This window comes from Mobula hypostoma, chromosome 2 (assembly GCF_963921235.1).
Source record: "Mobula hypostoma chromosome 2, sMobHyp1.1, whole genome shotgun sequence".
NCBI lineage: Eukaryota > Metazoa > Chordata > Chondrichthyes > Myliobatiformes > Myliobatidae > Mobula > Mobula hypostoma.
In genome coordinates, this window is record NC_086098.1 from 52,658,615 (window position 1) to 52,730,703 (window position 72,089).

At 38.9% G+C, this 72,089-nt stretch overlaps 1 protein-coding gene and 1 pseudogene across 1 annotated transcript; both read left to right on the forward strand.

Moving 5' to 3' along the window:
* Positions 1-17,681, forward strand: part of LOC134357201 (meprin A subunit alpha-like) — a 25,966-nt pseudogene extending 8,285 nt beyond the window's left edge.
* A 3,792-nt stretch (positions 17,682-21,473) lies between these two features.
* Positions 21,474-51,163, forward strand: LOC134340211 (meprin A subunit alpha-like). The gene is made up of 14 exons (XM_063037190.1): positions 21,474-21,539; positions 21,616-21,640; positions 21,738-21,791; positions 21,968-22,008; positions 22,106-22,181; positions 29,350-29,467; positions 31,287-31,474; positions 32,012-32,221; positions 32,314-32,460; positions 39,760-39,975; positions 42,564-43,022; positions 47,666-47,839; positions 49,545-49,737; positions 51,010-51,163. Exons 1-14 carry the CDS (start codon positions 21,474-21,476, stop codon positions 51,161-51,163), a joined length of 2,121 nt encoding a protein of 706 aa, XP_062893260.1.
* Positions 51,164-72,089: the final 20,926 nt, after the last annotated feature.

The window sequence follows — 72,089 nt, forward strand, 5'->3', positions numbered from 1 at the left end:
AAGGAGAATCGGCAGTTATGACAATTCAGACATATTTGTAGTTTCAGATCAGCCCAGATGAAAAAAACTAAACTAAAAATAGCCCCACTTCCCATCCACAAAAGCCCGAAAATTGGCCAATAGACAGCCAGAAAGCTATCTAGAAACTCCCCTACCCCCATCTCTCTTGAAGGCAAATCTCCAAAATTGAAAAGAATGCAAAATACAACCCACACTCAAAACATTGAGAAAAGAATGCCATAAAAAACACCAAATAAATGTTAAAAAGAGCAGCTGTTTGCAAAACATTTTGAAAGGCGAGATCTTAGAAAGTGAAACAGAATACAATCTTATTACTTTTTCAGGAAAAAAAAAACATCAATCACTAAATCAGATTCTCAATTATTTTAAAAAAAGAACAATTGAAAAAATAAAATAAAATAATAAAGGGCGAAAAAAGGAACATTAACAGAAAAGCATGATAAACATTCATACTTCAAAACAAAGTACGAGTATTATCAAACCAAGGGCAAGATCCTTCAAACTTTGATTGTCCAGTTCAATGAACTGGTTATTAACTTAGAAACCAAATGAGTAGAGATATGAAGAAACAGTAAATTTATTAGACTGCTGAGATTGAACATTGATCCTCAAGGAACTGATGAGTTTCGTCCATGGATATAAACCATTTACGTGATTTATCAGGCAGAACAACCCTTAGGTGAGCTGGAAATAGCAGAGCTGGTTGGAACTTTCTTTGATAGAGCTCTGACATCACCAGTTTAAAAAGCGCTCTTTCTTGCATTACCTCAGGACTGTAGTCCTCAACCAGACAAAAGTTGAGGTCTCCGTGTTCAATAACCCCTTTCCGATGGGAAATTCGAATTAAATGCTCCTTGCTATGCAGATAATGGAATCGGAGTAAACAGGTCAAGGCTTCAACTCTTTAGGAGGCTTTGCTCTTAAAGCCTGCTGAACATGATCAAGTATAGGAGGAGTAGAAAAAAAAATTGATCAGAGCTGAACACGTTCAGAGCCGAACACGTTCATTAAAAATTGAGAAAGGAATTTAGTAAGGTCACCACTCTCAATGTCTTCACGGTGTCCTATTACTCACAAATTCTGTCTTTGACTGCTACTTTCCAGGTCAATAATCTTGACTTTTTACTGTTCCAGTGTTTGAGTGATCGAAGTTAATTTCTTTTCCAACAAATCCAATCTACGATATCTCTGTCTACCAGCTTCATCGAGTTCAGAAATTTGCCGCTGTTGTTTTTCACTCTCCCGCTTAAGTGCTCCCAGTCTACCTTCAATCTCCTTTAACAATACTTCCAAAGTAGAAAATCTTTTATCGAATTTATCATCCAGGAGCTTCAACATAGCTTCCAAAGTGAGTTGAGACAGTTTAGGCTGTTTAAAATTACCCTCTCTCCTTCCATTTCCATTACCTGCTTCCTTGCCTTCGGCTGATGCCTTTTTCCCTCTGGTATCCATTCCAGTGATTAAACATCAAAGTTCAAGCATATTAGAGTGTTACAAACACTTTAATATAGGTAGTAAAGGTGTGGTAAAAAGATTGAAAAATGAATGGAGCAAAGCCAAAATGCAACTTACTTCATCTAGTGCCCCAAGAGAACTTAAGAATTGTTTTGTTGTACAAAAAAAACGATAACAGTTCTGAGGTGCTGCGTTTTTAACTATTTTTATCGAAATATGTCCAATAAGAATTGAAATCAAAGAACAGAGAATTCTACAGCATTGTGACTTAGAATTCTATTTACGATGGATGGCTTTCCTGCTGATAAGAAAAGTTTTGGACCTTGTAATAAATGATGCAAAGCGGTAATAAGACCACAAGACCATAAGATATAGGAGCAGAATTAGGCCATTTGACCGAATGAGTCTGCTCCACCATTTCATCTTGGCTCATCCATTTTCTCCCTCAGCCCCAGACTTCCGCCTCCCCCGCCCCAATATACCTTCATGTCCTGACCAATCACAAATCTATCAACCTCTGCCTGAAATATACATAAAGATTTGGCTTCCACAGCTGCCTATGGCAATGAATTCCACAGATTCACCTCTCTCTGGCTAAAGAAATTCCTCCTCATCTCAATTCTAAATGGATGCTCCTCTATTTTGAGGCTGTGTCCTCTGGTCTTAGACTCGTCCACCACAGGAAATATCCTCTCCACATCCACTCACCATGGCCTTTCACTATTTGATAGGTTTCAATGTGGTTATGTCTCATTCTTCAAAATTCTAGTGACTACAGGCCCAGAGCCATCACACATTCCTCATCTAACAAGTTGTTCAATCCAGGAGCCTGAATGGAAATTAGGAAGAATATGACCTGTACCTGTTGCCATAGCTTCCAATAAGTTTGACACAAAGGTTGGGGGTGCTGTGGATAGTGTGGAGGGCTGCAAGACGTGATAGTGGGACATCGTTAGGACGAAAAACTGGGCTGAGAGTGGCAGATTGAGTTCAACCCAGATGAGTGTGGGGTGGCTCATTTTGGTAGGTCAAATATGATGGCAGAATGTAGTGCTAATAGTAAGACTCTTGGCAGCGTGGAGGATCAGAAGGATATTGGGGTCCGAGTCCATAAGACACTCAAAGCTGTTGCGCAGGTTGACTCTGTGGTTAAGAAGGCATACGGTGTGTTGGCCTTCATCAATTGTGGGATTGAGTTTAGGAACGAAGAGGGAATGTTGCAGCTTTATAGGACCCCGATCAGACCCCACTTGGAGTACTGTGCTCAGTTCTGGTCAGCTCTCTACAGGAAGGATGTGGAAATTATTGAAGGGGTTCAGAGGAGCTTTACAAGGATGTTACCTGGATTGGGGAATATGCTTTATGAGAATAGATTATATTAATCCTTTCTGTGATAGATGTTCGGGGCAGATAGCCTCTTTAACTCATATGTTTTGGTCTTGCCCTACTTTGGAAACATTTTGGAGAGATATTTTCAATATTATTTCTAAGGTATTAAATATGGATATCTCTCCTCACCCTATTACTTCTATCTTTGGACTACCTAAAATTTCTAGTAATCTTTCCCCTTCAGCCCGTAGAATGATTGCATTTCTTACTTTAATGGCGAAAAGATGTATTTTACAACATTGGAAAGAGCTTAATGCTCCAACTACCTTTTTTTGGTTTTCTCAGACGATTTTATGTTTGAATTTGGAGAAAATTAGAAGTAACCTTTATGATTCTTCATTTAAATTTGAACAGATTTGGGGACCTTTTATTCGATATATTCATTTAATGTAATATTTACCCTTCTTGTTTTTTTTTCACTGTTTTTAATGGAGGTCGGGATTGAGGACGTGATTTTAAGTTTAACTCTGTTTGGATTCAAGTTAGCCCATTGCTTTGCCTTGCTTTTAGTTAGCTGCACGGTGGGTTTTTTTTTGGGGTTTTTTTTTTCTTTTTTTCCATTGATATATATAAAATTTAGTATACTATTATGTTATCTTGGTTTCTTATGTTTAAATTACATTGTTTGTAGTATTTTCTTTTTGGTATTGATATCTTTTGGAATTTTATTATACTTTAACATTGTATTAATGTTTATATGGCTTCATTTTCTTAATAATGGATTTTAAAAAATGTCCTTAGTAAGTAAATTCGAATATTCTTCAAAAGTAACTAGTCTGTATTGAACTGACAGAGGAGGTCTGGGATGAGTGTTTTAAGATATACATGTTTGTTCGGTCAATGTCAGACACAGACTTATACAGTTTAAAACAATACATAGACTTCATTATTCCAAAGAAAAGTTGCACAGTTTCTACCCTGATGTTTCACCAGTTTGTAATAGATGTAAATCTGTGGACAGTAACTTGTCACATTCATTGTGGTCATGTTGTAAGCTTTATGCATACTGGAAAAGTATTTTTCACTGTATCTCTGAGGCTTTTGGGAAGCGGTGGGAACCAGACCTGCTCATAGCCATCCTTGGAGCAACCAGCTCCCTATCTTCAGCCAATAAGTATGAAAAAAAGGCTGTTTTGTTTGGAACGGTGATTGCTAAGAAGTTAATCCTGCAAGTGTGGAAAATGGACTCTGTGCCTAAGTACGATCTGTGGCTGAGAGAACTGGCAAATACTTTACAATTGGAGAGACAGAGACTATGTAATGAGGACAGAGGGGACATCTTTGAAAGGATACGGGGCCCTGAATTGGACTTTCTTACAGGGTGAGGACTGAGGTTTTTTGGTGTGGTGCACCTCTGCTGTGTATGCTTACTTTTGCCTTTATATTTTTCTCCCTTTTGCTGCTCAATATTTAAACAGATTTTGTTAAGCTCGTGGTTTTTGTAGATGTGCTTTTCTTTTGTCTTGTTTTTTTCTTCGGTAATAAAAAAATAGAAAGAATATGAAAACAAAACGAAAAAAATATAGTTGATGCAACCTTGGCATCAATACCAAGCACAATAATCCAGTTGAAAGATAAAATACAATTAGTCTCAATGAAGTGAATAGATGAAATAGTAAGGAAAGCGGGAGAGGAACAAAAAGGATCATGGAGAAAATGAGGTGACAAAGGGATGCAAGGCTAGGAGAAGAAGAATTATTAAAAAGGAGGAGCAGCATGAAGGAACAATGACACAGGCATGAGGAAGGAAAATGGATAAGAAGTGCAGATGGAGAGAGAAGCAGAAATTATATCCAGAATCATGTCTAATTATTGGCAGAAAGTATCAGGAAAAGCTATTGCATCCAGAAGCAATAAATTGTCTATTCACTAGGATACTGGAAAGGATTAGAGTTGAATTCCTGAGAATGGCCAGATGAACTTGATTTAGACTTTGTTGACTTCGATGTCAGAGGCATCAGCGGCAGCAGAAGGCAAGTGGAGCAGCCATTGTTGGAGAGGCCATCATCAGTGTGGGGGCGAGAGTCAGAATGGGAACCTCGAGGCTTTGACTCAAGAGGCTTAATTGAGAAGAGGCTGAGGCCAAAGAAAGATAAGAAAGGTAGGTTCTTCCTTTCGTTATTACTGATCGGTCTTGGTTGCCCAGAGAGCAGAACAGGCAGGATGGCAGTAGAACTTTCCTCCTGTATAATGTGGGAAATCATTGAATCTGATGGTCTCCTTGATGACTACACCTGCGGGAAATGCAGCCAACCACACCTCCTGAAAGACCACATTTAGGAGCTGGAACTGGAGTTGGATGAATTTAGGATAATCTGGGAGGCAGAGCAATTGATAAATAAGGATGTTAGGGATAAATTTATCTCGGTGAGGAAGATAAAGAATGGCAGGGTGAAGGAACCATGGGTGACAAGTGAGGTGGAAAACCTAGTCAGGTGGAATAAGGTAGCATACATGAGGTTCAGGAAGCAAGGATCAGATGGGTCTATTGAGGAATATAGGGTAGCAAGAAAGGAGCTTAAGAAGGTAGCATGAGAAGGCTTTGTTGAGTAGTGTAGAAGATTGTCGAAGATTGCGGAGGGACATTGATAGGATGCAGAAGTGGGCTGAGAAGTGGCAGATGGAGTTCAACCCAGAGAAGTGTGAGGTGGTACACTTCGGAAGGACAAACTCCAAGGCAGAGTACAAAGTAAAAGGCAGGATACTTGGTAGTGTGGAGGAGCAGAGGGATCTGGGGGTACATGTCCACAGATCCCTGAAAGTTGCCTCACAGGTAGGCTGGGTAATTAAGAAAGCTTATGGGGTGTTAGCATTCATAAGACGAGGGATAGAGTTTAAGAGTCGCGATGTAATGATGCAGCTCTATAAAACTCTGGTTAGGCCACACTTAGAGTACTGTGTCCAGTTCTGGTCACCTCATTATAGGAAGGAAGGAGGGATGTGGAAACATGGGAAAGGGTACAGAGGAGATTTACCAGGATGCTGCCTGGTTTAGAGGGTATGGATTATGATCAGAGATTAGGGGAGCTAGGGCTTTACTCTTTGGACAGAAGGAGGATAAGAGGAGACATGATAGAGGTATACAAGATATTAAGAGGAGTAGATAGAGTGGATACCCAGAGCCTCTTCCCCAGGGCACCACTGCTCAATAGAAGAGGACATGGCTTTAAGGTAAGAGGTGGGAAGTTCAAGGGGGATATTAGAGGAGGGATTTTTACTCAGAGTTGTTGGTGCGTGGAATGCACTGCCTGAGGCAGATATACTAGTGAAATTTAAGAGACCACTGTTACGTAACTGGCAACAATGAATATCAATTGAGACAGTTTATTTAAAAAAAAAACAAACATTTATTGAACACGGATAAATGATAAAAAAAAACAAACGAAAACTTTAAGCGGAAGTTAACAGATATGCAGCCGTTCACCAACTCGCCACTCAGCTCAGGTTCTGAAAGCACTAAATGCGAAAACAGCTCTTAAAGCCATACAGTCAGATATAGTTCTTAAAGAGATAACTTCGGAAGTCCAACAGATTTATACGTTCAATTGGGAGAGACTTCTCTGGAGAAGGATTTCTTTACAGACGGAACTTTCCTGCTGGTTCTGTCCACACGATTCACGATGCCGAAAATAAACAATTTAAATCAACTGACCTTAAATTCCTTTGGAGAGAGAGAGCACCTTTTTGCATGAACTCCTTGCTCTTTTTGGCAAGAGTTATCTTGGATGCAGGTAGCTACTCCTCCAATGAAGCCTCAATAGGGTAAACTTTATTAAACTGCCAAACGATGCCGACTTCTCTCGATCCTTTGATCCTGTACTTCGATAAATTCTTCACTCTCTCTTCCACTGTTGGAATTGGGTAAATCAACACATCTTGCAAAAATTTCCAGTCCAATAATATGGAATCTCGCAGCAAACCACACAACTGTTTTAAAAATGAAACTGCATTATAAAAACAAACACGCAACAGAAACAGAAACACAGCACGTTCTACCTGGAAATCTACAAACTAAAAAACCCATTGCGTCACCTGGGTCGACCCTTATATAGTCATGGGTCACATGTCATCACGTGATCTCACATCGGCAGGAAAATCACATCAGTTGACCTCCAAAAGACCATTACATCATTCTCACAAAAAAAAAACACAGATCTCCTTGAGCATGTAACACCCCAGTCCAAAAAAAAATTTGGTCTCTTGAAGAACAAAATTTTAACAATTTATACAAAAAAATTCAAAGGTATAAAATTTACAAAATACACAATATATACAATCTTATCTTTCAGCCCTTTACAAACTAATGTACAGTAGGAGTCTTACAAATGTTAAAATACCACTCCAAAAAAACAAATTTTCATTGTATCTTTAACATCTAGACAATCTGTGATCACATTGTCTTTACCCTTAATATGAGAGATCAAAATATTGTACTTCTGTAACATTAGACTGTAGTATTAAATTGGAGTCTAATTTCCTTAACCCTTTTCCTTAACTGTCACCGTGGCATGCCCAAATTCACTTTTAGTTAAGTTAATAGTTAAGACAGCTTTTGAAAGTCTCTCAAATAATTTCTCCACTGTCGTAATATGTGCTTTCCATGTATTATTCCCCGTAACCAAATCTTCAATCTTCAATCTGTATCTTTTAATCCCTGAATCACACCATTAAACATCCTCTGAAAAGTACCTGGTGCATTCTTCATCCCAAATGGAAAAGCATTCTATTCATATAACCCAGATGGGGTTACAAATGCTGAAATCTCTCTACCTCTATCTGTCAATGGAACACACCAATAACCTTTTAACAAATCAATTTTTGTAAGGAATTTGACCTGTCCAACTTTGTCCACACAATCATCTACCCCAGTGATTGGATACGTATCAGTTTTTGTCACAGAATTCACCTTTCTGTAATCCGTATAAAACCTAATACTATGGTCTGGCTTAGGTAACATAACACATGGTAAACTACAATTCGAATTAGAATGTCTAATAATATCATTCTCTAACATATACTTAATTTCTTGTTCAGCCAGTTCACATTTTTCCCTGTTCATTCGATATGGATGTTGTTTTATGGGTTTTGCATCTCCCACATCTACATCATGCGTAGCTACGGTGGTTCTTCTAGTGACGTCTGGAAATAAATCTCTATATTCAAAAATTAACAGTTTCATCTGCTCTCTCTGCTCTGGCTGTAAATGAGCTAATTTTTCATCAATATTTTCCAGAATTTCTGAATTTGGTAACCTGGCGGAAATAATGTTAGGTTTAAAATGAGTTTCAGATGAATCCTCTATTAAGTACTCATCAAGATCAGACTCATTATTGATCACAACAGTCATAGTAGCAACTTCTCTCTCATAATACGGTTTCATCATATTTATATGACACAGTTGTGTTGTCTTCCTCTGATCTGGGGTTTTTACCACATAATCTACATTATTTACTTTAGATTTAATCTCATAAGGACCATGGAATTTAGCGTGTAATGGGTTCGTTTGCACTGGGAAAAGAACCAACACCTTATCTCTATGCTTAAATGACCTCATCCTAGCTTCCTTATCATACCACATCTTCATCTTCTCTTGAGCCAACTTTAAATTTTCCTTGGCCAAGCTACAAGCTTTATACAATCTGTCTTTAAATTTCAAAACATAATCTAGCAAACTAGTGTGTACTTCTTTATTAATCCACTGTTCCTTCAACAAAGCCAAAGGTCCTCGAACTCTACGTCCAAACACAAGTTCAATAGGACTAAAACCTAATGATTCCTGCACTGCCTCGCTTACTGCAAAAAGTAGTAAATGTATACCTTCATCCCTTCCTTTTCATTTTCCACACAATATGTCCTAATCATAGCTTTTAGTGCAGAATGAAATCTCTCCAAGGCTCCTTGTGATTCTGGATGATAGGCTGAGGAAATAATCTGTTTTGCTCCCAGTTTATAAACTATCTGCTAAAACAACCCAGTCATAAAATTACTACCTTGATCTGATTGTATTTCCTTAGGCAACACAAAAGAAGTAAATAATTTTATAAGAGCCTTTGTCACAGTTTTAGCTGTTAAATTCCTAAGAGGTACTGCCTCTGGAAACCAAGACGCTGTGCACATAATAGTTAATAAATATTGATGTCCAGTTTTAGTGTTTGGCAAAGGACCTACACAGTCTACAATGATTTTTGATAATGGCTCACCAAATACAGGAATTGGTTGCAGTGGGGCCACTGGAGTAACCTGATTAGGTTTACCAACAATTTGATACATGTAATACGTTCTACAAAATGTTGCCATATCTTGTCTTAAACGAGGCCAATAAAAATATTTAGGAACTTTATTCATAGATTACCCCTAAATGACCACCCAAAGGAATAATATATCATGTCTGTAAATTTTAGGAACTACCAGCTGATGATTAACTTCCCATTCCTCACTAGCAGCAATTGTAGGCGATCTCCACTTTCTCATTAATAACTTCTTTTCAAAATAATATCCAACTGGTACTTTTTCAATCTCACTATATGGAAGAGCTTGTTCTTTTAATTTAACTATTTCAGGATCTCTACCCTGCTCTGCTATCATCTCCTTTTGAGATAAAGACAAATCTTCCTGATCAGACTTACCATCAAATTCCTGATCAAATAATGTGGGCAAGGAAGTTTCTGATACATCCTCAAAATTCAAATCTTGATTTGAACTGTCATGGGTAACAACCTCACCCTTTACATCAGTATTTTTAGCCATAGCTCTTGTTACAACACAGGAAGAACCTGTGTTAGAATTCTTCTGTGGTTCCTCAGAATTTGAATTTATTGTCAAATGTGCCTCAGGAAAAACTTGTCCACCTGCTAAATCATTCCCTAACAAAAGAGAAACATCATTCACAGGTAAACTGGATTGTAGTCCTACAGTAACAACCCCTGTAACTAACCCTGACCTTAAATTTACTCTATGTAAATGTACTGGCATAAGGGCACTCCCAACTCCTCTTATATACTTTACCTCAGCAATGTCAGACTCATCACTAAACCTTAGCACACTGTCTAATATAAGTAATTGCGAAACTCCAGTATCTCTAAGTATCCTTATTGGTACTGAATTGGATCCCTCTTTCAAGGATAGAAATCCTTCTGTTATAAAGGCTTCATATCTCTACTGAACTTGGTCAGACTCTGACACATCTTCATTAATATTTTCTAAACCCTGTGGGTTTACAGGTTTTCCAATATGCTGCACACAAACATCTGGGACCATTTCTTTCTCTTACCATTTCAGTTGGAAGCAATTAGCTATTACATGTCCAGGTTTCTTACAATAATTACAAATAATACCAAAATGTCTTTCCTTCACATGTCTCCCTTCATCCTTACTTTTCTCACTAACTTCAGATTTAATTTCTGACTTACCTTGACTCTCTGTGCTGTTTTCCCTTTTAAAAATTATACCTGGAGAAAATTTATTCTTGTGAATTAAAACATACTCATCAGCCAATTTAGCAATCTCCTGCAATGTAGAAGTGTTCCGTTCACTTAAGTATGTTCTCACTTCAACAGGAATGCTTCTTTTAAATTCTTCCTGCAAATTCAGCTCTTTTAATTTATTATACGCCCCATTCACATTTTTAGAGGAAACCCATCTCTCAAAACACACAGATTTCTCATTGGCAAATTCCACATAAGATTTTTCCACCGATTTCTTCTGTGACGCCAAACCAAGCTATGGGACAAATGATGCTAATGAGAGAGATAAGAGAGACAATGGAGAAACATTCAAAATGCTAATAAGAGAGGTGAGAAGGATTAACGGAAAAGAAATACAATTCAGAATATTGACAGACCGGTTGCTTTGAACCTGAACTGTTTGAAGTTTGATGGACAGGTGATACCCCAGCAGGGGGATAAAAAGAGCAGGTTTGCTAAGGCACAGGACACCACGAGACCACAAGACAACGAGACTCTAGAAAGAGCGGTGTGCCCCCACAAGTGGTGGGAGTTTGGAGGTCCGGTATTTGTGGACCGACCATAGGCTCACAGGGTGTAAAGGTATGATCGGTGGGAACCTGGTGTGTGTGTCCACCCTTGCCTGGGTGCTGGGTTCACTGCAGAAGAATGATCGTATCCGGAACGGAGGGGTCACAATTGCTGACCACAGCAGGATAGAAGACATCAAAAAAGGTCTGCCCGAAACCAACTGTGAAGACATCAAAGGTCTGCCTGAACCAAATTGCATCCCCCCCACTCTCTCTCTCCAACAGTACAACAGCGATTACTGCGAACTGCACTAGCTGAAATAAACTCTGCATCACTGTCAGACTGATCATTTTACCCCCAGACTGCAATAGAGCTTGGTTGATTCCTATTACCCTAGTTCTGTGTATAGGTGTGTATTATCACTGTTAACCTGTTACATTTATATCCTTACGATTAGAGCACTGTATTATTTGTTTCTTTAATAAAAATTTATTAGTTCCTAGTAATCCAGACTCCGACGAGTGTTCCATTTCTGCTGGTTTGGCAACCCAGTTACGGAGTACATAACACTTCAAACTTCTAAATCTTTCTCTATACGCTTCCGGAACCATCTCGTATGCCTTTAATAATTGCTGCTTAACAATATCACAATCCAGTGCTTGCTCAGCATTTAAAGCTGTATAAACTTGTTGTGCCTTGCCTTTAATTACACTTTTTAACATCACTGGCCATTGGTCTTCCGGCCACTTTAAACTCAGAGCAACTATTTCGAAATGTTGCAAATATGTTTCTACATCAGCTTCATTAAATGGAGGAGCCCAAACAACCTCACGACTAGCAATAAACTGTTTCATAGAACCAGAAGACTGACTCCTGGATCTTAATTTCTGTATCTCGAGCTCGAATTTCCTCTGCTTATCAGCTTCTCTTTCTTTAAATTCCCTTAATTTAATAGCCTCCATAGCCTCAAATTCCTTCTGTTTATTTACAGCTTCTAACCGACTCTTTTCCAAATCAGCTTCTAATTGCTTTAACTTTATTTGTTGAAGATGTGACTGCATTTCCAGATTACTCATTGAAAACTTATCTAACACCTCCTCATCAGATAAATTCAAAGTAATATAATGTTCAGCGAGTTTTCTATGTATGAAAGCCCTGGTGGAATTCCTCATGATTCCTTTAATATCCAACCTCCTAGCAATCTCCAATACCTCAGGTTTCCTCACATTCTCTAAGATCTCGAGTCAGGCGTCTTCAAAAACCCATCAATATCCATTGTTGCCGAATACAACACACACACCAATCAAACCAAAAAAAAAAATCCGGTATTTCCCTCTTCCAAATCAAAATGACAATTACGAGCACTTAAACTCAAAATCCGAACATATCACGGATGAGCCCCCACAGTTTATGTTACGTAACCGGCAACAATGAATATCAATGGAGACAGGTTATAAAAAAACAACCAAATATTCATTGAACATGGATGAACGATAAGGAAAAAAAAAACAAACAAAAACTTTGAGCGGCAGTTAACAGATATGCAACCGTTCACCAACTCGCCACTCTTAAAGCTCTTAAAGCGGTCTTAAAGCGTTAAATGCAAAAACAGATCTTAAAGCCATACAGTCAGATATAGTTCTTAAAGCGATAACTTCAAAAACCCAACAGATTTACACCTTCAATTGGGAGAGACTTCTCTGGAGAAGGATTTCTTCACAGACGCAACTTTCCTGCTGGTTCTGTCCACAGGATTCACGATGCCGAAAATAAACTGTTTAAATCAACTGACCTTAAATTCCTCTAGAGAGAGAGAGAGCACCTTTCCGCATGAACTCCTTTCTCTTTTTGGCAAGAGTTATCTCCGATGCAGGTTGCTACTCTCCAATGAAGCCTCAATAAGGTGGATCCTTTATTAAACTGCCAAATGATGCCAACTCCTCTCAATCTTTCGATCCTGTACTTTGATAAACTCTTCACCCTCCCTTCTATTGTTGGAATTGGGTAAATCAACACATCCAGCAAAAATATCCAGTCCAATAATATGGAATCTCGCAACAAAACGCACAACCGCTTTAAAAATGAAACTGCGTCATAAAAACAAACACGCAACAGAAATGGAAACACAGCACGTTCTACCAGGAAATCTACAAACTCAAAAACCCACTGCATCACCTGGGTGGACCCTTATATAGTCATGGGTCACATGTCACCACGTGACCTCACATCGGCAGGAAAATCACATCAGGTGACCTCCAAAAGACCATTACATCATTCTCACAAAAATAAAAACACAGATCTCCTTGAACATGTAACACTACCAGACAGGTATATGGGGGAATTGAGGGTGGGGTTTATATGGGACGCAGAGTTTGCGGGTCAGCACAACAATGGTGGCTGAAGGGCCTGTACTGTGCAGTACTATTCTATGGTGAATTGTTGGAGGGATTTGGAGCTAGTGAGCTGTCAGAGGGATCAGGAGATAGACAGTTGTCGGAGGGATTAGGAGATAGTGAGTTGTTGGTGGGATTCGGGGTTAGTGAGCTGTCAGAGGGATTCGGAGTTAGTGAGTTCTTGGAGGGATTCGGAGTTAGTGAGTTGTTGGAGGGATTCGGAGTTAGTCAGTTGTCGGAGGGATCCGGAGTTAATGAGTTGTTGGAGGGATTCAGAGTTACTGAACTGTTGGAGGGATTCGGAGTTAGTGAGTTGTCAGAGGGATCAGGAGTTAGTGAGTTGTTGGAGGGATCAGGAGTTAGTGAGTTGTTGCAGGATTCGGAGTTAGTGAGTTGTCGGAGGGATCTGGAGTTAGTGAATTCTCAGAGGGATTCGGGATTAGTGAGTTGTCAGAGGGATCCGGAGTTAATGAGTTGTTGGAGGGATTCAGAGTTACTGAACTGTTGGAGGGATTCAGAGTTAGTGAGTTGTCAGAGGGATCAGGAGTTAGTGAGTTGTTGGAGGGATCTGCAGTTAGTGAGTTGTTGGAGGATCAGGAGTTAGTGAGTTGTTGGAGGGATCAGGAGTTGGAATTCCATGCAGGCTGGAGGAACAAGGTCTAATGACAACCTGTGTTTGCGAATGGGTGAGAAAGGAGCTCAAGGTCCAGCTTTTGTGTTCCCGCCATCAGCCAGTGCAGAGCTCGAGAGCTACAATTTGGTGACTAATAGATCCTGGGCTCAATGTGAAGGACTGGGGCCCAAAGGTTGCAATGGAAGACCAGAAGGTGAGGCCCATTGGCCAGAGCCGGAATCTGCAGATCTCTGTGAGTACACTGAGGAAGTTGGGGGCCCAATGTCTGTGAGTTCGAGCCCAAGTTCACTGGAGGCTGGAAGCTGAAGCTGGCCTGTGCTGTGGATGAAAGACTGTGCATGTGTGTACGTGTATGGGTGGGAGACAGGAATGGGGCTTGTTTCACTGTTTTTGCTGTTTTGTTTCCTGTTGAGTTCTGTGTTGTCCTGCTGAGCATTGGGGGCATGCTATGTTGATGCCAGAATGTTGTGGTGACTCTTGCAGGCTGCCTACCAGACCCTTGTGTATGATGGTTGTTAACACAAATGACACCTTTCACTGTGTATTTTTGATGTATGTGCATGTGATAAATAAATTTGAATCTTGAATCTTGAGGTGGGATTATGGTTTTGGTGGGTGTTATTGTGCAGGCCATGCAAAGCTATTTAAGTGTTCTTCCAAGTAAAATTTAAGTTTCTTGAAGTGTAAGTAGTTGCTTAAAGTATTATATTTAAATCTAAAAGTATTTATAAAAATATTTTATTTACGGTCTATTTAAGACAGACAACATTCCAGGCCGAGTATTCAAGGAGTGTGCACACCAGCTAATTGATAATCTTGTGGACATCTTCAACACTTCATTCATCTGGGCTGCTGTCTCCACGTGCTTCAAATCAGCCGCCATCATCCCTGTACCAAAGAAATCTAAACCTTCAGAGCTAAATGATTGCCACCCAGAGGCACTGACACGATTTATCACAAAGTACTTTCAATAGCTGATAATGGTATATATCTATAGGCATCCATTAGTCTCATGAGACCATGGATTTGCGCCTTGGAAGCTTTCCAGGATGCAGGCCTGGGCAAAGGTGTATGGAAGACCGGCAGTTGCCTATGCTGCAAGTATCCCCTCTCCACGCCACCGATGCTGTCCAAGGGAAGGGAACTAGGGTCCGATACAGCTTGGCACTGGTGTCATCGCAGGCAATGTGTGGTTAAGTGCCTTGCTCAAGGGCACAACACGCTGCTTCAGCTGAGGCTCGAACTAGCGACCTTCAGATCACTAGACCAATGCCTTAACCACTTGGTCACGTGCCAATGGTATATATTAAAAAAATCTATTTCCGTCACATTGGACAGTCACCAATATGATTAACGACAGGTTCAGAGGCAGAATCGTAAAAATTGTTAACATAGCAGTGGCATTACAATGCAATACATGAGAATATAGAAATCAATCAATCAATCATGGGTCGCAGCTATGCCTGCTATTTTGTCAGCTATGTTTCAAGCCTACATACGTGTCTGTTCCCCACTTTTCCTACGCTACATTGATGACTGCATTGGCGCTGCTTCCTGCACCCGTGTGGAATTCGTTGACTTCATCAACTTTGCCTCCAACTTCCACCTTGCTCTCAAATTTACCTGGTGCATTTCCAACACCTTCCTCCCCTTTCTGGATCTCACTGTATCTACCTCTGGAGACGGCTTATCTGCTGAAGTCTATTATAAACCCAAGGACTCTCACAGATATCTGGGCTATATTTCCTCCCACCCTTTACTTGTAAAAACGCCATTCCCTTCTCTCAATTCCTCCATCTCCACCGTATCTGTTCTCAGGATGAGGCTTTTCATTCTAGAATGAAGAAAATGTCCTCCTGTTTCAAAGAAAGGAGTTACCCTTTCTCCACCATCAATGCTGCCCTCAACTGCATCTCTTCCATTTCATGCACGTCAGCTCTCACCCCAGCCTGTCGCCACCCTACCAGGAATAGGGTTCCTCTTGTCCTCACCTTTCACACCACCAGCCTCTGTGTCCAGCAAATAATTCTCCAGAATGTCCACCATCTCCAATGAGATCTCTCCACCAAACACATCTTTCCCTCCCCCCCACTTTCTACTTTCTGCAGGATCAGTCTCCATGTGACTCCCTTGTCTATTCGTCTCTCCCCACTGCAAGCGGAACAATTGCTACACCTGTCCCTACACCTTCAATACTAATACTTCAGTACTATTCAGGGCCCCAAACAGTCCTTCCAGGTGAGGTCCCTACACCTTCAATACTAATCAGGGGCCCAAACAGTCCTTCACCTGTCAGACTGTTGGGTGTCATATACTGTGTCCGGTGCTCCTGGTGTGGCCTCCTGTATATCGGTGAGACCTGACATAGATTGGGAGATCACTTCACTGAGCACCTGCACACCATCTGGCTGAAGAAGCAGGATCTCCCTGAGCCACACATTTTAATTTTACTTCCCATTCCCATTCCAATATGTCAATCCATGGCCTCCTCTATTGTCACAATGAGACCACACTCAGGTTGGAGGAACAACACCTTATATCCCTCTGGATAGCCTCCAACCTAAAGGCAGGGACATTGATTTCTCGAAGTTCTGTTAATGCCCCCACACCCCATACTTCTTCATTCCCCATCTCTTTTCCCTCTCTCACCTTATCTTCCTGTCTGCCCATTGCCTCCCTCTGGTGCTCCTCCCCATTTTCTTTCTTCCATGGCCTTCTGTCCTCTCCTATAAGATACCCCTTTCTCCAGCCCTGCATCTCTTTCCAGCTTCCCAGCTCTTTACTTCATCCCTCCCCCTTCCGGTCTCACCTATCACCTTGTATTTATCTCTCCCCCAACCCCCACCTTTTAAATCTACTCCACATCTTTTTTTTTCCAGTCCTTCTGCAAGGTCTCGGTCTAAAATATCAACTGTAGTTTTTCCATTAGATGTTGTTTGGCCTGCTGAGTTCCTCCAGCATTTTCTGTGTGTGACTAACAATTACTTCATTCTCCTTACACTTGTGTAGAGGAAATGACATTAAATAATTTTGAATCTCATGTTTGGGATGATTGAAGTTTACATCTTCTTCAGTGAAAACACAAAATACTGGAGGAACTCAGCAGGTCAGGTAACATCTATGGAAATGAAGAAAAAGTCAAAAGGTCCTGAAGAAGAGTCTCGGCCTGAAATGTCGACAGTTTATTCATTTCCATGGATGCTGACCTGCTGAGTTCCTCCAACATTTTGTGTGTTTTGCCTTGATTTTCCAGTACCTGCAGATTTTCTCGTGGTTTTGATCTTCTTCAGCCAACCATAAAAGGATTGGATTAATCTTTGAAAGTCAATGGCAGATGAGCAAAATAGAAAGATTTCATTATCAAGGAAATAATATTACGGAACTAGCCTAATGGGCCAGGTCATACTTCTGTACAGAAATGCACACATCAGCACCTACTGGATTAGTGTGTCTGTACATTATAGAGCAAGTGTAATTGTGAAAAGTATGTGGACCTTTGAACTTCTTGCAAAATCAGATGTGAAACATTCAGCTTGATGGAAATTATATTCACAAATCCTCTAAGTGGCACTTCCTAACAGTAATAAACATTGAAAAAGTCCCAAAATAATTAGAACTAATTATTCATTTTAAATATACATTGTTAAAAATTCCCTTTTGTTTGCAGAACAGAGTAAGATGGTTTCAATGATACACGATACAGATGAAGAGTGGGGAAGTCAGAGTGAAAGTGAAATGGCTGAAAGAAGCGAAGTTGCCAATAAGAAAAGCATCATTGCATATTTGGCTTCATTTAAGCCAAAAAAATCTTCATGATATTCATGAAGTGCCTAAGAAAGGAAAATTGCTAAAAATAAAAAAAAGATTAATATGAATTGACTTTATTACTTACATCCTTCATCTCAATGAAGAGAAAAAATATTTCCGTTATGTCTCTGTCTAAATGTGCAATGTGCCATTTATAATAAATATTATGTACAACAAGGTAGTCAGTAGAATATAGAAATATGTTTGTGTCAGCATGGGTTAAGCAGTTTGATGGCCTGGTGGAAGAAACTGTTCCGGAGCTGTTAGTCCTGGCTTTTATGCTGTGGTACCGTTTCCCGGATGGTAGCAGCTGAAACAGTTTGTGGTTGGGGTGACTCAGGTACCTAATGATCATTTGGGCCCTTTTTACACACCTGTGTAAGTGTCCTGAATAGTGGGAAGTTCTCATCTACGGATGCACTGGGCTGTCTGCACCTCTCTCTACGGTAGTGGTCATTAACCTTTTTAAGCCCAAAATCCCCTACCTCAACATTAGTGTAAGGCAAGATCTACCGACTAAATCGTTTAGCGAAAAAACAGCTCAGATTGTACTTCCAGTTTGAGGCCTTTTATTTGGGTGAATTGTATTTGAATTACACAGAATACTTTTGTCAAACTTTCAAATGAATTCAAACAAGAAAACACTGTAGCTAGCATATCAAACAGGCCATAGCTGTCTTCCTTTAAGAATATTACAATACTTCACACCTTTAATTCTAAGTTCCATTATTTAATTTTATTTCAACACGAAAAATAAATGAATAAAAATTGAATGTTGCACTCAGTGTGATGACTGGGGCTGAACACTTTCTGCTAGTTCCCTGAAATTTGGCTCATAACTACAGACAGTCAGTCTGAGACAGTCTGTGAGGTGTAGGGTTGCCAACTGTCCTGTATTCCCCCCGCTAAGGTAGAACGCTCCTATGAAACGTTTCGTGCCGAAATGCTTTACGCCGAAGATGCAAATACCAGTAATCTATATGGGAAATTTTTTTTGAGTGTTCCTAGACCCAAAAAAGTCATTAAAAACAGTCTCTGCGGTGATGACCATTGCTTCTTTGAATAAATCGCCATCAGTATAAGGCTTCTTGTGTTCAGCCATAAGGTGACTTACACGAAATGATGCTTCAATAGCAGCCTTATTTTGAGCAGCATGTTTTGTGGAAAACGACTGCTGGGCCTTCAACCCCGATTTCAGCTCAACTTTCCAGGCATGAATTGCGCTCTTTGGGAGGTAGGTTTCTTTAAATTCCTGGTGGTTGGTGTTGCGGTGCTGCTCCAGATTCCCTCTTTTAGACAGTGCTTGTGCTTGGTGGCACAACATACATACTTGTCTTTCACCAAGGTAAATAGAAATTCCTCTTCCCATTCTGGATGGAATTTGTATGTTTTTGCCTTCTTTCGTGGAGCCTCCACTATGCTATCACGATATCACGATTGCCGATTGCGTCACCTCTGATCTGAGCCGACATTTACGTGCCAGGCAGCACCCAATTAATTAGCTTGTTTATTTCAGCTTTTTTCTTAAAAATGTGCTGTGTGCGTCCCGACTACCGCTGTACCCCTGCCTGCTTCGCGGCCCGGAGGTTGGGGACATTGCCGTATATTGATGTTTGCGACAGTCTGTACTCTTATCTAATCTGATTGGTCACTTTGATACAGCACAGGCTACACTGAAAACGCGGTGCATGGCGGGGGAAATACACACATGCGCACTGGGCAGAAAGTACGGAACTAAACCCCCGCAACCCGGAAACAATCTCTCTTTAAAACAGCTTTTAGCGAAAATATTGCTGTATTACCATTATCCTAATCAGTATTACTTACTTTTATAATGCTCACATTACAACAGTATTTGTGTATTTATTTCTGATTTTTCATCGGGATCTACTGGGACAGTCTCAAAGATCGACCGGTTGGCGACCCTACTCTGCAGAGTCCTGTGATTGAGAGAAACACAGTGCCCATACTAGACAGTGATGCAGCCAGTCAGGATGCTCTCAATTGTGCCCCTGTAGAAAGTTCGTAGGCTTTGGGGGCACATAACAAATTTCTTCAACGGTCTGAGGTAAAAGAGGTGCTGTTGTTCCTTTTTCACCACACAGCCGGTATGTGCAGGCCACATGAGACATTCGGTGATGCTTATGCAGTGGAACTTAAAGCTGTTCACCCTCTTAGTCCCAGGTCCATTGATGTCAGTAGGGGCTAGCCTGTCTCCATTCCTCCTGTAGTCCACAATCAGCTCCTTTGTTTTTGCAACATTGAGGGAGAGGTTGTTTTCTTGAAACCACTTTGACAGGGTGTTGCCAAAGAGAAGTAAAATAATCAGATCAGAAAAATAGGCAACCTGATTGCCTGAGTTTGCTTAAAGTGATTGTTCTTGAATCAATACAAATCAAAGAATGTTCAAGGCATAGATTTTATATTCCTGCAGAAACACATTCTTAATCTTAATAAAATTTGCACTAAAACTGTGCAGCTTGACATCAGCCTGGAATTTTCTAGAAATTTTTATTAACCAGCAAAACGATGCTGCAATTTTGCATAGAACATATTTTTGCAAACATTGGTACTTCATTGCTGATTCTAAGAAATGAAAGCCAATTACATGATTTTGCCCTCTTACAAAAGACCAGCTCTCAACATTCCAGGAATCTCTTATATACTGGACCTGTGTACATTTGCACTAGGAACTTGCATGTGGTTCAATACCAAGTGATATTAATACAAATGTGATCTTGGTAAAGGCATAGAATTTGTCTTTTCTTAAATATAAATGAACGCCTGCTCCGTAGCTAGCTAAATTTGACCCCTGATATACTGTACTTGCAGAAGAACTGGATGGGCCTCAGCAACAGGAGACCGTGAATGTATAGTCAGTGGCAACTTCATTAGGTAGAGGAGGTACCTAATAAAGTGACTACTGAGAAGAGTACTGTGCATATGAATCTCTATTTAGATGATCATTTTGATTAGTGAAGACTTTAATGGTGACAAGTTGTTCCAGATAATGGGACACATCTCTCTATGATCCTTAGCCTGGTTCTCAGTACGTCTGATTACGTTCCCATCTCACTCTGGTTAAACATCTGAACCCAAGTCCCAGCAAGGCACCTGACCCACTATCCTGACCCCTGCCTCTGGCCACGAGACTGCTCACATTCCAGACTATTGACTCTGCCCTTACACTTGATTCACTGCATTCCTGTCTCCTGGCTTCCGTGACAAATTTATTCATGCTCCTAAATCCAGAGCTGACTACACACTTGACCCGAGCCCCTGATCACCTGTCTTGCATCTTGTCAGGCACGGAGCACACGTACTCTTAGGAATATAGAATGCTAAGGAATCAATACCTTCTGGGTGAAGAAATTTATTCCTATCTCTCCCTGTGTACTTACTTTGAAGTTCATAGAAATATCAACCCTGCATCTCAACTCCAAATTTTATATGTTTTCATTAAGTAGCAGATACGGTATCTTATTTGTATTACTTCATGAACAATATTTAAGCTTGCATCAGCAGACTTTCTTTGGAGAGATAGTAGTTAAATTTAAGTGAATTATTCACTATCCTTCTGAATTGTCTTAATAACTTAACAAAAAAAACGCAAGGCTAGGAATACAGTAACATTCTTGTACCATGAAGCTGTTATTAGAAGAAAGGACGTTGGACTATTGCACTCATCTTCCCCGTGGTGTAGATTTATGTCCCAAACATGCTATAAATGTCAAGATAGTGAAAACTGAATGTTAGTGTGTCCATATATCGACAGCCAATGCATTTGCTGAGTGGAACAAAATGCACACATCCGCATTGTATTCTTTTTCTTTAGTAGTTTTGTTGGCATATTGTGAAACTTTGGTGGTAAGATGCACTATGTTCATTTGGAAATTATTTTGATTATACTTTTACCATTTAAAATCAAATATTTTTTTTCCAGATCAGAAAGGGTCCTTTTGAAAATTGTAAGTGTTGCTTTTCTCTGTTACTTGTTTTAAAAACCTTTCACACAATATCTTTCTTAATGTTTAATGCATTCATTTCTAATTCTTCATTAATTAGATTACGAAGTGGATGTTAGCAATTTAAAAGAAGATATCCCACAGATAAATGCAGGTAATTTATAAGACTTAGAACAAAAGAATGCATTCTCTATTATCTTGAAAGTTGAGTCTCATAAATTTACTAGTATATCCTTCTAAATTTCTCTGGATTATTGAAAATTCTCACAGCATCTTTGATCAACATGTAGAATTTCTTATAATATGTTTTTCCGATTACCTTTCCGATAGAATCCCAAAGGTTTTTGATTCAGGGAGACATTGCAGTAGTTGTAAGTATGATATGCATTATGTTGATTCATAATAGATTCATTTGTTGTGCCATGTTGTCATCTTTCATGGAATATTGATTTCCTTACTTTGTTTCAGCGAGAACGGAATGCTGATAAAGACCCAACAAAGAGATGGACATTCCCAATTCCATACATTCTAACAGATAGTCTTGGTAAAATTTTATTTATAAATTATTGATAATATGGAGGTCTTCGCACTCTTTATTAATGTCCTGATTTAAGCATCTAATATTATATGAATGTTTAATGTGCACATTTGAAATTTCTCAATAGTATTTTGCAGGAGAGTGGTCAATCTTGTCCAAACAGGGCAATTTGAAATGTTTACATTGACAACTTTAGGGACTTATTGAAGATAAGCAATCAGAATTCAAAAGTGAAATATTGCTTTTCTTTCTTTTTAAATCTTTTTATTGAGTAAGTATACAAAAAAGGTAAGCCATATAAACATTAATACAATGTTAAAGTATAATAAAATTCCAAAAGATAACAATACCAAAAAGAAAATACTACAAACAATGTAATTTAAGCATAAGAAACCAAGATAACATAATAGTATACTAAATTTTATATATATCAATGGAAAAAAAAGAAAAAAACCCCCCAAAAAAAAACCCACCGTGCAGCTAACTAAAAGCAAGGCAAAGCAATGGGCTAACTTGAAACCAAACAGAGTTAAACTTAAAATCACGTCCTCAATCCCGACCTCCATTAAAACAGTGAAAAAAAAACAAGAAGGGTAAATATTACATTAAATGAAAATATCGAATAAAAGGTCCCCAAATCTGTTCAAATTTAAATGAAGAATCATAAAGGTTACTTCTAATTTTCTCCAAATTCAAACATAAAATCGTCTGAGAAAACCAAAAAAAGGTAGTTGGAGCATTAAGCTCTTTCCAATGTTGTAAAATACATCTTTTCACCATTAAAGTAAGAAATGCAATCATTCTATGGGCTGAAGGGGAAAGATTACTAGAAATTTTAGGTAGTCCAAAGATAGCAGTAATAGGGTGAGGAGAGATATCTATATTTAATACCTTAGAAATAATATTGAAAATATCTCTCCAAAAAGTTTCCAAAGTAGGGCAAGACCAAAACATATGAGTTAAAGAGGCTATCTGCCCCGAACATCTATCACAGAAAGGATTAATATGCGAGTAAAAACTCGCTAACTTATCTTTGGACATATGTGCTCTATGAACCACTTTAAATTGAATTAGGGAATGTTTAGCACAAATAGAGGAAGTATTAACTAATTGTAAAATCTGCCCCCAATCATCCACAGAAATGGTAAGCCCCAATTCCTGTTCCCAATCTACCCTAATCTTATCAAATGGAGCTTTCCTAAGTTTCATAATAATATTATAAATCATAGCCGATGCACCTTTCTGACATGGATTAAGGTTAATTATCGAATCTAAAATATATATAGGAGGACGCATTGGAAAGGAAGAAAGTATAGTACTTAGGAAATTTCTAACTTGTAAATATCTAAAAAAATGTATTCTTGATAAGTTATATTTATTAGATAATTGTTCAAAAGACATAAGGGAACCATCTAAAAATAAATCCAAAAACCGTAAAATACCCTTAGTCTTCCAAGTTTGAAAAGCGCGATCCGTAAAAGAGGGAGGAAAAAATATGTTACCTAAAATAGGAATCGCTAACCCGAATTGATTAAGATCAAAAAATTTTCTGAATTGAAACCAAATGCGCAAAGCATATTTAACTATCGGGTTAGAGACCTGCTTAAGGTGTTTCGAATCAAAAGGAAGAGAGGAACCTAAAATAGAACCAAGTGTATAACCCTGAACAGATTGTAATTCCAATGCTACCCATTTAGGAATAGATAGTATGTCCCGGTCAAGTAACCAAAATTTCATATGTCGAATATTAATAGCCCAATAATAAAATCTAAAGTTAGGTAATGCTAAACCTCCATCTCTCTTAGCTTTCTGTAAATGTATTTTACCCAGTCTCGGATTCTTATTCTGCCAAATAAATGAAGAAATTTTAGAGTCAACTTTATCAAAAAAAGATTTAGGAACGAAAATTGGTAATGCCTGAAACACATATAAAAATTTTGGCAAAAAAAACATCTTAACTGCATTAATACGACCAATCAAAGTTAAATATAAGGGAAACCATTTAGATGAAAGTTGAGTAATATGGTCTATTAATGGTAAAAAGTTAGTCTTAAATAAATCTTTATGTTTACAAGTAATTTTAATCCCAAGATATGAAAAGTAATTATTAATCAATTTAAATGGAAATTTATAATATAAGGGAAGATGTTTATTAATCGGAAAAAGTTCACTCTTACTAAGATTTAATTTATAACCTGAGAAAAGACCAAATTGTGCTAATAACTCTAAAACAGCAGGAATGGATCTCTCAGGATTAGAAATATATAAAATTAAATCATCAGCATAGAGTGATAATTTATGGGACTTTAATCCCCGAGTTATCCCAGTAATATTTGAAGATTCTCGAATAGCAATTGCAAGAGGTTCTAATGCAATATCAAATAATAGGGGACTAAGAGGACAGCCTTGTCGAGTACCACGAAAGAGAGGAAAAAAAGGTGAGTTTAAAGAGTTAGTACGAACCGAGGCTACAGGGGAGTGATATAACAGTTTAATCCAGGATATAAATTTCAAGCTAAAATTAAACATTTCAAGCACCTTAAATAAATAAGGCCATTCTACTCTATCAAAAGCTTTCTCGGCATCTAAAGAAATAACACACTCAGGAACATTTTGTGAGGGAGTATAAACGATATTTAACAATGTACGAATATTATAAAAAGAGTAACGACCTTTAATAAAATCCGTTTGGTCTTCCGAAATAATAGAAGGAAGTACTTTTTCTAGTCTATTTGCTAATAACTTAGAAAAAACTTTAGAATCAACATTTAATAAAGATATTGGTCTATAAGATGCACATTGAGCAGGGTCTTTATCCTTCTTTAGTATTAAAGAAATTGATGCTCTATTAAAAGATTCCGGAAGTTTACCAAGTTTCAAAGAAGCCTCAAAAACCTTATAGAGCCAAGGAATCAATAAAGAAGCAAAACATTTATAAAATTCAACGGTAAACCCATCAGGGCCAGGGGCTTTCCCCAGATTCATAGAAAAAATAACATTCTTAATCTCATCCATTGTAATGGAAGTATCTAATAAAGAAGACATATCCTGTGAAATCTGAGGGAAGTCTAACTTATCTAAAAAATCATTCATATATTTAGAATCTTGAGGAGACTCTGATTGATATAAAGAAGAATAAAAATCACAAAAGGTTTGATTAATCCCCACATGATCCAATATCAATCAATCATTTTGGTTATAAATCTGATTGATTTGAGATTTAACATAATTAGATTTCAATTGATTAGCCAGCAGCTTGCCAATTTTATCACTGTGAACATAAAAATCACTTCTTGTTTTCTTTAATTGGTTTACAATCGAGGACGAGAGTAGTAAACTGTGTTCCATTTGAAGTTCAGTTCTTTGTTTGTATAGCTCCTCAGAAGGAGCCATAACATATTTCTTATCAATTTCTTTAATCTTGTCCACAATTGCCATCTCCTCCTGCTTCTGTTTCTTCCTCAAAGCAACGGAATACAAAATAATCTGACCCCGAATATAGGCTTTAAAAGTGTCCCAAAGAGTGTTAACCGAAATATCTTCTGTATGGTTAATTGTAAAAAAAAGCTCAATCTGTTCATTCATAAAATTAACAAAGTCCGAGTCCTGAAGCAACAGCGAATTAAAACGCCATTGTCTATTGTTTGGTATATTGGCCATAATTTTAATAGAAAGCTTAAGTGGAGCATGATCCGAAATGGTTATAGAATCATAATCACATTTAATCACTGAAGGAATGAGACGAGAATCAATGAAAAAATAATCAATTCTTGAATAGGAATGATGAACATGTGAAAAGAAGGAAAAATCTTTTTCCTGAGGATGCAGAAAACGCCAAATGTCCGTCGACCCAGAATCAGAAAGGAAAAAATTAATCAAATTTGCAGATTTATTAGGTAAAGTCCGTAAAGGAGCCGAACGGTCCAAAGCTGGAGATAAACAGGTATTAAGATCTCCGCCCCAAGTCAATGAAAACTCGTTCAAATTCGGAAACTGATCAAACAATGATTTATAAAATTCCGGACAATCCATATTAGGAGCATAAACATTAACCAAAACTACTTTTTTATTAAATAGTAAACCACTAACCAATAAAAATCTACCATTCGGATCAGAGATAATATCCTGTTGTATAAAAGTAACTGAGGAATCTATAAAAATAGAGACGCCTCGAATCTTAGCATTGGAGTTCGAATGAAATTGTTGTTCCTTCCAGAATTTGAAAAAACGTAGTCTGTCCCCCCTCCGTACATGGGTCTCTTGTAAAAATAAAATTTGTGCTTTAAGTCTCCGGAACACTTTAAAAACTTTTTTCCTTTTAATAGGATGATTAAGACCATTAGTATTCCAGGAGACAAAATTAATAATAGACTCCATAAATCCTAAAGTCAACCCACAACAAGGAGGATTGACAATAGGCGCGACCCACAAACCCGGAGAGGAAACAGAACATACAAAAGATACCGGGGAAAAGGACGCAACCAATACTTCAATAATGTATATAGCCCAAAGAGAAACAAACTAAAACGTGAAGCCCCTCCCACCACCCCCCACCCCAAGACCCCAAGGCAAAATCTAAAGCAGACCCGCCAGAAAGAAGCAAGCGCTAAAACTACCCCCATGACTTCCGGTATACGCTCCCTAAAAAAAAGGTATAAATATGAAAAGGATCAGCTAATTGTAAAACAGTAAAAAAATAAGTAAAAAAAAGTTAGCTCAATTAAAATACACACAGAGCAGAACAAAAGCCAGAAAATATATATTAAAAAAAAACCACAATAGACCTCAAACTCATGAATAGACACAGCAACAAAAAAAATAGGATTATTAACATAAAGTGATTATAAAAAGCAAAACAGAATAAAATTTAAAAAAAACTACAAAATTTAAGGCCGCACAGGAAATACGTAAGATGACAAAAGGGAAGTAACCACCCAGAATCCCCTGGGAAAAGAAAGAAATGACGCAGTTAAAAAGAAAGTTTAGCAGCCATATTAAGAAATCAAAAGTAAACTTTTCTGCCCAAATAGGGCACAGAAAAGTTAAAACCAACCAATTCACAGCCTCCGATCAACGGAGATAATTAAAAAAAGGCAATTAAGATGTTGAAGATGAAAGTTGATCCAGATAACTCTGGGCATCCGATGGAGAATCAAAAAAACGAAGGGCTCCATCTAACATGCGAATCCTTAGACGTGCAGGGTACAGCAGCGCTGGTCTTAAATCCATCTTATAGAATTCCGACATCACGGATCTGTAACGGACCCGTTGGTCCCAGATTGGTTTACTGAAATCTTCCACGAATCGGAACTTAAGATCCGAAAAATCAATGAAACCTTTAGATCGAGCAAATCGAAACAGTCTCTCCTTGCCTTGAAAATAATGAAAACGTAAAATAACATGCCTAGGTCTATCTGACCTAGACGAGTATGATGGGATTCTGCGAACACGATCCAGTAGCGGTAGTTGGTCAGGAAATACAGTAGGGAATGCATCTTTTAAAAGTTGAGAGAAATATTTCATGGGGTTGTTGGCTTCAACAGCTTCCCTCACGCCAATCATTCGTAAATTCTGCCGTCGCATTCTAGATTCCAAGTCAGAGTTTTTAAAAGTCAAAAAGTCAAGTTTCTTCTTCATTACATTAATTGTTTCTTCGATTTTCCCCATCTTAAACTCACTTTGTTGCGCGAATTTTTGAAGATCAGATATAGCCGACTGATGTTCCGCAATACATGTTTGCATCTTATCAATTAAATCGGCAATTTTCTGGAAATTAGTTGAGATTTCCGTATGAATCAGGTCTTTAACAGAGCCTGCAATTTCCGTACGAATCATCTCCCTAACAGAGGTTGAAATTTCCCTCTGAATTAACTCCGATATCGCTTTCAAAGTCACCGGTGATTCAGTCGGGGGGAGATCCGTAGCTTTCGGTTTAACCGGAGGTTTACCATCCTTGCCGTTTTTCCCGTTCTTAGACATAGCAGATCTAAGTATCATCCAATTGTCAGAGAATTCAGTTTAATTCAAAGTATTGTAAAAATTGATGCCTTAATGGTTAATTAAAGTATAGCTGACCATAGAGAAAAAAAACTCAGAGGTAATGGAGCGAGTCAAGAACGCGACTTCACTCCATGAGCGCTACCGGAAGTCTCCGAAATATTGCTAAATGGACAGAGCACTTTTTCACTTCTGTGTTGATTAACAAATTTATTCACTGTTGTTGTTCATTGTAAAATAAATCAAAGCCGATTCATTTTTGACCCAGAATGATAGGCAATTTCTACTGCACATGTTGTAGCCCAGAGGATGATCATTTTGCTTCATTAACTGTATATGGTTTCCTAAAGTTAAATCATAGGACGGCAAAAGATGAATGCATAATGTGCATATCTGAAATTTGTCCATATTATTTTGCAGAAGAGGGGTCAATCTTGCCAGAATTCTGAATGATGTTTGAACAGAAAACAAAGTTGATTCTTCAAAACATTTTAAATAGTTGAAAACATGAAAATAAACGTAAACAATAATAAAAATATCAAATTAAGATATTGTTACTTCTTTCTCTAACAGAAGCACAAAAAAAAACTCTAATTAATAGTTCGCAACCACGAGGAAATCTGCAGATGCTGGAAATTCAAGCAACTCACTCACAAAATGCTGGTGAATGCAGCAGGCCAGGTAGCATCTACAGGAAGAGGTACAGTTGATGTCAGGACTCCTGATGAAGGGTCTCGTCCTGAAACATTGACTGTAACTCTTCCTATAACAGCTGCCTGGCCTGTTGCATTCACCAGCATTTTTTGTGTGTGTTGCTCAAATTAATTGTTTCCTGGAACATGATTCCTAGGGACTCTGAGCAAGTTTCTACTCAGTGGCTGGGCTCCATGCAGAGCCCATTCACAGAGCACAACAGAAACATGTCAGTGAGCATATGCTCAGGAGTTGAAAGACATAGTGGCACTTACACTGAGAATTTCCAGAAAAATCCATTCTCATCATCTCATAAGCATGAAGTAGCGGTATTTGGGTATCATTTTAAATCATATTTTAAGTAGCTTTTGACCATTGCAAGTGAAGAGATTTATGGTCAAACTCCTTCATTTGATATATTTAACTAGCGTTGGTTAATTGTGTAAAAATACTTGAAATGAATTGCTTAAATTCTGATTTTCAGAGTTAAATGCCAAGGGCATCATCTTGCATGTGTTTGAGCAGTTTCGCTTAAAGTCGTGCATTGATTTTAAACCATACGAAGGAGAGAAATCTTTCCTATCTTTTAAAAAGTTATATGGGTATGTATAAAACTATACAGTTTGATAATTATTTTTTCCATATAGACTGCACCAAAGATTCTCAGTTGCATAAAATAGTACAAACTGTGTGCTGTTTTGACGGTGAAAGAAGAGAGACAAGTATTATTTATCTCCTTTCAGGTAATCTGCAAGTATTAAACAATATAGCAGGTTCATGCTGTAAATATTGACCAGTGCTTTAGATTTCTAGCATCTGTAGTAGTTTGATTTACCCTTGCTCCACCTTTTCTATTAACTTAACTTTCTACGTTTGCATTCTTAATTTTCCCAAATTTATCTTCTGCATATTCATCTCTATCTCTCATTAAAAGAGTCCTCATCTGATCACTCTGAAATTCTCTTCGCAACTATTTAAACCTAAAATCTGTATTTAATTCTCTATGATTAATTGATGGTAGATATGTGAGTTATCTTTCTTCCTATCCCTCTCCATATATTGATGGGCCTTGGTCATTAAGCATGATGTACAAAAAAGAAATATTGTTGATATTGTTCAAAGGAGACAGCAATATACTTTTAAAAATCTTCTCTAAATGTAGAGACAAAAACTAAATTAATCTTCAGAAAATCTCTGGGAAATTTTAGAAAGAAATTATGTTTTAAGTTGGAAAAAAAAGAGAAGAGAGACTGAGAGAGAAATAGGAAAGATCTGAAGCACAACCACTACTAATCACATTCAGTCTCTCCTGTCCTACACCATGTCCCAGCCCTTCCCTTTACTCTCCCTGTCCTGCTCATCTTTTCCATAACGTAAGGTATAGCGTGGTTCGTAACTTGATTTGCCTACACCAGGATCAGGAAGAAGATCTCTGCACTCCATTTCAAGCTACCTTTGGAGATGGTTGGAGGCTCGTCTTTTTAATATTGTGCAGTATACATTGACAGTCGAATTAAATATTTGAGCTATAGCTGAGTTTGTGGCTCTCTGCAGGTACCTGGAAAGAATCCTTGCGTATTCCTGCAGCTTATTTTAATCATGAACCTGGCGTGCATACTATTTATGATTGACATCACAACAACAACACCAAAGATCTGATGTTATTTTAATAACAGCATTGCAGTTCAATAATTTCATTTACTATCAGAGATGAAATCTCTGAAATTCTTGAAATTCTTTTTCTTTGCAGACATCCACAAAGACAGAAGGGAGCCCCAAAGAATGAATGGCAGTTAAAAAGTTAGAACCCCAAAGCCACCCCCATTCCCCTCCCACGCACAAGCAGCAGCAAGGCAATTATCCTCCCCCACCCCTACCCATCTCTACAAAAATAAACATCAGCACCCTCCACTCGCTGAGTACACAGTTTCCGACAGGTGATCTGTGTTCCTGATGCTTCATTCTTTCCTGCGACATTTGAGTCAGTGGCACTGGCTTGGAATCAACCCATCCTCAGGGCTGCAAAACCTCACAACCTTGAAAGCGTGCTCGTTTTTTGGGCCGCGTCTGTGAGGTATCGAAAAGCGGCCGGTTGTGAGCTCCTGGGAGCAGTTCCCACCACAGCAAAGAACCGAGGTCTGAGTGTAACTTCAGGTCAGGGTCTTTAATAGAACCCCAGCCACGCTGAAAGGGAAAAGGAGAGACATCAAAGTTAGAAATTAAGCTGTTTTCATAGATGAACACAAAGGAGTCACATTTTAGCACCAACATGACTCCTCCTCGGCTATGTCATGGAAATATGGAAATATGTCCTGTACGTTGCTAAAGTGACCATATTTCAAGCGTATCTACTGGATTCTAAAACAACTATATTTTTTCTTCTTTGTATGTAATTGTCAAAATACTGTCTTCATTGAACAGGTGCTGGTCTTTTATTGGTAATAACCACAATGGCCAAGTTTTGTCCATTGGTAAAAATTGTGACAGTAAACCACTTGTTGAGCATGAAATTCTGCATGCACTAGGATTTTACCACGAGCACTCAAGACCAGACCGTGATGACTACGTTAGTATTTGGTGGAATGAAATTCAGCCTGGTAAGGTTTCAAGTTAACAATCTCATAGGTATATTGGTTTAGTTGAGCATACTGACACAGATCTGAAAGGATCTGGGCTTGACCCTGTCCTGCGATGCTGTCTGTGTACAGTTTGCATGATTTCTCCATGAACACATGGGCGTCCTCCCACATGGTAAAAACTTGCTGGTAAAGTAATTAGCTCATTCCAATGACTTCTGAGTGTAGGGTGGAGGCAAAAAGAATCAAAGGACAAATGATGAGCATGTGTATGGGGAATAAGTATCAGAGAAATAGAGAGGAGATGGGACTATTGGGATAACTATACTGGGAGCCAATGGGCCAAATGACATCCTTCAGTATCAATTTATACATCAGGTATTTGTAATTTCTTTCAAATGATACTTTAATACCTCTAAGTTGCAAAAGAATAATAGGATTGCTTGGTTATTGGTATAAAATCTGTAATTCTAATTAAATAAATTTGATATTTAATCTAATTTTGAAAATAAATTACCCTTAACTGCTGCTGAATGTCAATGTTGTACTTTTATTCAGGTTATGAGATAGGTTTTAAAATGTATGGCGATGACATCATTACTGACCAGAATACTCCATATGATTATGAATCTGTGATGCATTATCCACCATTGTCCTACAACAAAAACAGAAATGTGCCAACCATCACTACAAAGATACCGGCGTTTAATGACATTATTGGACAGCGATTAGACTTCAGTGCTCTTGATCTGCTTAGGTTAAATCGAATGTATAAATGCAGTAAGTACAGTTTTCAATTCATTTTCTTGATGACTATGGTCCTCTTCAGGGATATTGATTAATTTTGATTTTCAAATAAACCTTTATCTCAGATGCCACTCTCACACTCATGGACCAATGTGCATTTGAGTTTCTTAATATCTGTGGCATGATCCAGGGAGAACAGGATGCTACCGACTGGGTTCATGTGAAGAGCAGTCCTGGAAATGAAGATCATACTATAAATGGAAAATGCAGAGGTGAGTGTGAACCATCAAGTTCTTTCAATTGCCCATGATCACCTAATCCACCATTCCGATCCTTGCGCCTGTTCTGTCATGGGGAAAGATCATGGCTGACCTGGATCTGATCAACATTTACCTGCCTTGTTTGCATAACCTCAAATAAACTTGACTAAAGAAATCTCAGTTGTGACATTTCAGATTGGCCTAAACAATTGCTATTAAATTCATTCTGATGAGGGTTTAAAGCTAAATTTTTTCTGTAATTTCAGTTTGATGTGGTATCGGAAAAGTAGGTAAAATAACATTTTAATACTTTCTAATCTGTAAATATCTGAAAAAAATGTGATATTAATGCAAATTATATTTATTAGATGACTGTTCAAAAGACATGAGACAATTATCCATAAATAAGTCACGAAAACATGTTTTCCCTTTGTCTTCCATGAAAGAAAAGCTTGATCAGTTCTGGATGGTTGGAAGAAAAAAATGCATATCATAGGACTTGATAGGGTAAATTTATTCAATCCAAAAAATTTCTGAAATAAAAATCATATTCGTATTGTTTGTTTAGTTATTGGATTAATCATTTGTTTATTCAGTTTAATAAGTGCAAAGGGAAGCGAAGCCCCTAAAATAGAAGCCAATGAGAACCCCTGTACAGAGTCGCACTCGAGGTTCACCCATCGTGGACATTGAATTTCATCCAAATCTTCTGTCCAGAACGTTAGATATCGAATATTAATTGCCCAATAATAGATAAGGCCCAATAAGGTTCGGCAATGCCAAACCGCCATCCTTTTTTGATTTCTGTAAATATTTCTGACTTAATGTAGGATTTTTATTCTGCCATATATATGAAGAAATTTAAAAATCAATAATATCAAAAAATGATTTAGAGATGAAGATTGGTACCGCCTGAAATAGATACAGAAATTTAGGTAAAATAATCATCTTAGTAGCATTAATTCGACTAATCAATGATAGGGACAATGAGGACCATTTAGTAAGCAGTTGTTTAACATGAAAAATTAAGTGTAAAAAGTTAACTTTAAATCCATCCTTATGCTTCTGAGTAATTTTAACACCCAAATAAGTAAAATAATCAGTAGCCAGTCTAAATGGTGATTGTCTATAAATTGGAACTTGCATATTTAATGGGAAATGCTCACTCTTATTAAGATTCAATTTATAACCAGAAAAACTACTAAACTGAGCAAAGAATGATATTATTGCAGGGATGGATTTCTCTGGGTTAGGGATATATAGTAACAGGTCATCTGTATCTAGTGATACCATATGCATCCCATTCCCACGAATAATGCCAAATATACTGGGTGAATCACGAAGAGCGATTGCCAAGGGCTCCAAGGCAATATCAAGTAGTAAAGGGTTTAAAGGACAGCCCTGTCTAGTACCTCGACAAAGCCTAAAAAAGGGGGATCGCTGATTATTACTAAATACAGAAGCCAAAGGTGTATGATATATCAATTTAATCCAAGATATGAATTTTGGGCTAAAATTAAATTTCTCAAGCATATTAAATAAATATTCCCTTTCAACTCTATCAAACGCCTTCTCGGTGTCAAGCAAAAGAATACATTCTAGAGTTTTAGATGAAGAAGTGTATACAATGTTCATTAACCTTTACAACATTAATATACAAATAATGATTTTTAATAAATCCTGTCTGGTCGTCAGAGACAATTTGTGGCAATACATTTTCCAATCTAATTGCTAATATTTTGGAAAAGATTTTGGAGTCCACATTCAACAAGGATATAGATCTATATGATACACATTCAGTGGGACCTTTATCTTTTTTAGGAATTCAAGAAATAGATGCTTCAGGAAAGGATTGTGATAATTTTCCTACAAATAAGGCATCCTTAAAGATTCTACATAACCAAGGAGAAAGTAGATTTGAAAGAGATTTTTAAAATTCTACTTTATACCCATCCAGACCGGGTGCTTTACCAGAATTAATGGAAGAAATTGCTTTCTTTACTTTTTCCGTAATGGATGCATCTAGTGTTAAAGATTCATTAAATGGTAATTTTGGAATATTCAATTTCCTTAAAAGTTCATGCATTATGGTAGAATCATCAGGAAATTCTGATTGGTATAAAGAGATATAGAATTCCTGAAAAGATTGATTAATTTCGTCATGGTCAACCATCAAAATACCATCCTGTTTACGAACGTTAATAATCTGACGTTTAGCCGAAACAGCTTTCAGTTGGTTGGCCAGTAATTTACCTGATTTATCAGCATGTATATAAAATTGACTCTTAGTTTTAAGTAATTGATTTGCAGTCGGGGATGTTAATAACAAACTGTGTTGCATCTGAAGTTCAACTGTCTTTTTATAAAGCTCAAGATTAGGAGCAGCAGAATATTTTTTATCAATTTCTTTAATCATAATCAACCAATGTACATATTTCATTATTAATTCATTTTTCAATCCAGCAGAATATGAAATAATTTGTCCACTGATGTATACTTTAAAAGTATTCCATAATATCCTGCTGGAAATTTCTTCCGTGAAGTTAGTTGAAAAGAGAATGGTAATCTGTTCTTTAATAAAGTTAACGAAGTTTAAGTGCTGAAGCAGAGTAGAACTGAACCGCCATTGTTGAGCGCTGAAAGTTACATCAGTTAATTTGATTGATAGCTTCAAGGCCACAGGATCAGAGACGGCCATTGAATCGTACTCACAGGCAGTAACAGACGAAACTAACGGAGCGTGCATAAAAAAGTAATCAATTCTAGAGTAATTATGATACACATGAGAAAATAATGAGAACTCTTTATCGTTAAGATTTAAAAACCTCCAAATTTCTAAAATTCTTGAGTCAACTGAAAAGGAATTAACAAAAATAGTGGATTTGTTTAGAAGTACCTGATTGGGCGCAGATCTGTCCATTGAGGGATTCAGGCAACAGTTAAAATCTCTGCCCATTATCAACGTATGTTCATTTAAATTAGGAAGAGATGCAAATAAATGCTTAAAGAATTCAGGATAGTCGGTATTTGATGCATAGATATTAACCAGAACAACTTTTTGGTTATAAAGTAAACCAGTAATTAACAAAAATCTACCATTCAGGTGTGAACTTGTTTCATAGTGAACAAATGAAATTGAGGAACCTATGAAAGTAGAGACTCCTTTCACCTTATCCTGTGAGTTGGAGTGAAATTTTTTTTGACTTTCCAAGACCTAAAAAACCACCAATTATCCTCCTTCCTCACATGAGTTTCCTGGGCAAAGATAATCTGAGCATTCAATCTATGAAAATCTTTAAAAATCTACTTCCGTTTAATCAGATGATTCAAACCATTAATGTTTCATGAAACAAAGTTAATAATATTATCCATTTTACTTGAATAAGCCATATGGTATGTGAAGGATTAACTTTAATGCATTGGAAACTCATAAATCAGGAAGATAGAAAAAGGTTTAAAGGGGAACCGGAAGTTACGACAATTCAGACATATTTGTAGTTTCAGATCAGCCCAGATGAAAAAAACTAAACTAAAAATAGCCCCACTTCCCATCCACAAAAGCCCGAAAATTGGCCAATAGACAGCCAGAAAGCTATCTAGAAACTCCCCTACCCCCATCTCTCTTGAAGGCAAATCTCCAAAATTGAAAAGAATGCAAAATACAACCCACACTCAAAACATTGAGAAAAGAATGCCATAAAAAACACCAAATAAATGTTAAAAAGAGCAGCAGTTTGCAAAACATTTTGAAAGGCGAGATCTTAGAAAGTGAAACAGAATACAATCTTATTACTATTTCAGGAAAAAAAAACATCAATCACCAAATCAGATTCTCAATTATTTTCAAAAACGAACAATTGAAAAAATAAAATAAAATAATAAAGGGGGAAAAAAGGAACATTAACATAAAAGCGTGATAAACATTCATACTTCAAAACAAAGTACGAGTATTATCAAACCAAGGGCAAAATCCTTCAAACTTTGATAGTCCAGTTCAATGAACTGGTTATTAACTTAGAAATTAAATGAGTAGAGATATGAAGAAACAGTAAATTTATTAGACTGCTGAGATTGAACATTGATCCTCAAGGAACTGATGAGTTTCGTCCATGGATATAAACCATTTACGTGATTTATCAGGCAGAACAACACTTTGGTGAGCTGGTTGGAACTTTCTTTGATAGAGCTCTGACATCACCAGTTTAAAAAGCGCTCTTTCTTGCATTACCTCAGGACTGTAGTCTTCAACCAGACAAAAGTTGAGGTCTCCATGTTCAATAACCCCTTTCCGATGGACAATTCGAATTAAATGCTCCTTGCTATGCAGATAATGGAATCGGAGTAAACAGGTCAAGGCTTCAACTCTTTAGGAGGTTTTGCTCTTAAAGCCTGCTGAACATGATCAAGTATAGGAGGAGTAGAAAAAAAAAATTGATCAGAGCCAAACACGTTCAGAGCCGAACACGTCCATTAAAAATTGAGAAAGGAATTTAATAAGGTCACCACTCTCAACGTCTTCACGGTGTCCTATTACTCGCAAATTCTGTCTATGACTGCTACTTTCCAGGTCAATAATCTTGACTTTATACTGTTCCAGTGTTTGAGTGATCGAAGTTAATTTCTTTTCCAACAAATCCAATCTGCGACATCTCTGTCTACCAGCTTCATCGAGTTCAGAAATTTGCCGCTGTTGTTTTTCAATCTCCCGATTAAGTACTCCCAGTCTACCTTCAATCTCCTTTAACAATACTTCCAAAGTAGAAAATCTTTTATCGAACTTATCACCAGGAGCTTCGACATAGCTTCCAAAGTGAGTTGAGACTGTTTAGGCTGTTTAAAATCACCTTCTCTCCTTCAATTTCCATTACCTGCTTCCTTGCCTTCGGCTGATGCCTTTTTCCCTCTGGTATCCATTCCAGTGATTAAAAATCAAAGTTCAAGCATATAAGAGTGTTATAAACACTTTAATATAGGTAGTAAAAGTGTGGTAAAAAGATTGAAAAATGAACGGAGCAAAGCCAAAAAGCAACTTACTCCATCTAGTGCCCCAAGAGAACTTAAGAATTGTTTTATTGTACAAAAAAAATGATAACAGTTCTGAGGTGCTGCGTTTTTAACTATTTTTATCGAAATATGTCCAATAAGAATTGAAATCAAAGAACAGAGAACTCTACAGCATTGTGACTTAGAATTCTATTTACTATGGATGGCTTTCCTGCTGATAAGAACAGTTTTTGACCTTGTAATAAATGATGCAAAGCGGTAATAAGACCACAAGACCATAAGATATAGGAGCAGAATTAGGCCATTTGACCGAATGAGTCTGCTCCACCATTTCATCTTGGCTGATCCATTTTCTCCCTCAGCCCCAGACTTCCGCCTCCCCCCCAAATATACCTTCATGTCCTGACCAATCACAAATCTATCAACCTCTGCCTGAAATATACATAAAGATTTGGCTTCCACAGCTGCCTATGGCAATGAATTCCACAGATTCACCTCTCTCTGGCTAAAGAAATTCCTCCTCATCTCCATTCTAAATGGATGCTCCTCTATTTTGAGGCTGTGTCCTCTGGTCTTAGACTCGTCCACCACAGGAAATATCCTCTCCACATCCACTCACCATGGCCTTTCACTATTTGATAGGTTTCAATGTGGTTATGTCTCATTCTTCAAAATTCTAGTGACTACAGGCCCAGAGCCATCACACATTCTTCATCTAACAAGCTGTTCAATCCAGGAGCCTGAATGGAAATTAGGAAGAATATGACCTGTACCTGTTGCCATAGCTTCCAATAAGATTGACACAAAGGTTGGGGGTGCTGTGGATAGTGTGGAGGGCTGCAAGACGTGATAGTGGGACATCGTTAGGATGAAAAACTGGGGTGAGAGTGGCAGATGGAGTTCAACCCAGTAGAGTGTGAGGTGGCTCATTTTGGTAGGTCAAATATGATGGCAGAATGTAGTGCTAATAGTAAGACTCTAGGCAGCGTGGAGGATCAGAAGGATATTGGGGTCCGAGTCCATAAGACACTCAAAGCTGTTGCGCAGGTTGACTCTGTGGTTAAGAAGGCATACAGTGTATTGGCCTTCATTAATTGTGGGATTGAGTTTAGGAACGAAGAGGGAATGTTGCAGCTATATAGGACCCTGATCAGACCCCACTTGGAGTACTGTGCTCAGTTCTGGTCAGCTCTCTACAGGAAGGATGTGGAAACTATTGAAGGGGTTCAGAGGAGCTTAACAAGGATGTTACCTGGATTGGGGAATATGCTTTATGAGAATAGGTTGAGCAAACTTGACATTTTCTCCTTGGAGCAATGGAGGATGAGAGGTGACCTGATAGAGGTGTATAAGATGATGAGAGGCATTGATCGTGCGGATAGGCAGAGGCTTTTTCCCATGGCTGAAATACCTAACACAAGAGGGCACAGTGTTAAGGTGTTTGGAGCTAGGTACAGAGGACATGTCAGGGGTAAGATTTTTATGCAGAGAGTGGTGAGTGCATGGAATGGGCTGCCAGTGACGGTGATGGAGATGGATACAATAGGGTCTTTTAAGGGACTCCTGGATAGGTACATGGAGCTTAGAAAAGTGGAAGGTGATTGGTAATCCTAGGTAATTTCTAAAGTAAGGACATGTTTGACACAGCATTGTGGGCTGAAGGGCCTGTATTGTGCTGTAGGTTTTCTATGTTTCTGTGTTAATAAGGAAACTTGGCAAATTTGAAAAGCTACACAAGTAACTTCTGACAAGCGATAGCATGAATGATCTATTGAAAAAAATGAAAGGAATATACAGGATGATGCCAAAGGGGATTGATTGCATTGTTGGCAGAAGGAAGAAACAAAAACGTACGATCAATGACATAACAATGGACAAACTAGGACTGGAACAAAATATAATTGCACATCAGGAGCTTATTTTAGGAATGCTGTATAATCAGCAGCCTCTAAACTGCTGAGCAATCACCTACAGACATCTACTACATTTTTACACTCAGTTATGTAAATATCAACTTAATCAATGATCCTGTTTTGTTTTATTCAATTAGAAATAAATGGTTATCCTATCTTCAATTGCTTCTTTAATTTCGGATTAAGAGTTTGATTTGAAACATGCTTCATCCTGACGTCTATCATTTGATATAGATTTGTAAAACTGAAATTATTCTTTCTCTTGTCACCAATAATTTCTGCATCTTAATTTGTTCCATAGTTGTAAAACAATGAATGAATCTGAGGCTTTTTTTTACTCTGTACAAAGAGAGTTCCACTTTCTCCAGTTTCTAACAAATTATTGAAATTCTAGATGCTGGATACTTCATGTACCTTGATACTAAGAATGGCAAGGCAGGTCAAAATGCTGTTCTGGAGTCCAGGATCCTGTACCCCAGAAGGGATGAGCAGTGTCTTCAGTTTTTCTACAAAATAACTGGCAGTCCAATGGATAAGCTCGTTATATGGATGAAAATGGATAATGGAACTGGAACTGTTCAAAAACTAGTTAAAATTCATACATTACAAGGTATGATCTTTTTAGACTGATAACCTATTACTTCATTTGTCTATGTTTGTCCATTTCTCTCTAACTCTGCAAGATGGCACAGGTGAATCATGGCAATATTCTGCGGGCTACATACGACCTGTTGGTGCAGTCTTTCATTGATTCTGTTATGCTTATCAGATTTATTTAGTATGCCTGCAAGAAAATGTATCTCAGGATTGTATATAGTGACAAATACGTTCTTTGATAATAAACAAGGAAGAAGCTGCAGATGCTGGAAATCTGAGTAACGCACACAAAATGCTAGAAAATCTCAGCAGGCCAGGTAGCATGTATGGAAAAAAGTACAGTCGATGTTTTGGGCCAAAACCCTTCATCAGGACTGGAGAAAAGAAGATGAGGATTAGATTGCAGGAGTAAAGATTGGAGTAATTTACTCCTCATCTATTTTTCTCCAGTCCTGCTGAAGGGTCTTGGCCTGAAATGTCAACTGTACTTTTGTCCATAGATGCTGCCTGGCCTGTTGAGTTCCTCCAGCATTTTGAGTGTGTTACTTTGATAATCAATTTGCTTTGAACTCAAATCTCTCCTATGCATAATATTTGTCCAAAAGTCTAATATCGATATCAAAAAATCTACTAATCTCTGTCTTGAATATGCTTAGGGATTGAGCCAAATATTCAGTACACCGAGGTGAAGAATTTCCTTCTCACTTCTATCCAGTCTGGCCAGCATTTATTTTAAAATTATGACCTTTGGTCTAGATATCCCAACCAGGGGAAATATCTATCCCACATCTACCCAGTCAAGTACCCTACTTCTTAATGGCGACCCTCTCAATTCTTGGTCCAGTCTCCTTAATCTCTCATCAAATGCCAAGCTGGCACTCACTTTCGCCACAGACCTGTTCACAATATTTTAAATATAGTTTCATCAATGATGTATATAATCAGAGCTAATGCTCTCTACTCCTCTCTTTTACTCTAGTCTGCCTACAGTAAAACCCAATGCACTGTTTGCCTTCCTAGTTGCTTGCTGTACCTGTATGCTAATTTTCAATGTTTCATGCATTAGGATGCCCAGATCCCGCCCCCTTAACATCAGCAACTTTCAATCTCTTACCATTTAAAAAAACACTCTACCTTTCTGTTTTCCCTACCAAACCATTTGATCTCATACATTTACACAATATGTTCCATCTGACTTGTGTGATCCAATCTGTCAACTTTTCTGTATCCCTTTACAACTTCATTACATCGTCCTGACAGCTCATATTGCTAGCTAGCTTTGTATCATCACCAAACTGGAAATATTACACATATTACACAAAATGCTGTATGAACTCAGCAGGCCAGGCAGCATCTATGGAAAAGTGTAAGCATTGCCATTTCAGGCCAAGACCATTCCTCAGGACTCATCAAGTCCTGAAGAAGCATTTTGGGGTATTAAGGGGTTCATATGTTTAGAGGTGGTGCCACACTATAGGTGGCAGTGATAGTGTTAATTGCGGAGTTGATGATTATGGAAAGTGAAGACAATGATTAAATGGGGAAACGAGATTCTCTAGATGCCGGAAATGTTAAGCAACTCAAACAGAATGGAGGGAAATGCGCAGACAAGTTTTCAGGTTGAGACCCTTCACAAGGCCTGATCTTGAGTCCTGATGAAGAGTGTTAGCCCAAAATGTTGACCTTTCATTCCTCTTCAGGCAGGTTGCCGCTCTTGCTGAGTTCATTGAGAATTTTGTGTGTTTTCCACGAAGAGTGGGTTCAGGAGAGTATCAAGTGGAGAAGTGCAGTGAATGGGGTGGATGCAGCTGAAGATCTGCTCATTAAGGATAATCACTGATGAAGGAAATCAGAAGCAGAGGTGTGGGAGGTAACATTATTGAAGTAGATATAACAAAGATAGAGGAAACCGGAAACTAGCATTGTCCTTTCAGGAACTGGCGAGAGAGGAAGTGTGGCCAAGAAAGTTATGGGTTTGTTGGTTTTTCATAAATGTTGAATACCTATCTATCCCTGAAATAGAGAAGGGGAAACTAATGTAGGGAAAGGAAGAACCTGATTTGTACGGTGTGTAAATTAGTACAGAGTAGAAATTGCCAGTGAAACTGATGTAAATTTCCATTTCAGGGTGTGAGCAGGAAATAGCACTGACAGTGATCAGGGTGAGGATCTTGAGTATCATTGGCTAAGAGAATGTCTGCAAAATTAGCATCCATAACAATTCCTTATTCCATAGCGACACCTTTGATCTGGAGGGTTGGTGAGCTTTAAAATCTAATAACAGAAACTATCAAAGTAACCTAGAAACCAAAGTTTTCACTATTTTCAATAAATAATTACAATAAAATAATACTCTGAGCATATGTTGATGTGCTGGTTAGAAAGAATACTTTTATGTTTAGTTATTCCAGTCATGAAACTACTCATTTTCAGATTGGTTCATTTTGTTTCACTTCACTTCATCTGAACGTGCTTTACTCCCGGTACTCCTGGAGATTTCATTAAACACATTAAATTCTATGCCTTGTATGATAAATCATTCTGATTGTTAAAACTTTGACAAATATTTCATGTTTTTGTCATTTATTTCTTTCTCTACAGCGGATGGCAGCCATTCATGGAACATTGCCCATGTGAAATTCAATGCGACAGCCAAGTTTCGTTATGTTTTCGAAGGAATAATTGGTAACCCCAGTGATTCTTCAGGTGGTATTTTCCTGGATGATGTCACACTTACCGAGACCAAATGTCCTTATAGTGTCTGGCATGTAAGGAACTTCACCAAAAAGCTTCAAAACAATTATAGGAGGACCATAAACAGTCCATGTTTCTATAGCCCGGAAGGATATCGATACGGTTTAACTTTAAGACCTCATTCTCATTATGAAAATTATACAGGGATCTTTTTCCACCTGTGCAGTGGTGAAAATGATGATATGCTTGAATGGCCAGTTGGGAACAGACAAGTTACCATTACAGTACTGGACCAGCATCCTGATGTGAAACTCAGAATGTCGTCTGCTCGAAGCTTCACTACAGATGGAAGTTTTCTTCTACCCAGTGAGAAACTAAATGCAATATCTCTGTTACAATTTTAGCATCTGTTTGAAATGGATTCTATAAGAAAGAGCTTGAACTTTGGTCAAACTGTTTCTCCTTGTTTTCAGTTAGTATAAAACAGGGGTCCCCAACAGTTTTTGCACTGCAGACCAGTTTAATATTGACAATATTCTTGTGGATCGGCGACCGGAGGTGGGGGGTAGGGTTGCCAATGGAGAAGAGTAGCAGTCAAATGCGTTGTTTACCCCGAGAAAGACTACAATGACCAGGAAGCCTTGTGCGGGCACCAGTGCACATGCGTGAACGTGCCGATTTTTTTCACAAATCGTTTTTGGTGATTCTGATCGGGTGGGGGTGGGGTGTTAATCACGACCGCAATATGGGTGATAAGTGGCTAATACACTCAATTTCATTTCTGAAAGGGTTTCTCTAATGAATTTAATATTAAACACACAGCGCATATTTTCCTCGCATGAATACAGTGATAAGTCAATTATCAGGGGAGCTTGAAGTAAGTGTTGAATGGACTTACGAACTTTCAGTAGAAGTGGTAGAGGCAGGTTCGATATTATCATTTGAAGAAAGATTGGACAGCTATATGGGCAGGAAAGGAATGGAGGGTTATGGGCTGAGTGCAGGTCGATGGGACTAGGTGAGAGTAGCTTTCGCACAAACTAAAAGGGTCTAGGTGGCCAGTTTCCGTGCTGTAATTGTTATATGGTTATATAAGTCACTTATAAGTCAATAGTATCATAACATTTTAAGTAATGTTTGGATATTAAACACACAGCACATGTTTTCACCGTATGAACATACAAAATCATTGCAACACACCAATACTGCTGAATCAGTGGGAGCCCTGGGCTTGTTTCCCTGCAACATCGAGGGGTGACGGGAGACAGCGATACCCGAAGGGGGTTCCTTATGTCCAGTCTATTCCGCAGTTTAGTTTTTGTTGCATTCATTGCAGAGATATGTTGGAAATGGAAGCAACGTTTTCAGTGCTTTCGTGGCTATCTCAGGATATTTAGCCTTGACTTTGATCCAGAATGCCGGCAGAGGTGTAATGTCAAACATACTTTTCAGTCTGCCGTCACTTGCAAGCTCGAGGAGCTAATCTCCTTCCCACACTGACATGGATGACGCGAGGGTAATGACCTCGCGTGCGTTCATGCTCAACAGTGGCCGTGACAGGGAATGAGGAAAGATGCAGCTGACTCATGTCACCAAATCATATCGTTTCCTCGCGGCCCGGTAGCACATGCTTTGTGGCCCGGCACCTGTCCGCAGCCCGGTGGTTGGGGACAGCTGGTATAAAACATACACATAATGGACACAGGTGAATAAATATGAGTGAAAATAATCAGACACCGGGAAATATGAAACAAAAATATTTTTTGTGCTTGTTTCACAGAGAATCTGAATTTTTCTTCATTCTCTAGTTTTAAATCTCTCAGTGCCATACACACACCATGTTCATCGTTTCTATGGGTCTTATCTCCATCTTCCTTCACCTAGTTCCCAAACTATTAACCACTTAGTGGTGTCTCCTTGTTATTTGTTTACAAACTCTGCGAGGACGGCATCTATTGGCCATCTGTACTTACACACTGAATCACACACTTTGCTGTGGGACTGAAGTCCTCTAGAATGCAGTCCAGGTTAAGAATTGGTTTCACTTTCCCAGATGGGCCTTAATGAAGTAGGTGAGTATTTATTAACAATCAAATAACTTCTCAATCACTAGTAATGTTTGTTTACAGTACTGTTCTCCTCCTGAAACCTGGGAATTTACCTTTAGATTTAGATTATGAAGACACACAGTCCTCTTTTATTGTCATTTAGTAATGCATGCATTAAGAAATGATACAATATTTCCCCTGGTGTGATATCACAAAACACAGGACAGACCAAGACTGAAAAACTAACAAAACCACATAATTATAACATACAGTTACAACTGTGCAACAATACCATAACTTAATGAAGAACAGTCCATGAGCACAGTAAAAAGTTCAAAGTCTCTCAAATGTCCCACATCTCATGCAGATGGGAGAAGGAAGAAAAACTCTCCCTGCCATGCCCGACCACAGTCCGACTCTGAGTCGTCCTAAAACTTCGAGCCTCCGATCAACTCTCTGACACTGAGTACCAAGCACCATCTCTATCCGAATGATTCGACCTCAATCTCGGTTGCCAACAGCAGGTAAAGCCGGGGATTTTGAGGCCTTCCCTCCGGAAGATTCTCGATCGCACAGTAACAACAGCAGTGAACATGTGTTTCAGAAATTTCCCCATATGTTCCTCTGTGCTTTCACGTCTGTCTCCATCAAATCAGAATTGTCCACGGCCCCTATTTAACGGATAAGATATCACTTTCACCGGAGGGCTGCGCACACGTGACGCGCTGCTATCTCTTCTAAAAATTATTTACAGTTTGAACTTCATCCTTTCCTTCTTTCAATGAATCTCAAACTGGAATATGGTGGCACACAGCTCAGGTACATTGGTAATAAATTTACTTTGAACTTTAACTTTTCCTTCTGTCTCTAAAGCCACAGACTAAACTTTGCCACGTGCCCTCGTTATTTCACTATATAGTGAAGTCTTGAGCAGCCTTCCTAATTAGGGGTGGCTGGGAGTTACAGAGGTCCATTGGACAGGCGCCTGGATAAGGTGCGGATTTCAGGGCAGCACCATCAGAGAAACAAAGTTGAGTTTGAGGAGATATTGTTAAAGATAATACAGTTGGTGTGGCACATATAGTTATTTGGGGCAAGTGAAAAAGGATGGGGATTAGAGGGACCTGATGATCAAAATATCATGGCAGACAGTGGAGATCACGACATGCATAGAAATACGGATTAGTGGGGTCGAGGTTAATAGGGTATTTAGGAAATTTGTTCTCCGTGATCAGGAAGTGCGACAATAGCCGGGTCTGGATAGAAGTCCAAGGAATAGAACTACAGGTGGTACATCACTGAAAATTCAGTACGTCTTGGATTTAATCAGACACCCAAAATATGTTTCTTCATCCTGCTCCTGATCTCCATGAGGAGACAGCAGTGGACTGCAATGTTGCTGATTCACTGCTGGATTTGACATTGCTTTGATTTCGTTGGAGATCCCAGGGGAAAGGAGTGGAAGGACATTGAAAGATAAATTCCTTTAGTTTTAATATTTCCTTATAATACTACAAATTACTTAAATATTTTAAATGTATCTAACCATTTAATTGTTTTTTTTATAATTTCGCACTTCAAATGAAAATATAATTTTTTGCAATTGAGATCACACTTGTCGGCTCAGGGATATGGAGAATTATTCTGACTGGATCCCATATCTGGATTATATAAACATGGATGTCATAAAAGATAAAATACCAAATTGAATTAAAATATTCTTTTTCTAAGAATGTGCTGATTAATTTCACCTACTATTTCTCTATAATAGTTTATGGACAGAAGACTAAAATGTACTGCTATCGATGCAATAATGTTCTTGAATGTAGATCACGAATAACCATTATTGAAGAACCTAATAGTTCAGTATATTTTTCATTCCAAAGTTTAGATAAGACTTTTTAATAATGAAAAACCCAGGTGAAATCCATTGAAGAGCTTGTTTCTGGTGCGAATCGGCTCTAAACTCAGAAATGACCGGGATTCCCTTCAGTTTGCCTATTCCCACCACAGGTCAACAACAGATGCTATTTCATTAGGTCATCACTTAGAGCAAGATCATCTGGACAACAGTCATACACATGATAGTATGCTGTCGTTTGACTACAGTTTGGTGTTCAACACCTTCATCCTCCCCAAACTGATCAGCAAGCTCCTGGATCTGGGCTTCTGTACATTCTTTTGCAACTGGATCCTTGACTTCCTCATCAGCAGATCCCAATCAGTATGCTAAGAGTATCTCCTCTTTGTTGATCATCAAGACAGATACATCTCAAGGCTGCATTCTTCGCCCCCTGCACCATTTTCTTTACATCTATAACTTCATCTCTAAGCACAGATCCAATACCATCGATAAATTCGCCAATGGCACAACTACTGTTGGCCAGATCACTTGTGGCGAAGAGTGAATATACAGGAATGAGATAAAGCATCTAGTTGAGTGGGGCCACTATGACAACCTCATGGTCAACATCAACCAAACCAAAGCAGATGATAAGAAGCCTGAAGTCCCACACCACAGGTTTAGGAACAGCTTCTTTCCTACAACCATCAGGCTCTTGAATATACCTGCACAATCCTAACCCTATCTCAGCAATGGAACACCATAGATTACTTCTTGCATTGCCATGGATTTCTATTGCACCTTTGCTTTTTGATATTACAGTCTTGCTTTAACAAACATGGTATAATTAGATTTGTAACATATATGGAATTTGTATTCTGTGTTTATTTAAACCTTTGTACTGGTGATGATGTTGCAAGGAGTTTTTCATTCTATCTGTATCTCACTGTCCTTCTGAACCTGATAATAAACTCAACTGGAATTGTTAAATTTGAGATTGTTACACTATTAAGTTGTTAGATTTGCTTCATATTTCCTACCAATATGATTCTGCACTCTGCTTTAGTATTTAAGGTAGCATTAAATGACCTAATATATATGACACTGTTTAATTACAGAGAGACTTAACACCTCCTTTTGGGACAAGCCCACATTAACTGGAGACTACGATGTTGCATGCAACTGTTACCGAAGTTCCACCTGGGGATGGGCAAGATTCATATTACACAGGGATCTCCACCGCAAAAGTTTCTTAAAAAATGATGACCTCATTATTTTTGCTGAGTTCAATGGTAAAGTTTTTTCTCATGTTTTCTCTTGGTGTGGTTGTTACTTTCCCATCGCGGACTGAAAGTCGGGTTTAGAAAGCTGAGTTCTGTGCTTTATTGTTAACTTCATCTGATTTGAAGTTGTTTAGGGATTTTTGCAGAGAAATTAGTTACTTGTGCAAGTAATAAATATTATTGGTCAACAAGGTGATAACAGTCAGTTATAAGGAGAGCTCATGGCAGGGACACATGAATGAGAAACTTGGCTAAATTTTGCAAAGCAAATGGTATTGTTGATGGGTGTATGGTTTGAAGAACTGGAGGGGGAAATATGTGAGAGTCTACTTCCAGTTGCTACTTTTATATGTGGTAATTTGACATGCTGCTTTTTCAAACACACTATGGAAGACTGAAGGGGTACGGTACACTGCACATTCTGTTCTTCTTAATGGTGAAGAAAAATGATTGAAGCTTATTTCTCCAATAAACCAGGGGTCAAAAAATACAAAGGTTTATGCACTGTTAGTTAAAAAAACAGCTGACACACCTAACAACTACGAATTATGGATCTGGAGTGGGATTAGTTTACTGGTTATCCCTCAGGTGGGATAATCTAATCAGGTAGCACTTCCTCTGGCCTCTCATTCCATATTGCATGCTGCTCTGTGTAACATAAAATAGCTTCCATAGTTCCTATTAAATATTTTCCCCCTCACTTTAAACCTCAGACTTCTATGTTTTGGTTCCCCAACACTGCAAAGAATATGCTATGTATACACTCATGATGAGTTTATATGTTTCATCAAGTCTCCTCTTGCTCTTCTAAGTTCCAATGGATACAGAGTCACTTATTAAATGCATCAAACAAACTACTGTGAGATCGTCCCTTCAAAGCTTCTTCTCTGGTGTGGATTCTGAGCAATGAATGAGCGAATATGAGAACCGCAGACTCCACATGTGGGGCAGCAGAGAGCTAATGGGAGAGGAGTTTGGTTTTGTGAGGTGGTGTGATTCTGCCCCTACTTACACCAGGACATTTGTGTGCTCTCAATACATGACCTCAGGACTCTCAATATGATCCTGAAAGCAACCTCTCCACTCAATATTGCTCAATGCAATGTGCTATTTTGAAGCATTGCCACTTTTTAAGGAACATACTGTTCCTATTTGGCCGTGCTGTTCCCCTCCCTTTCTCTACCTCTCAGACATTGTTAGACTCACAACTAACACAGATTGTTGCCCTTCATTGTAAATGGTAACAATAACTTCCAGGATTTTTTGAACTACACTGAGAATTTCATTGGGTGCTAAACTTGCAACCATGTGGTTCCTGAATCAGGGCCACTGGGGTGACATTAGCAGCAACAATTGCCATATGCAATGTAGCATAGTCTTTGAACTATGGACTAGGGGGCACATACACCCTCAGGTGGTTTTCGCACTTCGAAAGGGATGGATTAGACTCAATTCATGATTCTCGCACTCATGAATGACCTGCATAATGGATAATGGATAATGGCACAGAAATGGTTGGATGTGGTTCATGCCATACTTTCTGTATCCAGAGTCTTGTCTAATTTAATGCTTGAAGAAGACACTGGAGAGAAGCTCTGGGTGATTGAGAGAAGACCAAGGGAATTAACCCAGAGATTATAGAAGAAAACAGGAAAGAAACAATTATCAAAATGCAAAAATCAATCGCTGAACTTAACTAATCTTTTTTTCAAAGATCTGACTCCACTGATTCATACAGAAGTGCCTATTCATCCCAGGGGTCCTCCATTAAGGCATCGGCGAGCAGTAGAACATCAGCTCTACTCAGCAGAGCATCAGCTACAAAGTCCCTTCAGAGAGCAGTGCAGTCCTGGCTATTGTCTGAATGGTGGAATATGTGTTATTGTGAATGGGAAAGCAAGTTGCAGGTAGGTGAAGCTTCTGCAACTCATGTGTGGGTACTTTGAAGGAGCAAAATAGTTATTTTGCAGGGTTTACTTAGAAAATTTTGATGACCTTTTGTCTCAGTTTGCACTATGAAATCTGATTTCTCTGATTCCAGAACCACAGATGTCCATTTGTTACAAAGATCTGATCTACCCTTTTCTGAAATGCAAATTACTTTTGTTGAAAGCCAACCTCAACAATATTTGAATTTGCTACAGCACATGACAATAGGACACATGTCCTACTAAGTTGATAGAGTTATTTGATATCAAAAAGTCCATACAGCTCAACTTGTCTATGCTAACCAAGTTGCCCATCTAAGCTAATGCTATTTGCCTGAATTTGTCTCTTTTCCCTCATCATTTTGTTTCCATGTAGCTGTGTGAATACCTTTTTAAACATTGTAAGTATACCTGCAATAATGGCATGATTATAAACGTTGTAGCAAAAAAAAGTATACAAATATATGACACTGCTGGGCAAGAGAATATTGATGATCATCAAGCCCACGTTGTATTCCCCATGCTAGCATTAGGTCAACTTTATTGATAAATATTGCTTATCTGACCCATTAGTCCCATGCAACAATCTTTAACACAGTATAATCTTTAAGGAGACGTGCAGCTCCAAGCGAGAATAGAATTTTCCCTATATTTGTGTTTGATAGAAGATGGGCAAGATTCAAACAGGATAAAGCCTGCAGAGGTTGGAAATCCAAACAACACACACAACATGCTGGAGGAATACAGCAGGTCAGGTCGCATCAGTGGAAAAGAGTGAAATGGGAGGACTAAGCAATCCATTTTGTTTGGATAGCCCTCGCAGCCCAAACTACCATTCTCCCTAATGCCCTATATCTCTTTCCAGTTTCATCAAACAAAATGCAGAACATGAAATTAGTATGACCAAAAACATTAATTGTAACTTCAGAAGTTGCTCTTATAGATCAGGGCCACTGGGTGAACTGCTCCTTACAACTTATCCTGGCCATTATCTGATGACACATTCTCAGAGATGCTTGTTACGGCTCTACACAGTTTGCATTATTGGTATAGTAGAGAACTATTGCTCACTGGGAAACCTAGGTAAGCACATGAAGACTGTAGAAAGGATGTGTTAGTGAACTTGGAAGCTGTTAGATGGGGGGATCTGTATGGAACATACTGTAGGCACCAGCATTAAACTGTTGGACATAAAGGCTGTTGTTTGTGCGATATTGTTATGTCATACTCTGTAATGTTGTTCCGTTTTAGGTGTGCGTCAACTCAAATACACCAGCACTTTGGTGATCGCTGTGAGAGAGCACAGGTTCATGGCACAGTCCTGGGAGTACTGGTTGGTGCAATTGTAGGTGTACTGGTGTTGACTATTGCTATTATTAACATAATTGCCAGAAAACAAAATTAAATCATCATAATGCTCATAGATGGATTATAAATTGAAATTTTCACTAATTTACAAATCTTTTAATGTCTTGCAAGAACTTGCACGAGTTTTGTGTTCAATGGTAATTTCATGAAATTTGGTTGTATTTGCATCTCCTCACATTAGACATTACTATTATTTCTAATTGTATTATGGATAATAAAGCATGTAATCAGTAATTGAGTCAACCTGTTAAGCACTGCTTTGCTTTGTAGAGCTTTTACAATAAATCATTATGCCTGTTCGCATTTCCTGAAGCTTGTGTGTGAATTTATTCTTTAACATAATTCAGAGTTAAAGCAGACAACAAGGCTGGTTGAGCAAGGGAGTCCTGGTCTATAGAAAGTGAGTTCAGATGAGGTGAGGAGCTGTGTAAGAAAGCAATCTAGTAGCCACCTTACAAGGAATCTGATTTAAAGGGGAGTGGATGCAAAAAGAACTTGTGTAAAATGGTTGATCATCAACATACTAGATACATTGTAAAGATCAATGAGTAAAGGAAGATCCAGGAAGTATTCAGCACTGACTTAGAGCACTGTGGACGTGTTCTTTTGTGCCAGGGATATCTTAGGGAACGAAACGATAATCAAACATATAAGGTGCAAAAAAAATAAATGGGTTTGAAGTCTTATACATCTTTAGTTAATTTAATGCCACCGAGTGGGACAATTAGTGTTTTATTTTAACAGAGGTGTTAAGAATTTACGTGCCGTGTCATATGATGTGCACGATCGTTGTCTATGACCCTTACTGTTCTTGGAAAATTCTCCAGAAGTGGTTTGTCACTGCTTTCTTCTGGCCAGTGTCTTTACAACACGGGTGACCGCAGCCATTATCAGTACTCTTAAGAGATTGTCCGCCTGGCGTCAGTGGTTGCATAACCAGGATTTCTTATGTTCTTATATACCAGCTACTCATACAGTGATGCACCACCTGCTCCCATGTGACCCTGATCGGCGGGGGAGGGGGTGGGTAAGCAGGTGCTACACCTTGCCCAAGGGTGACCTGCAGGGAAGCAGCATCTTACACCTACCTTGATAGAGACATATCTCCACTCTGCCACTGAAGATCAGTGATCACATTAGTAAATTAAAGCATGCACTGTACCAGTAAACTTTCTGTAGTCTTTGCAAGTTGCATGTGTTCGTTGATAATGTATTTAAGCAAAGTTTCTTAATACACCACAATATGACTTTGAAGGTATATACACAACTGGAGATGCCTCAAGGAATGCAATAGAAATTTGGGGTGTGGGGATTCAGGGAAGAATGATTTGTTTTAGGCCAATCAGTGCAAAAAGTAGATTGGCTGAAAATTCTTGGGAGCCAGGGATGGGGATGGGTGAGAAAATTTGATCACATTGTAAGGTTGCTATGTCACCCAATCTAGCTCATTTAGAACAAATGGCTTTTCTAACTTAAAAACAATATGCAATAAGAGTTTGCCTGCAAGTCACAACAGCAGCAAGTACAAACTTCTCACTAGGGGACAAGTTCAGGAAGCAATCAGGAACCTGCCCATCAGGAACCACATTGAACATTATTTATGCTGTATTTTGACCACAATGTAAAGTAAAACCATATGTCACTGGCAGCCAAACAGAAAAGGCCCCCTTTATTCCCACTCACTGCGTACTGCCTGGCAGCCATTATTCTATCCATGTCAGTATCTTTCTTGTAACACCATAGGATTTTATCTTGTTAAACAGCCTCCTGTGAGGTACCTTATCAAATGCCTTCTGAAAATCCAAGTAAATAACATCCGCTGCCTCTCCTTTGACCACCCCGCCCATTACTTCCTGGAAGAACTATAACAGATTTGTCAGGTAAGATTTTCCTTTATAGAAACCATGTACCTATCCAAATTTCTCTTAAAGATTGAAATTGAGCTCGTATGTACTTGTATCGGCAACTCGTTCCACAATCTCATGATCCTCTCAGTGAACAAGTTTCCTCTCATGTTCCCCTTAAACTTTTCACCTTTTACTTTTAACCCTTGACCTCTAGTTGTCGTCCCACCCAACCTCAGGGGAATAAGCCTGCTTGTATTTACCCTATCCATACCCCTCATAATTTTGTAGACCTCGATCAAATCTCCCCTGCTGGACCAGAGAAGATCTTATTTTATTACAGACAGGTATCAAGCAAAACTCTGTCAATCCCCCAGCACATTTCTCAGTCTTTTTCACTGCTTTATCCAGTAAGATTTCCCCTGAAGTGGATCTATTCTGCAGGACAAAGGGAAAAGTGTTTAATCTAAATCACCTTCACTTCAGAAGCAAGTTTATGCCGACTTTAGTCATCGAGTTGCAGTACACAGGCAATCTTGCATGTTCACACATTTGCAGCTCCAAATTATCAGTGAAGCAATTTTTAAAGCATACTAGAGGACAAGCCTTGCACTTAAAAGCTACCAATCAAAAGTTTATAGCACTTTAACAAATTGTCAAACAGAAGTTCTTTACGTCAAATTGTACAACACAACATCTTGACAAAAAGGGTTCTTGTGAGATTCTGGGAAACATGGACAACTTCCCATTCCATGGGAGCCACTTTTAAACAATGGGTACACAGTGCTGATGAGCACACTATTTCTTCAATTGATTAGCACAGCATTTGGAGGTCCAAAGGAAAGATCAATATCTTAAAGGTGGAAAAAAGCTTATGATCTACGAGAGAACAGGAATCCTTGTGCTTCTGTGCACATGGTTAACTTACAGGAGGTACCTCAAAGCAATGGAAAGTTACCACTAACATCCTTTCTACAAATCCTCCAAATTAGTTATCAGTATAAGCACACGAATGGCAGCATCATTTTCCAAGTTAACAGCCCCAACCTAGAGGCCCAATTTAGATCCAACAGGTAGGCCACTTTATTTGCATGAATAATGTTATATAGCTGAATCAGACACCCTACTCAAGGTTAGAGATTTGAGATTCAAAGTTCTAAGCAGATTTATTAACAATGTACATATATGTCACCACACCATATACAAACCTGAGATTCTTTTTAAAATCGTTTTATTGAGTATGTAGTTATACTCAATAAATCCATTAAAAATAATCTCAGGATTGTGTATGGTGACATATCTATACTTGGATAATAAATTTACCTTGAACTTCGAACTTTAAATCTGGAATTTTGAATCTTGAATGGGGTGTCTCATATTTATCACGTGTATGTAGAAACACACAGTGAAATGCATAATTTGTGTTAACAACCAACAATACCCAAGGGTATGCAGGGAGCACACCATGCGGTGTCCAGTGTCACCATACATTCTGGCACCAACGTAGCATCTCCACAACGCTCAGCCGAACAACACGGAACACAACAGAGCAGATCATAACAAGCAGCAAATGAACAACAGCAAACCAGGCCCCATTCCTCCCTCCCTCCCACCCACACACATACACAGTTGACCTACTCCAGGACAGGCTGTCTTCAGCCTCCAGCGGACGTGATCTTGCAGTCATTGGACCTTCTGTTTTGTTTGGCTGTATTCATGTATGGTTGAAAGATTTGAACTTCAACTTCAACTTCCTCACTGGCTCACAGAGATTCATAGACTTGGGTACTGGCCAATGTTCCTCAACTTACAGACTTGCGATTTGACTGTCAGGCCTCGAGCTTCAGCATTGACCCCAGGACCTGCCGATTACTGAATACTAGACCTCCAAATTCAGTCTTGCTGATCCGCGAGCCCTGTGTGTCATCGGACCTCATTCCTCCTGCCCACATGGAACTCCAGCTCTGGAACCCACTGACAATTCATTGACCCTGGGGGGATCTCCCAACATCTGACCATAGATGCCCCAAGTCCACGGCATTGGCCTTCAAATGTGGAGCGGGGGATTAGACTCTGGCCTTACAGCCAATTTTCCCCTCATCATTGTCACTAACTCTTAACCTGACCGCACTCCTCTCTGTCCCCAAAACCATCTGAAATAAAGAATGAAATCAGAGCCGCGAGCTTGATGGAGACCACGTGTCGTTACCATCCAAGCACTTTCATGGGAAGAAATACTTAGATATTCTTAAAGCCTGTTTGAAAAATGTGGAAATCCTCAACAACTTGTCGAAATCCCTAGCCCATGACAACTCAAAATTTAGGAGTGTTCAGGACTGCACTGAACTCCACTGACACATTTATCGGGAACACAGCAATGTCCAGTTTAAACTACAAGTGAAACATACCACTGTCCCAATTACTCATTTGCCAGATGTCTCTTGTACCTGTAGCATAGCCTGTGCATCCACATAGGCTTCAATAGTAATCTTTATTCCTGAGGGGCTGCTTATGATGAAGGAGTCAACAGGATATGAAGAATCTACAAAGAGAAATGACACAGGGCACCCAAAAGAAATCCCTGTGAAAGTGGATATATACAGTAAATGAGCATATACCATCACAACAGCAGACATGGAAGAGATTGGAAAGGCACATGACAGGGTTAAATCTGTAATGATATTACGCGTATCATGATTTTCTGCCACACAAGTTCCTTTTACCCGTTAAACCCCATGCTATAAGTGAAGATGCATTCTTACGGAAAATTTTTGTTTCATATTAAACTTTTATTTCAGTGATGACAAAGTGACCCACTGCTGATACTTGACAACTGAGACCAACATTAGACTAGGGGAATGGACAAGGTTTGTACAATATGAACAAGATATTTTTTTAATTTTTAATTTTTAGTCACTCATGACCTGGGACAATAAGATTTGGAAATAATGTCACTGCGTCAATTGCGTTGGCATTTGGAAGAGAGATATGACTGCTCCAGTCTGATGATACGTGAATAGCCATCTCAAAGTGCAGTGATGCCATCTTCTTCATTTCCAAGGCCATTTAGAAAATGCGCCTCATCCTGGTTCCCCATTCCTTTGTTGCCACCAAAGGGCTGAATTGTTTTGGTAAAGAGTTTTGTGCTATATCCCCATGGATACAGCACTAGGTAAGCTGTACTGTAATTGTTACTTCTACTTTGTAAAATGCTGGAATTCCTCCAGCATTTTGTATGTATTTCTCATGACTTCCTGCGTCTGTAGAACCTCTTGTGTTCATCATTTGCCAAATAATGGTCACCTTTACAGGTAGAGGCCAGAATGCATAACATGGCAATAACAAATTGGATGAATGAGAGATGAAACTTCAGACCAAGACTCAGATCCTGATCTTGATTTCAAGTTAATATTGTCCCCTGCCACAATTTTCCTGATTTTCAACATTGTCAAAGTACCACGTTAATTTGCAAGAGGAAGATTATGTCATGTGGAAAGATTGGAACAATTCTGCTATAATGCAACAAGGAATGACTCCCAATATTGGATACAATGTCATGTTTAGAGGTGCCATTGTGAATGGCGTGACGGGAGCATTTAATTACAGATAAAATTGTTGTTTGATAAGATAGTCAAAGCTGTGGCAAATATACTTGACTATATGAAAAGAATTTTCATGGCATGTATGCGGAGGTGATTAGAACTACTGGGACAGTTCCCGAATTCTGCAGTACGATCAGGAAAAGACAAATTTCTTCCCAGAGTATATTCTTTTGTTATTTTATTTGCTTAAGATGTTAGATAATAGGCTGATTTCTGTAAAGGTATAACTATTATATGACTGAAAATATTCCTTCAGCTATAGTAAGGTAGGGTAGAAAATGATGACAGCTTTTGGAAGAAATTACTGACATAGTACTCTTTGCAACTGTTTCTTAAAATTGATATATTGCATATAAATGGAACTTTCTGCTCAATGCATAATACTAGTAAAAGCAATACATAGTAAGTTTATTATCTCACAAAGTTATTTATTTATTTTTATCATCTATGTCTAGAATGAAGCATTACATTTTGAATGAGAGATATTTTCTTTGAATATTAATAACAACCAAAACAACTCCAGACTATTACATATGGCATTTATATCAGTTACAAGTAATCCTATTCCTATTCAATCTAAAAGTACACAAAAGCATTATATGTCTTTACTTATCTAAAATAGAAAATGTTCATGTAGCCAGTTTCCATTTACAGCAAAACTCAGTGTAGGCTCACAAGTGATTGAATTTTTTGTAGACTTCAAATGCTCCTTTGAGATCAGAAATGGAAGTCCTTATTGAAGTTTGGCTGAATTTGAGGATGAATTGCAATTTGAATGGATTTCTATTTTTTTAAATTAGTTTTTCATCACTCGTGTATTGTTGATTTAAAATCCATATCTCCATTTAAAGCCTAATGGGGAAAGCTACCAAGTTGTGTATTGGAAGAAAGCTATTGGTAATTTTTTTGTGGTAATTTTGAATTAGATGCTGGTACAACATTGCACATTTCAATAATCATTACTCTTCACCACAACCTTGTTCTCCACTCTTTATCCTCTAAAAGGTAAAGAGCCAAATATCTAATCCTATTATCAGACAAATAAATATAAAGTAAATAATCAAAAGATAATTCCAAACTCTGGAAAATGTTTATAGATTAATACAGCTTTAACTAGTCAAAATTAGTTTAAAGAGTTTTGTTTCAATCTGCATGATTAAGGAGTCATCATCAAATTCTCAGGTGCATTTTAGTGTGGGGAATAAATGTATCCACAGACACCAGTAATGTAATTGAAGTCATTTTATGCTTCTATTCTCAATGAGTTATAACAGTTAAATATACAATATGATGAAAGATAAACCAAACAACACTTTCAAATTCATCTTAGAAACAATACTTAAATAATCCAAAGTTAACTAATGCTTGACACTTTGTTTCATTCCTAGTTTTGAAATACTATATAGTTAACAAAAAGCATATTAGAAGGTTGGTACATAGAGAAGCTAAAAATTTTATTAAGAACTGTACTAAGATAATCATCAAAGACATGAGTAAATGATTTGCTGTAGAATTTCTTGTTTTCCATTCTTCATTATCTGTTGGGGATGTAATTCATTTAAATTAATAATAGTAATGCACTTTAAGATATAAAGTAATATATTAATACACCATTTAGCACATCTGCGAGGAGCACTGCCACAAGTAAGCAGCACGCAGGCCATGCTCTCTTCTCACTGCTAGTATTGGGATGGAGGTACAGAAGCCTTAGGTCCCATATTATCACAACAGTTGTTACCCTTCAACTATCAAGCACTTGAACTAGTGTAGATAATTTCCCTCGCCTCAACACTGAACTGATTCCACAACCTATAGAGGTACTTTCAAAGACTCTACAATTCATGGTCTCAGTAGTATGTACGTATGTACATATGTATGTATACATATTTATTTATTTTTAATATTTGCACTGTTTGTCTTCTTTCACACAGTGGCTGTCAGTTTTTGTTTGTGTGTAGTTTTTCATTGATTCTATTGTATTTCTTAGTTCTACTGTGAATGCCTGCAAGAAAATCAATTTCAGAGTGGTATATGGTGACACACGTGCACTTTGATAATAAATTTACTTTGAACTTTGAATTCATAAGTCTTAGAGAAAATTGTAACTTGCAAGAGGTAATCTTAGAAATTGGATTAGAGAAAACTTACTTTCTTCCATATTTATTGATAAATTTTGCATGACTATGATTCTGGGAATGTTGTGAAGTATATTTTCTTGGCTGAATGGCAGATGAGTAGGAAAAGCTGAACTCAAACAACAGGACTTCTGCAGATGCTGGAAATTCAAGCAACACACATCAAAGTTGCTGGTGAACGCAGCAGGCCAGGCAGCATCTCGAGGAAGAGGTACAGTCCACGTTTCAGGCCGAGACCCTTTGCCAGGACGAAGGGTTTCGGCCTGAAACGTCGACCGTACCTCTTCCTAGAGATGCTGTCTGGTCTGCTGCGTTCAGCAGCAACTTTGATGAAAGCTGAACTCAATTGCCTACATTATTAACATTCTGTTCAACAAGGGACATTTCATGCCAAAAGTCTTGAATCAAACATGATTTAGAGGGACATTAGTAGTGAGTGACATTAATTATATACTGTTAGTAATATCCTAATATCATTAGGATATTGTTTATATAATTATAAAGCATACACTTTTTGCTCAGTGATCTTCATTGCATTAAAAATGTCAGCTGCCTATGCCAGGAGGGGCAGACACTACCCCTGACTGAATTGTGATACTTTCTCCTACTTGGCCTACTTTCATAAGGTATTGAACATCTAATCATGACTCCCTATGTCCCCACCAAATTTCACCCACCCCCTGCTTTCTATCCCTTCAGCTCCCCTCCCCAGCTCTATTTTATTCCACAACCCTTCTTAATCTCACCGGCCCTGACTCTTTCTTCCTGCCTCAGCCCTTCATCCTATTTTTTCCCACTTCCATGACAATTATCTTATCTTTACCCCTTCGTAACTATTATTGTTTCAAAGTGTATAACTTTATACATCCATTTGACTGACCTATTCAACTAACACACTCAAAATGCTGGAGGAACTCAGCAGGCCAGGCAGCATCTATGGAAAAGAGTGAACAGCTGATGTTTCAGGCTGAGACCCTTCATCAGGACCAATCTAATTTCGGTTTTCATGACTCCCATTATCTTGCAATATTGACCCTTGATCCTTTTTTTAAGGTTTTCTTGTGATATTGCTTTTCTGTTCTAGCTTACATTATATCATGTCCTTTCTTTCCATGTTTTCTCCATTTAGTTCAGTGAACCTGTTTCCTTCTGATCCCGCTGATGTGGCCATCATTTTCACTCAATGTCCTCAAACCTACATTTTTCATTAAAAGCAGAATTCACCCCAAATGGGTTTGCTGTTGTAGGTATGGAAGATTGACAAACTGAGAAACAACTCTGACAGAGCAAATGGCCGTCTCTTAATCAATGCACCTTTCCTTACCAATTTCACTTATACTTTGTGGCTGTGAAAGGATTGCTTTGTTGAGACATTCTCGGATTTACTTCAGGAGACCTGAAAGAATAAAGGAATCTTGTTATTTGTTCTATAAAGTCATTTTTAGAAAGCAGATTACCAGGTCCTTACTGTAGCTTTGATTATCCAGACCCTGTATATTATTAAGAACTCACTTTGTGATTTTATTCTATTGAAACATACAGTTTCTAATCCTCCCTCAGCAACAGAAAACATCAGACCATCTCTTGCATGACCATGGACTTGTCTCTGAGCACTTTATCTTGTTTTGTACAGTCTTTTTTGCACTTAACTGTTTGTATAATTTATGCATAAAGCATTCAAAGTTTCAAACGTACATATAATGTCAGAGAAATGTATGTAATATACATCCTGAAATGCTTTTTCTTTGCAAGCATTCATGAAACAGAGGAGTGCCCCTGAAGAATGAATGACAGTTAAATTTAAGAACCCCAAAGACCACCCCCCAGCTCCCTTCCCTCCCGCGCGTATGTGGAAGCAAGGAATGATCCCCCCTCCCCCCACCAGCAAAATAAATGCATTGGCACTATCACCGAGCACTCAAGTGTGCAGCAAAGCAACAGCAAAAACATAGACTTGCAGTACCCCAAGGACTACTCGTTCACCTGCTATTCAACGTAACACAGGCTCTCTCTCTCCGTAAGAAGGGAGAAAGGGGTGTCTCCATTTCACAGTATTTGCAGTATGTTCTGTATTTTGTCTGAATCTATGTGTCTGTGATGCTGAAATATAAGGGTACTGTTTTTCATTGCACCTGTAACTTACCTGTGCATATGATAATAAACACAACTTGACTTAAAACTTCAACACTGTTTCTTTATTTCTAATCCATTTATAATATTTATTTTCTGGACACGTCTTAGACATTATCTTCCTGTTTTACACTCTAGTGTATTTTCAGGTCTTTGTAGAGCATACATAAAAGCATTTCAAATAGGACCAGGGATAGCTAGTCTTCCACTCAAGCCTGCTGTTCCAGTCATGTCTAATATATTGTTATTATTTAAATGGTAAAAAATTGTAGCATGCTGCTGTGCAGAAGGACTTGGAAGTGCTTGTGCATGAAAGGTTGGTTTGCAGATGCAGCAGGCTATCAACAAGGCAAATGTTGGTTTTCATTGCTGGAGGGATTGAATTTAAGAGCAGGGAGGTTATGCTGCAACTGTACAGGGTACTGGTGAGGCCGCACCTGGAGTACTGCATAAAGTTCTGGTCTCCGTACTTGAGGAAGGACATACTGGATTTGGAGGCAGTGCAGAGGAGGTTGAGCAGGTTGATTTCAGAGATGAGGGGGTTAGACTGTGAGGAGAGATTCAGACACCTGGAACTGTACTCACTGCAATTCAGGAGAATGAAAGGAGATCTTATAGAAACAATAAAAATTATGAAAGGGCCAGGAATTCCTTGTCCTATTTCAAATAAGATAGAGGCAGGAAAGTTGTTTTCACTGGTCCGTGAGACTAGAATTAGGGGACATAGCCTCAAGATTCGGGGGAGTAGATCTGGGAAGGAGATGAGGAAGAACTGCTCCTCCCAGAGTGGTGAATCCATGGAATTCTCTGTCCAATGAAGCAGTGGAGGCTCCCTCAGTAAATATATTTAAGACAAAGTTGGATAGATTTTTGCATAGCAGGGGAATTAAGGGTTATGGGCAAAAGGCAGATAGGTGGAGATGAGTCCATGGCCAGATGAGACATGATCTTATTGAATGGTGGAGCAGGCTCAATGAGCTAGATGGCCAGCTTTTGCTCCTACTTTTTATGATCTTATGTTCTTATGTAACTCGGTTTCAGCATGAGAGTACTGTGTTCTCTCCTTGTCCCTTGACCACCTTATAGATAAAACATTTGTCAAACTCTGCTTTGAACTCTGCTGAATAATCACTTTAAAAAAGACTAGCAAAAGGTGGCAAAGGGAGGTAACTGTAGTAAGCTTTTGAGACTGTTAATGACTGCAGCCTTGTCTACTCATTTTCTAAGGTGTTTTTTTCATGTTCCAGCCCGGGCAGCAGACATTATGAAGCCTTTCCTTGGGTCCTGCTTCAGGAGGGTACTGAATATTTGCTTTCAAACTTAATATAGGACTACAAACAGCATAAATCTCACCAACAGAAAAAAAAGATTGCTCTGCCAGCAAAACAAATCTTAATTACTTTTCCTCTGGTGTGTTCAACAGCTGGTATTGTTAGATTCTGTCCTACCTCCTATACCAACATTTTATCCCAGAAAACCCAGACCACATTATGTTCAGCAGCAGGGAATTGTTTTAGTGACTTGGATGAGAGCATATGGAATAAAACTTAATACGTTAGGTGTTGCAATGTATGCAGATACTGAAACTGGTCATTGAGGCGAACATATTCAGCCAAGAAAAATGTACAGTTGAGAAACAAGTGTAATTCACTACAGAGAAATGTGAAATGATGCATTCTGGCAAAAGGAATGAAGAGATTATAGTACAAGAACAGTATAAACTAAATGGGAGCAGCTCTAGAGGAACTGAAGGCCCTCGATCTATGTTTGCAAATCATTATATGTTGCAGGGAATGTTGAAGGAAAAACTTGTAAAGAAATATGTTCATAGACTCTATAAATAGTCATTGAATATAAGTGCATGGAAGTTATATTGCAACTTTACAAAACAGTGGTACAGGCTAAAAATGTGAACTTGTAAATCAGGCGATTGCTTTTAATGAAAGTAGTGGAGATGCTGGGCAATGTCCAGGACATTGGATGGAACGATTCTAAGGATGACGCCTTCCATCTGTGGCTGGACTGGAGAAGCTGGAGCTGTTCTTCTTCAAGCAAAGAAGATTGCGAGGAGATACGATGGAGGTGTATTTGATAATGTTTGGCAAATTGAGAAGTGCTAAGCTATAGGTAGTTTGTTTGAGGAACAAGGAACACCAATTAAAATTGATAAGCTAGAATGAGGGGGAATGTAAGGAAAAATATTTTTGTGCGATGTAGTTACGACCTGAAACTCATACTATAAGTACTGCAAATATTGAGATTCAGAAGCTAATTGCAATTTGATCATTTGTAGGGCATTGGGGAAAATAGAATTAATCGTACTGCAAGGATCTGGCATGGACTCAATGGGCTAAGTAGCAGTGTTTCAAGAATTCTATGAGTTGTACAAGAGTGTCATTTTCTTTGAAACCTCTCATTGGAGAAGGCTGTGTGGCATTTAATGCTTCTGCTGAACCTAGATATTCTTCTGACCTTGGGTGTGTCTGTAGGCAGTCTGCCCATTCTCCCTGTGACTGCACAGGTTTCTTGTGGCTGCTCCAGGTGTCTCCCACATCCTAATGGCTTGCTGGTAGCATGACTGGCTGGAGAAAATTACCTCTGTAGCCAAATAATCTCCCAGCATAAGTGGCTGGTTCCATCAACAAATTATGACAGCCTATGAGACACTGGCGTGAGACTCAGTAGATAAATTATATTTGTGGAAGACTTTGAATTTCATAAGCATTTAAAATTATTGGGACCTTGTTTACAAATATGTTAAATAAAAATAAGAAAAAACCTTAAGTCTAAAATTACAAATAGACTTCAAGTGTTAACATTTAAACTATGTTAATTAAATCCAATGGGAATTTTTACATAATTATCTCCCAGCAGTTCATCTTGTTATTATTTTGGGAGATGGAGGAGAATCAGTATGTCATCAGTGACTTACAACTTTCTATAAACGTGCAGTGGAGAGCAATACAACAGCTGCATCACAGCCGAGTACGGAGGTTCTGGTGCACAGACTGCAAGAGGCTGCAGACGGTTATAAACGATGCCAGCTTCATCGTGGGCACCATCAAGGACATCCTCAAGAGATGGTGCCTCAAGAATGTGGCATCTATCACTAATGACCCCCCCACACCCACCATTCCAGATGTGCCCTCTTCTCATCGCTACCATCAGAGGGGAGGTAAAGGAGCTGAAATTTCTACACTCAACAATTCAGAATCCTCTCTGCCATCAGATTTCTGAACATGACCTTATTATTGATTTCTTTGTACTATTTACGTTTGCTTTTCCTACTGTAATTTTATGCTTTGCACTATACATAGTGCAGAGAGACAGAGGGGTGTAAAGTGAGCGTAGAAGCAAAAAGTACAAAGGGGAAAAGTAAAAGTGGCAGGCCGACAAATCCAGGGCAAGCATTAAAAAGGGCTAAGAGAGTTGTAAAAGAGTGCCTGAAGGCTTTATGTGTCAATGCAAGGAGCATTCGTAATAAGGTGGATGAATTGAAAGTGCAGATTGTTATTAATGATTATGATATAGTTGGGATCACAGAGACATGGCTCCAGGGTGACCAGGGATGGGAGCTCAACGTTCAGGGATATTCAATATTCAGGAGGGATAGACACGAAGGAAGGGGAGGTGGGGTGGCGTTGCTGGTTAAAAAAGAGATTAACGCAATAGAAAGGAAGGACATAAGCCGGGAAGATGTGGAATCGATATGGGTAGAGCTGCGTAACACTAAGGGGCAGAAGACGCTGGTGGGAGTTGTGTACAGGCCACCTAACAGTAGTAGTGAGGTCGGAGATAGTATTAAACAGGAAATTAGAAATGTGTGCAATAAAGGAACAGCAGTTATAATGGGTGACTTCAATCTACATGTAGACTGGGTGAACCAAATTGGTAAAGGTGCTGAGGAAGAGGATTTCTTGGAATGTATGCGGGATGGTTTTTTGAACCAACATGTCGAGGAACCGACTAGAGAGCAGGCTATTCTGGACTGGGTTTTGAGCAATGAGGAAGGGTTAATTAGCGATCTTGTCGTGAGAGGCCCCTTGGGTAAGAGTGACCATAATATGGTGGAATTCTTCATTAACATGGAGAGTGACGTAGTTAATTCAGAAACAAAGGTTCTGAACTTAAAGAGGGGTAACTTTGAAGGTATGAGACATGAATTAGCTAAGATAGACTGGCAAATGACACTTCAAGGATTGACGGTGGATATGCAATGGCAGGCATTTAAAGGTTGCATGGATGAACTACAACAATTGTTCATCCCAGTTTGGCAAAAGAATAAATCAAGGAAGGTAGTGCACCCGTGGCTGACAAGAGAAATTAGGGATAGTATCAATTCCAAAGAAGTAGCATACAAATTAGCCAGAGAAAGTGGCTCACCTGAGGACTGGGAGAAATTCAGAGTTCAGCAGAGGAGGACAAAGGGCTTAATTAGGAAGGGGAAAAAAGATTATGAGAGAAAACTGGCAGAGAACATAAAAACGGACTGTAAAAGCTTTTATAGATATGTAAAAAGGAAAAGACTGATAAAGACAAATGTAGGTCCCCTGCAAACAGAAACAGGTGAATTGATTATGGGGAGCAAGGACATGGCAGACCAATTGAATAATTACTTTGGTTCTGTCTTCACTAAGGAGGACATAAATAATCTTCCAGAAATAGTAAGGGACAGAGGGTCCAGTGAGATGGAGGAACTGAGCGAAATACATGTTAGTAGGGAAGTGGTGTTAGGTAAATTGAAGGGATTGAAGGCAGATAAATCCCCAGGGCCAGATGGTCTGCATCCCAGAGTGCTTAAGGAAGTGGCCCAAGAAATAGTGGATGCATTAGTGATAATTTTTCAAAACTCGTTAGATTCTGGACTAGTTCCTGAGGATTGGAGGGTGGCTAATGTAACCCCACTTTTTAAAAAAGGAGGGAGAGAGAAACCGGGGAATTATAGGCCGGTTAGCCTAACGTCGGTGGTGGGGAAACTGCTGGAGTCAGTTATCAAGGATGTGATAACAGCACATTTGGAAAGCGGTGAAATGATCGGACAAAGTCAGCATGGATTTGTGAAAGGAAAATCATGTCTGACGAATCTCATAGAATTTTTTGAGGATGTAACTAGTAGAGTGGATAGGGGAGAACCAGTGGATGTGGTATATTTGGATTTTCAAAAGGCTTTTGACAAGGTCCCACATAGGAGATTAGTGTGCAAACTTAAAGCACACGGTATTGGGGGTAAGGTATTGGTGTGGGTGGAGAATTGGTTAGCAGACAGGAAGCAAAGAGTGGGAATAAACGGGACCTTTTCAGAATGGCAGGCGGTGACTAGTGGGGTACCGCAAGGCTCAGTGCTGGGACCCCAGTTGTTTACAATATATATTAATGACTTGGATGAGGGAATTAAATGCAGCATCTCCAAGTTTGCGGATGACACGAAGCTGGGTGGCAGTGTTAGCAGTGAGGAGGATGCTAAGAGGATGCAGGGTGACTTGGATAGGTTGGGTGAGTGGGCAAACTCATGGCAGATGCAATTTAATGTGGATAAATGTGAAGTTATCCACTTTGGTGGCAAAAATAGGAAAACAGATTATTATCTGAATGGTGGCCGATTAGGAAAAGGGGAGGTGCAACGAGACCTGGGTGTCATTATACACCAGTCATTGAAAGTGGGCATGCAGGTACAGCAGGCGGTGAAAAAGGCGAACGGTATGCTGGCATTTATAGCGAGAGGATTCGAGTACAGGAGCAGGGAGGTACTACTGCAGTTGTACAAGGCCTTGGTGAGACCACACCTGGAGTATTGTGTGCAGTTTTGGTCCCCTAATCTGAGGAAAGACATCTTTGCCATAGAGGGAGTACAAAGAAGGTTCACCAGATTGATTCCTGGGATGGCAGGTCTTTCATATGAAGAAAGACTGGATGAACTGGGCTTGTACTCGTTGGAATTTAGAAGATTGAGGGGGGATCTGATTGAAACGTATAAGATCCTAAAGGGATTGGACAGGCTAGATGCAGGAAGATTGTTCCCGATGTTGGGGAGGTCTAGAACGAGGGGTCACAGTTTGAGGATAGAGGGGAAGCCTTTTAGGACCGAGGTTAGGAAAAACTTCTTCACACAGAGAGTGGTGAATCTGTGGAATTCTCTGCCACAGCAAACTGTTGAGGCCAGTTCATTAGCTATGTTTAAAAGGAAGTTAGATATGGCCCTTGTGGCTACAGGGGTCAGGGGGTATGGAGGGAAGGCTGGGTTCTGAGTTGGATGATCAGCCATGATCATAATAAATGGCGGTGCAGGCTCAAAGGGCCGAATGGCCTACTCCTGCACCTATTTTCTATGTTTCTATGTTTCTATGTCTATGTCATGCATGCCAGGGATAATAAACCTGATTCTCATTCTCTCCGTTCATTGAATGGAGATGTTCTTCTTCAGGTATGTTAATCTGTTACAGGTCCAGCAGACAAATTACCTTGCCTGAGAGCTGTGAAATCTCCAGAAGGATGTTTTGTCTTGCTGAGTTCCAATTGCATCATTCTTGTAAAATTTGGGTATCCTTTATGATTTTCTTGAGAGAGGGAGAGAGGGTGAGAGGGAGAGAGAGAGAGAGATAGGTGCAGTTGGTTTCAGGAAAACCTTTCGATGCCTGCTGATCCAGCTGTGGTCACCGACTGTGACCCCTCCGTTCCGGATGTGATCGTTCTACCGTGGTGAACCCGGCACCCAGGCAAGGGCGGACACAGACCAGGTTCCCACTCATCATAATTCTACACCCTGTGAGCCTCTGACCAATTCCAAAGAATCGGTCCTCCAAACTCCACCAACTTGTGGGGCACAGTGCTTTTTCCAGGGTCTTGTGGCATATGTGTTGTGCCTTAGCAAACCCGCTATTTTTATCACCCTGATGAGGTATTACCTGTCCATCAAACTTTAAACAGTTCAGGTTCAAAACAAACTGTCTGTGGCAGATGCCAACATCTGAATTATGTGTCTCTTTCGCGTTAATCTCTCTCTTCTCTCTTATTAGCATTTTGAATGGTTCTCCATTGTCTCTCGTTATCTCTCTCACACATGACACTGATAACAGGCTTATTTATTGATAGATCTTATGGGGCCTCAATGGATATTTTTCTCCAATAATATTGCAAGTAAATCTTATTGTCCGCAATGTAACTTTATATTTAGAAGCATACTCACCATTGACCTGAAATGTTTAAAGAATGCTTCCCGCATCTAAATATGATGAAATAAGCAGAGGGCAGGGATTCAGAATTCTGGATAATTGTGACCTATTCTGGGGCAGGTGTGATCTCTTGCACTTCAATCCGAGGGGACAAATATTCTTGTGGGCAGATTTACCAGAGCTGTTGGGAGTGGTTGAAACTAATATGGCAGGAGGATGGGAAATAGCATGATAGAGCTGAGGATGAGCCAACAGGTTTACAAGTAATTGCTGGGTGTAACATGACTGTATGGAAGGACAAGCCAATCAAATGCAGACAGAGCAAAGAGTTAAAATTCAAAAGGGAGAATGCAGGACTGAAGGTGCTGTATTTAAATGTGTGCAGCATTCAGAATAAGCTGGATAAACTCATGGATAAACTCAATCAATGGCTGATTTGATGTTGTGGGCTTCACTGATTGTGGCTGTAAGACGACCATAATTGGGAGCTTAACATGAAAGAATATACTTTGTATCAAAAGGAAAAGCAAGAAGGCATAGATGGCGGTGTGGCTTTGTTGGTAAGAGATGGAATTACATCCTTAGAAAGAAGTGACATAGGGTAAGAGAATGTTGAACCTTTGTGGGTGGATTTAAGAAACTGCAAGTATGAGAAAAACATTATGGGAATCATATATAGGCTTCCAAATAGTAACCAGCATGTGGGCTTGAGATTGCGAAGGTAGCTGGAAAGGGCATGTAATAAGGGTAAAGACACAATTGTAATGAGGGAATTCAATATGCAAGGGGATTGGGAAAAAAAGGCTGGTGTCAGATTGCAAGAGAGGGAGTTTGTTGAATGCCTACAAGATGGCTTTTTAAAGCAGCTTGTGTTTGAGCCTAATTGGGGAAAAGCCATCTTAGATTGGGTTTTGTGTCATAACACAGATCTTATTAGGGAGCTTAACATGAAGAAACCCTGAGGAGGCAATGATCATAATATGATTGAATTCATACTGCAATTTGAGAGGGAGGAGCATAAGTCACATCTATCAGTATCGCAATGGTATAAACGGAATTACAGAGGCATGAGAGAGAAGCTTGCCCGATTGGATTGGAGGAGGATATTGGCTGGGATAAAGGCAGAGCGGAGATCACGGAAGTTTCTGGGAACAGTTCACGAGCACAGGATAGATCTGTCCACAGAGGAAGAAGTCCTCAAATGGCAGGGGGAGGCAACTGTGGCTGATAAAGGACTGCATAAAAACCAAGGGAAGGGCATATAAGGTAGCAAAAGTGAGTGGGAAGCTGGATGATTGGGAAGCTTTTAAAATCTAACGAAAGGCAACTAAAAAAGCTATAAGAAGGGAAAAGATGAAATATGAGGGCAGACTAGCCAATAATGTAAAGTAGGATACCAAAAGTTTTTTCAGATATATAAAGAGGTGGGAGTTGGTATTGGACCACTGGAAGATGATGCTGGTGAGATATAATGGGGGACAAAGACATGCAGATGAACTTAATGAGTACTTTGCATCAGTCTTTATCGTGGAAGACACCAGCAGTGTGCCAGACATCCGTGAGTGTCAGGGAGTGGAAGCAAATGCCATTGCTATTACAAAGGAAAAAGTGCTAGGCAAACTCAAAGGTCTTGAGGTGGATAAGTCACCTGGGCCAGATGGACTACATCCCAGAGTCCTGAGGGAGGTGGCTGAAGAGATAACATATGCATTGGTCATGATCTTTCAAGAATCACTTGATTCTGGCATTTTCCCAGAGGACTGGAAAATTGCAAATGTCAATTCCTTTAAGAAGGGAAGAAGGCAAAAGAAGGGAAATTATAGGCCAGTTAGCCTAACCGCAGTGGCTGGGAAAGCGTTGGAGTCTATTATTAAGGTTTTGGGCTAGTTGGAGACTAATGCTAAAATAAGTCAAAGTCAGCATAGTTTCTGTAAAGGAAATTTTTGCCTGACAAATCTGTTAGAGCTCTTCAAGGATGTAACAAGCAGGGTGGACAAAGGAGAGGCGGTGGATGTCATTTACTTGGATTTTCAAAAGGTTTCTGATAAGTTGACACATACGAGGCTGCTTAAGATAAAATGCAATGGCGTTACGGCAAAGATACTGGCATGGTTAGTGTAATGACTGATGGCAGGAGACAGTGAGTGGAAATAAAAGGGGCCTTTTCTACTTAGCTGCCAGTGACCAGTGGAGTTCCTCAGGGGTCAGTATTGGGACCACTGCTTTTCACCTTGTTTGTCACTGATTTAGATAATGGGATTGATAGCTTTGTGGCAAAATTTGCAGATGGTATGAAGATAGCTGGAGGTGTAGGTGCAGGTGTAGCTGGAGATTGCAGCAGGAATTAGACAAATTGTAAGAATGGGCAAAAACTTGGCTGAACTAGAGGTCACAGCCTCAAAGTTGAGGGGTGACCCTTTAGAACAGAGGTAAAGAGGTATTTTTTTAGCTAGAAAGTGGTGAATCTATGGAATGCTCTGCCATAGACTGCAATGGAGACCAAGTGAATCTGTGGAACCTCCATGATGGAATGGTGGAGCAGACAAAAATGGGCTGAATGGCCTAATTCTGCTCCTATGTCTTATGATCTTATGGTTTAATGCCCTGATTCCAAGCAAGCATGATTTAAAAAAAGTAAGCCAAGAAATTGGTTTGGTTTACAGCCAGACTGCAATGTGTGGAAATCACATTGCTTGGATTTTTATACCAATTCCACTGCAAATCCTACTACTGGGAAACAGAACCAGAACAAAGCAGAGTATTTGATTCCAACACCATTCACACTCTAAACATTCATTCCCTTCTCCACTACTGTGACCACAGTGTATACCCTCTATAAATCTTCTGCAGTTACTTTTCAATTTAGTCTGATAGCAGCTGTCATACCTTAAATCTCTACCACAAAGAAAGGCAAGGGTGTTAAGTACATGGGAGCACTGCCTTACGCTGCCCCTCCTTGTCACCATCCTTACTTTGAATTAATTCACCAAGCTTTCACCTAAAATCGGGATCTTCACTGGGATGACTGCAACAATTCAAAAAGTAACCAATCCTATTCAATCAAAATTATTAATATCAATCAAATAATGTATTTGCCAGTAGATTTCTTTGCATTTTCTAAAGAGATATTGAACTACTCTCTTTATACTGGGACACAGGCAGGCATTCAAGTAATGAACTCGGTACAATGTTTCATTTGGATTTTTATTTGTAATTTTGGATTTTATTAGAATTTTTATTCTTAAAATGAAAGGAAATTACTTTCTTTCAGATTTTGGCTAGAAATTTCTATGTCTTCTTTCTTTAATGCTCGGAAAGTGTATCTAGAATGTCAACAGAAACTCGAGAGTCTGGATTAGAAATCTCCCTGTTTGTCAGATTTCCGTTTAAGTTATTCAGTAATCCTGTCAGCACTTCTGTCACATTACCACGTCCTTCCTTGATCTCCTGAGAGGTAACACAAACCACTGAAATTAGATTCTTTTTAAGCCACTGTCTATTGGTCCACATTCTAGTTTATTCCTTTTTGTTTGAAGATCTGTTTTAGAATTTCTAAGGGTGATTTTTTTTAGACAGTTTGAGTATGAGTTTCATGTCCAAGATCACAAGAGAGTCAATGGTTTGCTGTGAGCAATTAAGTAAAACTTCATTTTCTTTAATGGATTTTAAAAAATGTCTTTAGTAAGTAAATTCTAATATTCTTCGAAAGTAAGTAGTCTGTATTGAACTGACAGAGGAGGTCTGGGATGAGTGTTTTAAGAATATACATGTTTGTTCGGTCAACGCCAGACACAGACTTATCCAGTTTAAAACAATACATAGACTTCATTATTCCAAAGAAAAGTTGCACGGTTTCTACCCTGATGTTTCAGCAGTTTGTAATAGATGTAAATCTGTGAACAGTAACTTGTCACATTCATTGTGGTCATGTTGTAAGCTTTATGCATACTGGAAAAGTATTTTTCACTGTTTCTCTGAGGCTTTTGGGAAGCGGTGGGAACCAGACCCGCTCATAGCCATCCTTGGAGCAACCAGCTCCCTATCTTCAGCCAATAAGTATGAAAAAAAGGCTGTATTGTTTGG

What these genes read in the sequence shown, in the direction of transcription:
- LOC134340211 (XM_063037190.1), top strand. Translation starts at nt 21,474, where the DNA reads ATGCACACATCCGCATTGTATTCTTTTTCTTTAGTAGTTTTGTTGGCA. An exon ending in TATCCCACAGATAAATGCAG is followed by an intron (nt 21,792 to 21,967) that starts GTAATTTATAAG and finishes CCTTTCCGATAG; the next exon opens with AATCCCAAAGGTTTTTGATT. An exon ending in TATTTTTGCTGAGTTCAATG is followed by an intron (nt 47,840 to 49,544) that starts GTAAAGTTTTTT and finishes TTTTTTTCAAAG; the next exon opens with ATCTGACTCCACTGATTCAT.